Source organism: Schistocerca gregaria, chromosome X (genome assembly GCF_023897955.1).
Source record: "Schistocerca gregaria isolate iqSchGreg1 chromosome X, iqSchGreg1.2, whole genome shotgun sequence".
Lineage (NCBI taxonomy): Eukaryota > Metazoa > Arthropoda > Insecta > Orthoptera > Acrididae > Schistocerca > Schistocerca gregaria.
Genome location: NC_064931.1, coordinates 548,501,700 through 548,573,788, shown reverse-complemented (window position 1 = coordinate 548,573,788; position 72,089 = coordinate 548,501,700).

Sequence of the window (72,089 nt, the reverse complement as noted above, 5' to 3'; positions counted from 1 at the left end):
GCATACACTCGACTAATGTCTGAAGTACTGCTGGAGGGAACTGACGCTATGAATGCTGCAAGGCTGTCCATAAATCGGTAAGACTTCGAGGGGGTGGATGTCTCTTCTGAACAGCACGTTGCAACGCATCACAGATATGGTCAATAATGTTCTTGTCTGGGGAGTTCGGTTGCCAGCGGAAGTGTTTAAACTCAGAAGAGTGGTTCTGGAGCCACTCTGTAGCAATGCTGGACTTGTGGGGCGTCGCATTGTCCTGATGGAATTGCCCAAGTTCGTCAGAATGCACAAATCACATGAATGGATGCAGGTGATCAGACAGGATGCTTACGTACGTGCCACCTTCAGAGTCGTATCTAAACATATCAGGGGTCCTATATCTCTCCAACTGTATACGCCCCACACCATGACAGAGCCTCCACCAGCTTGAACAGCCCACTGCTGACAAGCAGGGTCCACGGATTCATGAGGCTGGCTGCATACTCGTACTCGTCCATCCACTCGATACAATTTGAATGGTTCGCTCGCGGACACTTGATGACGATTCAAATGGCTCTGAGCTATATGGGACTTAACATCTGAGGTCATCAGTCAACTAGAACTTAAAACTACTTAAACCTAACTAACCCATTGACACCATGCACTTCCATGCCCGAAGCAGGATTCGAACCTGTGACCGTAGCGGTCACGCGTTTCCAGACTGAAGCGCCTAGAAACGCTCGTCCACAACGGCCGGCTACACTTGATGACGGCCAAGCATTGAAATCTGCAGCAGTTTGCGGAAGGGTTGCACACCTGTGAAGTTGAACGATTCTCTTCAGTCGTCGCTGGTCCCCACCTTGCAGGACCTTTTTCCGGCCGCAGCGACGTCGAACATTTGATGTTTCAGTGGATTCCTGATATTCTCGGTACACTCCTTAAATGGTCATCCGGGAAAATCCCTACTTCATCGCTACCTCGGAGACTCTGTGTCCATCCAATCGCTCGTGCGCCGACTATAACACCTCGTTGAAACTCACTTATATCTTGATAACCTACTATTGGTGAAGCAGTAATCGATCTAATAAGTGCGCGAGACACTTGTTGTCTTATACAGTCGTTGCCGACCTCAGCGCCTTATTCTGCCAGTTTACATATCTCTGTATTTGAATACGCATGCCTGTACCAGTTTTATTGGCGCTTCACCTATTTGGCTCACCATCCGTAACAAAAGTGTATCACTACCTTTAAGTTGTGGATCGCTTAGTATCCCTAACAATGAAAGGTTAATTAGCTGATAATGTAAGTGAATAACCACCTACAACTGAAAAAGAATCACTGCTTATAACTGTAGAAGGCTAACAAACTGTAAATGTAGATGATCAACTTACATAGAAAGGTGTGTTACAAATATAATAACCAGCTATATGTAACAAATATACAAACAGTAAAGGTAGATTAACTGTAGCTGCGTACAGCTGTTCAAATGTGGCTGTATATGGCTAAAGAAAAGCAACTAAATGCATCAGTGGCTATATTCAGTTCCATTTGAACAGCTATTTACAGCTAGAGTTAATCAACCTTTTTCTGTTTAAGGGAACTTTTACAGAGGTAGATCATCTACAGTCTCAAGTTATTAGTCTTCTACAGTTATGAATAGGGATTTATTTTTAGTTTTACGTGGTTAGCCACATACATTACCAGGTACTTGTCCGTATGTAGTTACAAACAGTAAAGCATCCACAACTTTGTTTGAATAACTGTTCCGCCGTCATCGCGTGGTGCTGATGCAATCCACGATTATTCGCCGAAATATCGTGGGCATTCGACGATCGTATCCGGTTGGACACACAAGAAAAAAATCGTTCAAATGGCTCCGAGCACTATGGTCATCAGTCCCCTAGAACTTAGAGCTAATTAAACCTAACTAACCTAAGGACATCACACAACACCCAGCCAACACGAGGCAGAGAAAATCCCTGACCCCGCCGGGAATCGAACCCGGGAACCCGTGCGTGGGAAGCGAGGACGCTACCGCACGACCACGAGATGCGGGCAGACACGAGAACCCTTCAAACAGCATATACGGCAGGAAAGCCTCAGGGCACATCCACAGTTTTGCTAACTTTTGTTACAGGTAGTTAGTTTCTTTTCTATTGTAATTAGTTTTTATCCTTAATTTTTGCTACTGCTTGGAAACTGTTTCTCTACTTACTCTAGTTATTTCTTCTGGCACCATTGTGTGACGCGCGCGTTGTTTGCTCTAGTTATTTCCCGCGAGCACGTTGTTGACCTCTGTACGCTTGTCCGGCAATGTGTTATAAAACTTACCATATAATTGGTATGAATGTCGCTACTGGCAATCGTTTCATCACTTATGTTTCTTTGCATATGCTCCGTAGCAGTTGCTTCACCGTAATGGAAGTACGTAATTGTGCCCACACTTACTTTTCTCTATCGCCATTTCTGACCCTTCATACTAGCTAAATATTAAGAATCGTTTTTCTGCTTACTCGAAATACAGGTTCGGGCCCCACAATACGTTTCGCACTTCGTTTTCATCGACGAGTTCGCTACTAGAACACTACTGACTTCACTACATTTATTCGGCAATTAGTTCCCAAACCTCCGGTCTATACCGCCTCATGGCATTTGTATTAACCTATTTTATTTATCATTAATATGTAGGGTTTTATATGTTAGTTAATACGCTGGTTATGTGTGTTGTGGTTGGCAGGAGAGCCAACACTGTTTAACTAAAGGAGGCCGAAATGCACGCGTTTTAGCTCACGCAGGCTGGCGTGAGGTCTGGAACATGACAAGGGAATTAGAATTGAGAAACGCGGACGTAGCTAGTGGAATACTTAACTTTAATCCATTAATGGAGAACGTCGTGTGGGGCGGCGAAGAAGTTGTCGAATGAGTTGTTTGAATGTTCATTTCACGTAACAGACTATTGCCGATGCAACATATGTGGGACGGCGAAGAAGTCGTTGTTTAATGTTGAATGAAAGTTGAACATTGCCACCTTAAATCACGCGAGCCTGGCAACTAATTTGGTGGCCAGTCAGAAAGCGAAGGGAAACTTACTGACCTTAGTTCCCAGTCTGCACGGCCACATTCCTGTACAGCCCAGCTAAACGAAAAATATCCATAGTTCTTCACGGGATTAGGGCTGCTTCAATAAAATTTAAAGTTCCAAACAAGATTTTATTATCTTAAAGGCTCACACAAATTACTCGAAACTTCTGAAAATGCTAAAGACATTAAATATTGTTAATTCAGCCAATCGTTTAATAGTTCAGAGGCGACTTCTACAGCAAGTTCCTCCCGAATAGTTCATTACTCTACCTAACGGTGCTCTATTAATATTTCGCAATAATGTTAAAAAAAAAGATTAATGCTCGCCTTAAAAGTGGAGTTAGTCACCACTTGCCACGCGGAATTATACTTCACACGGACGGCACAATAACAGTTTGTTACCGAAGTCTAAACGATCCAGGACGGTGTACAGTCCTCGCGATTTTCAATGTCCGTTTACATTGCTAAGTACGCGCATGTCACAGCCCGCTATGACGTCACCCGAGGCGAGGCGCGATCGGACGTTAAGCTCGCGTGGACTAGGTGTTGGTCTAATGCGGAGTGAGCTTACTACTGCCTCTGCCGCTCTTTTTATATAGCTCCGGCGCGTACCGCCAAGAGAGCATCTGTTCTTTCCGTTCCTATGCAGATGCCTGCAGCCTCCAAATGATCGCTATCTCAGGCACATAATCTTAAATATCACATTTAATAATAGCTTTACAAACTTCTCAATTTTTGTATACATACATCTGAGCAGTACAGAAGCACGTAGAAAATCTCAGCCCGCTAAAATTAAAACTTTACTCTCTAGAATTTTTACAATGGAACTAACGGTAGATTGTTACCTCTGAACCACAGCTTTATCAAGACTTGTATCAGCTGTTAATTATGCTACAAGACTAAAACTTGGTGTAGCTTTGTTAATTGTCCTATCTGATCATTGGTCTTAAAGAATTTGTTTTATCATTAAAATTTAAAGTACTTAATCTATAATGCTTATGTACATTTTACTCACAAAAGTAGTTTTTACTAAATTACTAAAAAACTAGAAGAGGTAACTGATTGTGGTATTTCCATTATTATTATTAGGGTGAACTGAAGCATCCTACCAATTTTCAATATTGTAGCTCTATTATTTCGCGCCTCTGATTTTTCCGAAAAACGCGGATTCTGGAGTCAATTTTAGTTTTATGGTTTTGGAAACCAGCACCACTCATTAATGACTTCTTACTGCACCTTCTCACCAAATTTTGGCTTCCTAGCGTCATTATTTAGCGCCTCCTATTTTTCTTTCAAAACGTGAATTTTACGTAAACTACTAATTTTATAACATTAAGATTTGTTACCTGAAACATTATTACATAGAACTATACTTTAACAAAGTTTTACACACAAATCTTAATTTTTACTTTTATGTTAAATGTGGTGCAATACTATATGCAGGCGCGTTACGATGACGTGACGCTACTAGCAGTGAACTAGGGTAAGTCCCGTGCACTCGCTCGCCTCTGTATCTTATACATGATACAGCACTTGCTTTGCTTCATCACCCTCTTTTTAATTTTCGTGAAAATCTATTTTTGAACAAAATTAAATTTCTAAAAGAACAAACAAGCGATGGATTACTTTAGTATACCTCTTTCAACTTAAGTTGCTTCTTCTTAGGAAATTCCTTATTACTACATACACAAAATAACCATACTCATATACACATAGAAAACCTAGTACAGAAGACATTCACAAATTATTTACATACATTTACATGGAAATATAAATTTTTCAATGGTTACAAAATAGTTATTTTTTTTTTTAAATCAGTCTCTTCCTGAAAAAGAAAATACACACGACTTTTATCACTGCAACGTACTCACATTTTTCTTTTACTATAATACTCGGCACTGTGGTGGGTGTCCTATTGTAGCACTCATTTAATTTCACTGATTGACAAAATTGTGGGAGGAAATTGTATTCACTGTGGTTTGCGTCTCTACTTCCAATCTCCCTACCGCTTGTTGTCAGTCATTCATGCAGCCTGCATGTCCCTGAGAAACAGACAATACAGTCTAAGTTTCTGTTTTCAACTTATATCTAAGGTAGGACAAAGTACATTTTATAGTTTATATTCTGGCACTATTTTACTAATTGTGAAGTTGTCAGAAAGACATTTAGCACTAAGTCGTATCTGATACAATAGCTCCTACTTTCTTCTTTCATAAATAATCTTTTAGGTTCCTAAATAGTGAAAATTCTTTTAGCAAATTAATATATTAAGATCTTGCTTCAACTTAGAAAATTGAGTAACCTTTTAGTTTTAATGTACTCTGGCTTAATTATCGTATGGATTAGTTCATCAAAGAAGTCATTTGCTGACCAGCACTTTGCTTTATTGTATGAATTACTAAAGAAATTAGTTATTTTCAGTATACCGATTCCAAATTTCTGCATTTTCCAATATTTGTGTGTTTCTGTTGTCTGTTTAACTATTTATTTGCCTCAAGCAAGATTTAGCGTTTTTCACCATTTCACGAGACGTGAGGGAATTATTCTTTAATCCTACATCATTTACTTCAATTTACTTACTTCACTTCTTCACCTCATTCATTTTCTCCCTTTTCTTCCAGATTCAAAATACTTCATTTCTCCACTTCTTTCTTCCTTTTCCTTTTGTCAGCCTATTGACGTCCTGTTTCTATATATTTGGTGCGATCCTCACACCACTTCCACACATCTCCATTTATTTAATTCTAAAACGCCATTGCTTGCCTCTATGAGCATTACCTTCTTACGCTGTTTTCCTTCAGACAACCTTATTTCTAGCAACATACTACCTTCTGCATAATCTCATGGATTATTCATATTCATACCGTACTTCGTATACTGCAAAGTGTCTCTCTTAGTTGTAGTTTCTAACCCTTTACAATTACATGAAATATTTTAATTTATTTATTTTAGCCATGTTTACCTCTTATTGGTACTCAGACTTTTGTTTTGCCATTCACTAGGTAAATCCTTACTAAGAATACTTAAAACCTAATAGCATATATACAACATGAAGACATATGTGATTCTTACCTGTTATGATAGACCAGAAGAAGGGAATGAAACTTGAAAAGGAAATAAAGTTTCACCCAGCTGGGACTGCACGGTACGCCAAACCGTGTATCCGCCAAAGAGTGGCAGACTCCCTACAGTAATTAATTACTGTTAATTTTAAATTCCTTTAGATCCACAATATTTCTTAGACCTAGTTCTCTCTTACTCTTTGGATATTCCAAACGATAGGCATTTGCATGAGGTTTACTTACTATTCTAAATGGTCCATGATATACATGCATAAACTTTTTAGTTTCTGCAGAAATTTTCTTTGATTTTTCTTTTGTTTTGACCAGCACTAGCTCACCAATTTTAAAACTAGTGGGGGAAGCCCTTGCATCATGCCTCTTTTTCCTATCTAAAGCTCTTTTGCGTATATTTGCCCTGGCCTGTGCTTTCTTCTCATCCAATGTACTCTGACTTAGAACTGGAAAGTCAATCATACTCGGAATGATATTATGTGGTTCCTGATTGAACATCAGCTCACATGGAGCAAAACCTGTGGCATCGTGTTTCAGATTATTAATTATCTCTTCAAAATACTTAATATGATCAGCCCATGTTGAATGCTTCCTAGCACAGTAGGTTCTACATAGTCTATTCAGTTCTCGCATAACCCTTTCACTCATATTTCCTTGCGGAAAGTATGCTGAAATCCTTATATGCCGAGTTCCGCTCCTTTCAAGACACAACTTAAATTTTTCTGATACAAATTGAGGACCATTATCTGACAATAGGTTCTTTGGCTTGCCAATTTTCACAAAATAATCTTTCTCCAATTTATCTACAAGTGTTTTGGCATTGGCTCTCTTAATCGGATACAGTTTAACATATTTACTAAACCCATCAATCACCACAAAAACATGCGTACATCCTCCTTTAGATGTCGGGAGAGGTCCAAAAAGATCAACTGCACATAACTCTAAGGGTTTACTTGGGTCTACGTGATGCATATCCCCTTGCACTATTTTATTTACTGCTCTTACCTTTTGACAAATAACACAGGATGCTAACCTTTCTGCAACTCTACGATGCATGTTATCAAAGATGACTTTCTCATTTAGTTTAGCAATGCACTTTTTTGTACCATAATGACCATACCTTAGATGTACATAATCTATTAGCAGATCTACGTGCTGTGAAGGAAAACACACTTTCCATTCTGCTAAAGTTACCTTCCTCCTACGGAACAAAATTCCTTTGTGTAGACAGTAATATTGTGCTACCTTTGGATAATTAGGGTCCCCTAAATAGCTTTTAACTAGCTTCAATTGATCATCCTCATTCTGTTCTCGTCTTAAATTCTTAAATACTTTCTTTAAGGCACTCTCCTCTCTGAGCTCATGTACTGTCAACATACTTACCTCATTCCTTTCTGCCAAAGGAAGTTCTGATTCATTCCATAATTCAGCACTTCTTGATAGCCCATCTGCTACCAAATTGCTCTTTCCCTGTATATAATTAATTTCAAGATCAAACTGCTGAAGGTACATGGCCCACCTTGTCAACCTTGGATGCCTTAGTTTACAAGTCTTCAAAAATGTAAGTGCTTTGTGATCACTATAGATAATTACCTTCTGTCCTAACAAATAGTGCTCAAACTTCTGCATACCAAATACTATGGCTAGTGCCTCTAATTCTGAGATAGCATAATTTCGCTCAGCAGATTGTAATGAACGACTTGCAAAAGCAATAGTTTTATGAACCTCCTGGTCGCCTTCTGTTTCTAGCTGATACAATTCTACAGCAATCCCATAACCACTTGCATCCACTGACATGCAAAAGGGTCTTGTAAAATCGGGATGGTGCAAGAGCGGACTATTAATCAAACAATCTTTTAATCCCTCAAAAGCAGACTGGCATTCTGGAGTCCAAACCCATGGGGTATTCTTTTTTAGCAGGTTGAGTAAACATGGATCATTAAATAAATGATCTTTAACAAAACGTCGGTAGAATCCAAACAAACCGAACATTGACCTGAGTTGCTTTTTATTTCGGGGCGCTTCAAACTTTTCAATACATGATAATTTGGATGGATCAGGTAATATACCCTCTCTGCTAATTTCATGGCCCAGGAATTTTATTCTGTCCTTTACACATTCAGTCTTTTCTAACTTTAATTTCATACCTCCATTTTCAAGAGCTTCTAGTACCCTGTCCAACAGACTGATATGTTCTTCCCATGTGGGAGTTGCCAACAGAATATCGTCTACGTAAATGGTTACTTGATCTAATAATTCCTGTCCTAATACATGAGCCATAACTCTTACAAAGGCACACACTGAAATATTCAATCCGAACGGAACTACTTTATACTGGTAGCATACTCCTTCATACAAAAATGCTGTATACTTACGTGATTCCTTAGCCAGCGGCAAATTCCAGTAACCACATGTTATGTCCATGGAAGTAAAGTACTTAACCCCTCGGAACTTTTGAATTAACTCATCCATATTTTGAGGACGATCACTTTCTCTGATGACAATTCCATTTAACCAGCGTGCATCCAATACTAATCTAACACTTCCATCACGCTTAGGCACTACAACAAGAGGACTATTGTATTCACTAATTGCTTGCTCTATGACACCCCATGCCAACATACGTTTAATTTCATTTCGCACTGCTTGTTTCCTTGCAACATGTATTGGATAAGGCTTCTTAAAAAATACCTTCCCAGGCTTGATATTCAAATGGCATTCATAACCTTTAACTTCACCAGGTGCGTTTGAGAATACATTACTATGCTTAGTTAACACACTCTTTAACTCTGATCTTTGTTCGTCAGCAATTTGCTTTGTTGATTGTACCTTTTCCTCTATTTCCTTTAGGATGTGTCTCTCTTCAACCTTAGCACTTTCCTCATTCTCACTGAAAACCAAATTTTCCTGCAAGTATCCTTTATTCTTTATTACTCTAATAGGCAGTTCCCAAGTTTCATTACTACCGCCTATATGACTTCCTATAAAAGACTCTCTTATCACTTTAGAGTCAGGTAAAGTTAAAATTAAGTTGTTCTGATCAAAATTGATCTTTCCCTGGTACTTTGATAAGAAATCAGTACCAATCAACATATCAACACTTAAGCCTAGCACAATCAAACAAGGATGATCTATTACTACGTCATTTATACCAATGGGTATCAAAGCTTCCTGTTGAACTGGTCTAGAGACTTTTCCAGTAGCACCTATAATCTTTAAGCCACTTACTTTCATAACTGTTAACTTCTCTTTATTGGGTATGGTGTCAAAAAATGTTTGTGATAAAGCACTTGCTTCACTGCCACTGTCAAGCAGACAACGCACAGTGACTCCTGATATGTTTACTTTGATAACAGGGTGAGTTATTTTACATTGAACAGGTTGCTCGCACACCTCGTCTAATAAATCTCGTTCTATGTTCTTCCAGCTAAAGTAATTCTGATCAGTTGCAATTACATTTACACTTACATCCTGGGGCTCATCATGCTCTATAATCTTAGCTGCTTTCTCTAATCTGTCCACTAACTTTAAATCGAAGCATCTGACGACTTTTTCTACTTTTGTTTGCTGCACATCAGCCAAACTATCCTCTACCTCTGAGCAACTGCGTCCCTGCGCAATATTGCTGTTCATAAGAATGTCGTCACCTTCAACCATTTGTGGCAGCTACACAGCTACTAGATTCTTTCACCTCGTTACTATTTCTACCCCCTTCATTCATCATTTCCTCCTCTCTAAAGTTTTGCAGTACTGATTCTACTTCTGTTACTTCTACTTCAGCTTTTAGATTGCCATTTTCATCGAAGATGTAAGCTTTTACTTCATCATTATTCCCATCAGACTCAAACCCATTATCTATTTCTTCCCCATTATCTACCTTGAGTTCCTGTTCTTCCTTGACCCATTTTTCTAGTGTATCCAAAATACTATCCACTATTTTGTGAGAGTGGCTTAACACATCACTGGTATTATCTGTATTTATTTCGTCATCCATGTTGTCTGTCTGTGTATGTTGGCTGATTGTCTGTGTTTCCGTTACTGGCTGTGTTACTGTTACCGCCTGGTGAGCGCCAGTTTCCTCATAGACGGGATTTAGTTTCCCACACGCGGCCTGTTGTGTTCATCTGTGACACCACTAGATATAGTAGCATCATGACTCCCTTCTTGTCTTAATGGCATAGTATTTACTTCTCCACTTTCGTCATAGTAGTTGTTACGAAAGCGTGGTGAGTATCTACCCCCTCTTCCTCTGCCACGGCTTTGGTTTCGATAGTTTGTTTTGGTGTGCCTAACTTCCATATTTCTAACGTTCACGTTTCCATTATTTTGTACGTGATTGTTAGAAGATTTGTTATTCTGCTGCACCTGCTCCTCAGCAGCAGCTACTCTTTCCACTCTTTCCAGATATTCAATAAATTTGTCTATATTATCTCTAGGGGCGGAAATGATCCTCTTCTGCCAGTACCACGGCAGCTTACCTTCTAAACCCATAATGATCATATCTGGCTTCATCTTTTCTGTCAAATGTGACAGTCTTGAAACCCACTTCCTAGCGAAATCCTTCACTGATTCACGCCCTGGGAAAAACTTCTTACCACTCCAGAATTCCCTTAACACATCATTTTGTTTGTTATGTGACCAGTATTCGTTGAGAAATGCAGACTTAAATTCAGATAAAGTTTTACATTTGATCATTACATCCGCTGACCATCGCAAAGCATCACCTGACAAATGACTTCTTATAAATGAAATTTTTTCTCTTTCTGACCAAGTGTTGGGGAGAACATCCTCAAAGTCATTCCAAAATTCAAGAGGGTGAATGTACTTATCAGGATCAAAGCGCAAAAACTGTCGACACCCTATAAAAGCGGCGTCAACTGAAGTCACATGCTGTACAGTAGAATGACTAGAATTAACAGAGGTTACTCTATTTTCTAGGTTAGCAATGTTAGTATTTAATTCCTCTACTTGTGACTCTACTGCTTCTATCCTGGCAGAACATCTTTGTTCCACTGCACCACGAATTTCGGTACAGGTTTCTTTTACTTTCTCAATGTTTTTCTGACAAGTATCTACTTTAATTTGTACCTCTTTAACTTTGTCAGAGCAAAGTTTGGACTCGTTGCTCAATCTTTCGGACAACCTCACTTCCAAAAGTTCATCTGCCTCTTGATAATTTTTTTGAATTTGATCTATTTCACATTTGAAAGTACTATGCATTTTAGTTAACTGTTGCCCTACTTTTACTTGAATGTCATGATGAATAGCATCTATCTTATAATTCAAACTATTCCATTTTGATTGCAGTTCTTCTTTTAGTTCTTTATTACTATCCTCAATTTTAGCCTCAATTTTATTCTGGTTTGATTCGAGTTTGGCAAACAGTATTTGCATCCAATCCGGAGCTTCTACCTTGATACTTTGTATCTCTTGACTTGACTGAGCTGGAGATATATTGAGCTCAGTTTCACTACCTGACAAAGTTAGCAACTCTACTGGCTCCCTTTTGACTTCTATTTCACTTATTGATTGCATCCCTGCACTCTCATTTAAATTAAAGTCATAATTTACTGGTGACAAATTACGTTCTAGTTCAATATTTGAGGGATTAATGGAACCATCCTCATTAAACTCAATTCCTGATCCTGAGGATTCTTGGTCAGAGACCGGTTCCCTTCTGAAATGTACACTACTTTCCATATCTTTTAGTTTGTTAGTAGCAGTTAATAAATATTTTAAAAGTCTTTGACTTAAATGCTTGATTTCGACGAATGATGTCGTCGCGGTGTACCAGCAATCGTGATGCGACGCGTCGCGACGTATTGAAGGCAGCAGCAGCACCTGTAGCGTCGAGTACCGCCACAGGAATCGCCTACTGCAATAGCTCCAGGGGGGGGGGGGGCAGCAAGGCACCGTTGACCGCTCGGCGCAGCCGGCAGCTGTCTCGCAGATCAGCGCAGCTCCGCGATGACGCACCGTCTTCCTTTAGTCTCAGCGCCGTCGGCAGCCGCGATCCAGCATCGTCGCCTTCCTCACCATCGTCACTAACCAACGTACAGCGGTAGACACATATTGTTTATACACTACACCCGCCTTTACTGGTAACACTGTTCCCACACTAGTTCAATTCAGTGTCCTGTTATTGCCTACCGAGTTCGTTAATTTATACCAATCGCTTTCACACATCGAGCACTTTTATTTGCTTTTAATTCAGTTTTCCCGGCCGATAAGCACCATATGTGGGGCGGCGAAGAAGTTGTCGAATGAGTTGTTTGAATGTTCATTTCACGTAACAGACTATTGCCGATGCAACATATGTGGGACGGCGAAGAAGTCGTTGTTTAATGTTGAATGAAAGTTGAACATTGCCACCTTAAATCACGCGAGCCTGGCAACTAATTTGGTGGCCAGTCAGAAAGCGAAGGGAAACTTACTGACCTTAGTTCCCAGTCTGCACGGCCACATTCCTGTACAGCCCAGCTAAACGAAAAATATCCATAGTTCTTCACGGGATTAGGGCTGCTTCAATAAAATTTAAAGTTCCAAACAAGATTTTATTATCTTAAAGGCTCACACAAATTACTCGAAACTTCTGAAAATGCTAAAGACATTAAATATTGTTAATTCAGCCAATCGTTTAATAGTTCAGAGGCGACTTCTACAGCAAGTTCCTCCCGAATAGTTCATTACTCTACCTAACGGTGCTCTATTAATATTTCGCAATAATGTTAAAAAAAAAGATTAATGCTCGCCTTAAAAGTGGAGTTAGTCACCACTTGCCACGCGGAATTATACTTCACACGGACGGCACAATAACAGTTGGTTACCGAAGTCTAAACGATCCAGGACGGTGTACAGTCCTCGCGATTTTCAATGTCCGTTTACATTGCTAAGTACGCGCATGTCACAGCCCGCTATGACGTCACCCGAGGCGAGGCGCGATCGGACGTTAAGCTCGCGTGGACTAGGCGTTGGTCTAATGCGGAGTGAGCTTACTACTGCCTCTGCCGCTCTTTTTATATAGCTCCGGCGCGTACCGCCAAGAGAGCATCTGTTCTTTCCGTTCCTATGCAGATGCCTGCAGCCTCCAAATGATCGCTATCTCAGGCACATAATCTTAAATATCACATTTAATAATAGCTTTACAAACTTCTCAATTTTTGTATACATACATCTGAGCAGTACAGAAGCACGCAGAAAATCTCAGCCCGCTAAAATTAAAACTTTACTCTCTAGAATTTTTACAATGGAACTAACGGTAGATTGTTACCTCTGAACCACAGCTTTATCAAGACTTGTATCAGCTGTTAATTATGCTACAAGACTAAAACTTGGTGTAGCTTTGTTAATTGTCCTATCTGATCATTGGTCTTAAAGAATTTGTTTTATCATTAAAATTTAAAGTACTTAATCTATAATGCTTATGTACATTTTACTCACAAAAGTAGTTTTTACTAAATTACTAAAAAACTAGAAGAGGTAACTGATTGTGGTATTTCCATTATTATTATTAGGGTGAACTGAAGCATCCTACCAATTTTCAATATTGTAGCTCTATTATTTCGCGCCTCTGATTTTTCCGAAAAACGCGGATTCTGGAGTCAATTTTAGTTTTATGGTTTTGGAAACCAGCACCACTCATTAATGACTTCTTACTGCACCTTCTCACCAAATTTTGGCTTCCTAGCGTCATTATTTAGCGCCTCCTATTTTTCTTTCAAAACGTGAATTTTACGTAAACTACTAATTTTATAACATTAAGATTTGTTACCTGAAACATTATTACATAGAACTATACTTTAACAAAGTTTTACACACAAATCTTAATTTTTACTTTTATGTTAAATGTGGTGCAATACTATATGCAGGCGCGTTACGATGACGTGACGCTACTAGCAGTGAACTAGGGTAAGTCCCGTGCACTCGCTCGCCTCTGTATCTTATACATGATACAGCGCTTGCTTTGCTTCAGTCGCTCTTTGTGGTACATGATTCACAATATCAATAGAAACTGATCATGGCGCCTTGCTAAGCCGTAGCAAATAACGTAGCTGAAGGCTATGTTAACTATCGTCTCGGCAAATGAGAGCGTAATTTGTCAGTGAACCATCGCTAGCAAAGTCGGCTGTACAACTGGGGCGAGTGCTAGGAAGTATCTCTAGACCTGCCGTGTGGCGGCGCTCGGTCTGCAATCACTGATAGTGGCGACACGCGGGTCCGACGTATACTACCGGACCGCGACCGATTTAAAGGCTACCACCTAGCAAGTGTGGTGTCTGGCGGTGACACCACAATGTGCACTTACATTTTGACCAATGGTTTATGGCAACTGTAATTGCGTAAGTTATTGCTTTATTACTTTAACGTACTTTTATTGTTACTCTGAGACCGACCGGGAGATATACACTCCTGGAAATGGAAAAAAGAACACATTGACACCGGTGTGTCAGACCCACCATACTTGCTCCGGACATTGCGAGAGGGCTGTACAAGCAATGATCACACGCACGGCACAGCCGACACACCAGGAACCGCGGTGTTGGCCGTCGAATGGCGCTACCTGCGCAGCATTTGTGCACCGCCGCCGTCAGTGTCAGCCAGTTTGCCGTGGCATACGGAGCTCCATCGCAGTCTTTAACACTGGTAGCATGCCGCGACAGCGTGGACGTGAACCGTATGTGCAGTTGACGGACTTTGAGCGAGGGCGTATAGTGGGCATGCGGGACGCCGGGTGGACGTACCGCCGAATTGCTCAACACGTGGGGCGTGAGGTCTCCACAGTACATCGATGTTGTCGCCAGTGGTCGGCGGAAGGTGCACGTGCCCGTCGACGTGGGACCGGACCGCAGCGACGCACGGATGCACGCCAAGACCGTAGGATCCTACGCAGTGCCGTAGGGGACCGCACCGCCACTTCCCAGCAAATTAGGGACACTGTTGCTCCTGGGGTATCGGCGAGGACCATTCGCAACCGTCTCCATGAAGCTGGGCTACGGTCCCGCACACCGTTAGGCCGTCTTCCGCTCACGCCCCAACATGGTGCAGCCCGCCTCCAGTGGTGTCGCGACAGGGACGAATGGAGACGTGTCGTCTTCAGCGATGAGAGTCGCTTCTGCCTTGGTGCCAATGATGGTCGTATGCGTGTTTGGCGCCGTGCAGGTGAGCGCCACAATCAGGACTGCATACGACCGAGGCACACAGGGCCAACACCCGGCATCATGGTGTGGGGAGCGATCTCATACACTGGCCGTACACCTCTGGTGATCGTCGAGGGGACACTGAAAAGTGCACGGTACATCCAAACCGTCATCGAACCCATCGTTCTACCATTCCTAGATCGACAAGGGAACTTGCTTTTCCAACAGGACAATGCACGTCCGCATGTATCCCGTGCCACCCAACGTGATCTAGAAGGTGTAAGTCAACTACCCTGGCCAGCAAGATCTCCGGATTTGTCCCCCATTGAGCATGTTTGGGACTGGATGAAGCGTCGTCTCACGCGGTCTGCACGTCCAGCACGAACGCTGGTCCAACTGAGGCGCCAGGTGGAAATGGCATGGCAAGCCGTTCCACAGGACTACATCCAGCATCTCTACGATCGTCTCCATGGGAGAATAGCAGCCTGAATTGCTGCGAAAGGTGGATATACACTGTACTAGTGCCGACATTGTGCATGCTCTGTTGCCTGTGTCTATGTGCCTGTGGTTCTGTCAGTGTGATCATGTGATGTATCTGACCCCAGGAATGTGTCAATAAAGTTTCCCCTTCCTGGGACAATGAATTCACGGTGTTCTTATTTCAATTTCCAGGAGTGTACATCCCATTAGCTGCATTAGCTGCCAGTTCTTGAATAATATCTGCTCTTGTCTCTTGGTGTCCTTACACAATATGTGTACATGTACCATGATCCATATGTAAGCACTCATGAACTATTTCTGCATAAACATATTTGATTAGTGTATTAGATATTATTCTAGTATTTTTGTATTACTACAGTACTGGGCTACATACATTTGTTTATTTTTGACTCTCGCTAATTACTCGATAGTTCTAAGCATGTATCATCTCTTTGTTTCTAAATTTTTAATCATGTGCTTCCTAATTCTTTAATATTCCTCTCTGACTTGTACTTATTTGTGGTATATCTTTCAGTAGGTATTATGAAGAAGGGGATTGAGTGTCTAAAACCAACTGGTCTCTATTTTTTTTTATTAAATCACCACATTAAACTCCACATATTTACTTCGATATCAGGACTAATATGCAGACTAGATTGGATACTTTGAGTTTCCTTGTAATAAGAGTGACAATATGCTGTTGGCAAATAAAACGACCTGAGTGGAAGATCTGTTACACAATTTGCCAGTATACAAGAAAAAGAGTATGCATGCGAAACCGAGTCTTGATGCTTAATGCGCGGAATAAGGAATGGAAAACAGTCTTCTGTTAACTGGTTAACCATTGACAATTACGGGCAATGTGTGTTGAACTGGGGAGTTGAAACAACTATGCAGCATGTAATGCAATCGAAGTACCTTATTGTTTCTACTATTATATAAAACAAACTACATTTATCTACACAAGATGATAAACATTTTATACTTCCGGATAACGTGAATACATTTGTTTGGGGTCACTACCGTTTGAAAAATTATGATGATGGTGACGTAAATACTGAAAATCTGGAGGCCACTACGAAGGTGCACTGCAGTGTATAACTGATCATTTGTTTCGTCTGTAACTCAGAACTATAGCTAGGCATACATGCAATAATTCTTTTACGTTATGAATGTGGGATAAAGGTAATGAGATTCCTTAATTTTTCATGTTGTGATGTATTTTCACATTCCGTGTGTCTGAGCAGAATTCCCATCTCTTTTGAATGTTAAGTTTAGCTGTTTCATGTTACTCTCCTACATGTGCTTCTGTGGGATTTTCTCCTTACGTTGTAAGCTCCCAAGGTGCGTAGACATTTAGCTGGGCCCCTAAGCGCTTTCAGCGCCAGCTCAGTGTAACATGCTAGCTCTAAACTAGCGGCGCCTGGCCATTTCTGTTTCCATCCAAAAACTCGCTGGGAACTTTCCTGAAGCTTTTCCTACATGAAATCCATTTTACTCATCCCGTTAAGCTACTTGTAGATGGAGTGGACACTCATAGTTGAATGTAAAAGACATTGTGATAACTCCTGCGTAGAGCTGCCCTTGCTGGAAATTCACAACATGCTCAAAGTAAATGTTCATCCTAGTCAACTCTCACAATTCAAGCTGTTCGACACAATGCTACAGCACTGTCCAGTAGTTGACCTTTAACCACAGGGAAACTTACTATCATTTAAAACAATTTCAGGTGCAATATTACAGGCTTGATCTGTATGAAGATCCTGATTATAAAGACACATCATATTGTGAGTCCTTTAAATACATTAACATCCATAGAGGAAACTGCCCTAAGTTGGACTCACCCTCCCTGTCCCCTTTAGGCAGATTCCCCCTTCTCTTTGCTCTGGATGTTCCGAAACTGAGTGTAAATATTAGTTTCCGGTTCTTCCACTCTGTAGCTGAGTGCGCAAGTCAACCACCTCATTTGTGACTTATCAGTTCCCCATTGCACGTTTTACAATGGGAAAATTTTTTACGTTGTGCTACATTTTTCGTTATTTCTCCTAGATTTTGGTAGGTGAGCCTTTCAAGATACAGGTATTCTTGAAGAGTAAGGTTTAAGATTGATATTGACGAGTAAGTTATTCCACTTCGATGTTTAGTTAAAAATTTATTGGGCTAACAAAATGTGGGCTATAGTTGCGTAAACTTGACTTCCTTCATTTGCTTAAACAACTCTTTACTTTATCATGTTTGAAGTTTGCCTGTATTAGTACACACTCTTGTTCTCTTGTAATTCTCCTGAAAATTCCAAAAGGAGAATGGAGCAGTTTATCAAATAGAGTGGAGTACATCTAAAATGACTAAAGCTGTTGGTGCAGTTCGGAGAAATAAGATGGGTTGGTAAATGCCCAGTAACCGTTTAATGCTCCAAAAACAACACTTGTAAGGCTGCCCAACATGTACATTGGTACATGTGATGAAGTAGAAAAAAAAAAAAAAAAAAAGGGAAGCAGTCTTACATTTTGGGTAAAAATCTTACAGAAGAGCTGTTTAAGTACAGTCTAGCTATGGAAATTTCTTTCTTTAGGCCTACTCGTAATCTAGTGTGAAGAATGGTCATACAGTTGGCAGACAGAAATAACACTGAACCCATATCAAAGACGAAATCGATTACTGAACGTCAGAAAGAAATCCCACAAGAATTTTCGATAGCAGGCCTCATGGAATGACCAAAGAAAACACGGATCTGGAACACGTTATAATATACTTACTTTGAAATCGTTATCAGGAGACAGAAAACTGGCGTTCTACGGATCGGAGCGTGGAATGTCAGATACCTTAATCGGGCAGGTAGGTTCGAAAATTTGATAACGGAAATGGATAGATTAAAGTTAGATATAGTGGGAATTAGTGTAGTTCGGTGGCAGGAGGAACAAGACTTTTGGCCAGGTGAATACAGGGTTATAAATACAAAATCAAATACGGGTAATGCAGGAGTAGGTTTAATAATGAATAAAAAATAGGAGTGCGCGTAAGCCACTACAAGCAGCATAGTGAACACATTATTGTGGCCAAGATAGACACGAAGCCCATGCCTACTACAGTAGTACAAGTTTAATGCCAACTAGCTCTGCAGATGACGAAGAAATTGAAGAAATGTATGATGAAATAAAAGATATTATTCAGATTGTGAAAGTTGACAAAAATTTAATAGTCATAGGTGACTAGAATTCCGTAGTTGGAAAAGGGAGGTAAGGAAACGTAGTAGGTGAATATGGACTGGGGGTAAGAAATGAAAGAGGAAGCCGCCTGGTAGAATTTTGCACAGAGCACAACTTAATCATAGCTAACACTTAGTTCAAGAATCATAAAAGATGATTGTATACGTGGAAGAAGCCTGGAGATACTGACAGGTTTCAGATAGATTATATAATGGTAAGACAGAGATTTAGGAACCAGGTTTAAAATTGTAACACATTTCCAGGGGCAGATGTGGACTCTGACCACAATCTATTGGTTATGAACTGTAGATTAAAACTGAATAAACAGCAAAAAGGTGGGAATTTAAGGAGATGGGACCTGGATAAACTGAAAGAACCAGAGGTTCTACAGAGTTCTAGGGAGAGCATAAGGGAACAATTGACAGGAATGGGGGAAAGAAGTATAGTAGAAGAAGAATGGGTAGCTTTGAGGGATGAAGTAGTGAAGGCAGCAGAGAATCAAGTAGGTAAAAAGACGAGGGCTAGTAGAAATCCTTGGGTAACAGAACAAATATTGAATTTAATTGATGAAAGGAGAAAATATAAAAATGCAGTAAATGAATCAGGCAAAAAGGAATACAAAAGTCTCAAAAATGAGATCGACAGGAAGTGCAAAATGGCTAAGCAGGGATGGCTAGAGGACAAATGTAAGGATGTAGAGGCTTATCTCACTAGGGGTAAGATAGATACTGCCTACAGGAAAATTAAAGAGACCTTTGGAGAAAAGATAACCTTTTGTATGAATATCAAGAGCTCAGATGGAAACCCAGTTCTAAGAATTCTAAGCAAAGGAGGGATAGCAGAAACGTGGAAGCAGTATATAGATAGTCTATACAAGGGTGATGTACTTGAGGACAATTTTATGGAAATGGAAGAGGATGTAGATGAAGATGAAATGGGAGATATGATACTGCGTGAAGAGTTTGACAGAGCACTGAAAGACTTGAGTCGAAACAAAGCCCCTGGAGTAGACAACATTCCATTAGAACTACTGACAGCCTTCAGAGACCCAGTCTTGACGAAAATCTACCATCCGGTGAGCAAGATGTATGAGACAGGCGAAATACCCTCAAGAAGAATATAATAATTCCAAACCCAAAGAAAGCAGGTGTTGACAGATGTGAAAATTACCGAACTATCAGTTTAATAAGTCACGGCTGCAAAACACTAAAGCGAATTCTGTATAGACGAATGGAAAAACTGGTAGAAGCCGACCTCGGGGAAGATCAGTTTGGATTCCGTAGAAATATTGGAACACGTGAGGCAATACTGACCCTTCGACTTATCTTAGAAGCTAGATTAAGTAAAGGCAAACCTACGTTTCTAGCATTTGTAGACTTAGAGAAAGCTTTTGACAATGTTGACTGGAATACTCTCTTTCAAATTCTGAAGGTAGCAGGGATAAAATACAAGGAGCGGAAGACTATTTACCATTTGTACAGAAACCAGATGGCAGTTATAAGAGTCGAAGGACATGAAAGGGAAACAGCGGTTGGGAAGGGAGTGAGACAGGGTTGTAGCCTCACCCCGATGTTATACAATCTGTATATTGAGCAAGCAGTGAAGTAAATTAAAGAAAAATTTGGAGTAGGTGTTAAAATCCAGGGAGAAGAAATAAAAACTTTGAGGTTCGCCGATGACATTGTAATTCGGTCTGAGACAGCAAAGGACTTGGAAGAGCAGTTGAACGGAATGGATAGTGTCTTGAAAGGAGGATATGAGATGAACATCAACAAAAGCAAAACCAGAATAATGGAATGTAGTCGAATTAAGTCGGGTGATGCTGAGGGAATTAGATTAGGAAATGAGACACTTAAAGTAGTAAAGGAGTTTGCTATTTGGGGAACAAAATAACTGGTGATGGTAAAAGTACGGAGAATATATAATGTAGACTGGCAATGGCAAAGAAAGCGTTTCTGAAGAAGAGAAATTTGTTAACATCAAGTATAGATTTAAGTGTCAGGAAGTCGTTTCTGAAAGTATTTGTAACGAGTGTACCCATGTATGGAAATGAAGCGTGGACGATAAATAGTTTAGACAAGAAGAGAATAGAAGCTTTCGAAATGTGATGCTACAGAATAATGCTGAATATTAGATGGGTACATCACATAACTAATGAGGAGGTATTGAATAGGGCTGGGGAGAAGAGAAGTTCGTGGTACAACTTGACTAGAAGAAGAGATCTGTTGGTAGAACATGTTCTGAGGCATCAAGGGATCACCAATGTAGTATTGGAGGGCAGCGTGTGGGGTAAAAACCGTAGTGGGAGACCAAGAGATGAATACACCAAGCAGACTCAGAAGGATGTAAGTTTCAGTAGGTACTGGGAGATGAAGGAGCTTCCACAGGGTAGAGTAGAATGGAGAGCTGCATCAAACCAGTCTCAGGACTGAAAACCTCAACAACAACAACAACTTTGAAATTATATTGTTTTTCTTTTGAAAATAACTTTTTTCCGTAATAAATCGTATTTATATTTTCTAAGACTAAAATACAAATGGTACATAACATTATAAAGTAAATATTACATGCTTTTAAAACATAGGTTTCTACGAATTTATTTTTTTAATCAAAATTATGGGTGCCCGGTTTTTGCACTTTGTTCTACCATTAAGCAGTAACAGTTCGCTTGAAAGGATTTTTATTTTGTAATCTTTTGCCAGCAAGAAGAGCCTTCAAATGAAAAGAGAGATGAAAATCAGATGTGGTTCTACAGGTATCTCCCAGCCAAAGACTGGAAAGCGATGTCCGTAGCAGCAGCCAAATAGGGACTGACATTTTCATGGATGAAAACAGTACAACGTCTCAACATGCTCGATCAGATTTGAACGCAGTGCTGTAGTAGGTGGTAGCACGCGCCCCAAGACGTTATTCAGCCAGACACTTTTGTCTCAAAAAACTGCGGACAGGCGCTTCCGAGTTGTTTGCTTGCTGTCTTTCGTAATGACGACAAGTTCTTTCACTTTGTCGACAGTTCTTTCTTATAGTGTCTCCTAAGTCAAGAGGCCTGTCAAAGCAGATAGCATCTTCCCCACAGCACCAAGCCGACAGCAGTCACATTTGTGCGGTGTTCTGAAAGTAAATGTATGTCCCAGTGGGAACATAGTTTCTTAAGTTTCAAACTATCTGACAATCTCATACAGCAATGGGTGAATAATACATGGAAAAACTGGGGATAAAATTGCCATGGTGAATATTCAGTTCCCCTTCGTCTTTGCCTTCCTCATCGCCTGTCACCAGAAACAGCTAACATCCCTCATTATGTACGTTGTCACGCTTCCTGGAATTGTCATATTCAACTCTCAATCGTTGGTACACTCACAGTCTGTTTAGTGTACATATCATACACATGACGGGAAATATAATCAGCTGATGAATTATGAGCATTCAGAAACTGTATGAGTCACTGCACTTTATACATAGTTGGCATGTATGTTGGCTTGAGCATTAACACAACCCACGGTCAAGCGCTAACATCACTAGCATGGCATCGTGCTATGCTGCTGATGGGTCTCTCTTATTGTGACACATGCAAGTCTTGTGTATCTAAAGCAGCTACAGAATAATTCGCAAACGAAATTTACAATCTAGCGCTTTTTCTACTTATAATGAATAACAGCCAGCTGGGCAATGCTACAGTGATTTCTGGCTTCTCAACAACTGCTTGTGTGCTACACAATTTCAGTCAATGAACCTCTGTGTTTGTAATGTATCTGATGTGCTAATATGCTTTCAATTTGTGTAATGATCATTCTATTCTCATAACTGCTCGTAAGATGCCATTAGCTGTATTAATGCATTATAAAATACATAAACCATAGAATGCAGCGTCGATTTTATTTACAATCCAAGCTCCGTAGGACCAAATTGAGGACTAAATCTCCAAGGTCATGGAACGTGTCAGTACACGAAATTACAACATAAACGTAATGATAGATAAAAATAAAATGTTTGTACCCGAAAAAAGTCAATCCAAAAGTTTAAGTAAAAGCGGTCAACAATACAACAAGGATCAGCTTACTTTTTCAAGGAGTTCCTCGACAGAATAGAAAAAGTTACCTATGAGGAAGCTCTTCAGTTTCGATTTGAAAGCGGGTGGATTACTGGTAATATTTTTGAGAATTCGAGTGGTACCTTATTGAAAATGGATGCTGCAGTGTACTGCACACCTTTCGGCACAAGAGTTAAGGAAGTCCGAACCAAATGCAGGTTGGACTTTTGACGAGTATTAACTGAGTGAAAGTTGCTTATTCTTGGGAATGAGCTAATATTGGTAACAAGAAATGACAGTAAGGGATATATATATATTTTGAGAGGCCAGTGTCAGAATCCCCAGACTCGTGAACAGGGGTCGACAAGAGGTTCATGAATTTACACCAACTTATTGTCCGAATCGTCCGTTTCTGAAGCAAAAATATTCTTTTGGAATGGGAAGAGTTACCCAAAAATATAATACCATACCATACAAGCGAATGAATATAAGCAAAGTAGACTACTTTTAGTGTCGAACGATCACTCACTTCAGATACCATTCTAATAATAAAAATGGCAGCATCAAGTCTTTGAAGAAGATTCTGAACGTGTGCTGTCCATGACAGTTTATTGTTTATCTGAACACCTAGAGCCGGCAGTTGTGGCCGAGCGGTTCTAGGCTCTTCAGTCAGGAACCGCGCGACTGCTATGGTCGCAGGTTCGAATCCTACCTTGTGGATGGATGTGTGTGATGTCCTTAGGTTAGTTAGGTTTACGTAGTTCTGACTTCTAGGGGACTGATGACCTCAGATGTTAAATCCCATAGTGCTCAGAGTCATTTGAACCATTTTGAAATTTGAACACCTAAAATTAGAACTGTTTAGTTTCACTAACCATATGCTCATTCTGTGAAATTAAAACGTCAGGTTTTGTTTAACTGTAAAAATTGAGTCCTACTGTGATTTAGCGTTAGTTTATTCTCTACAAGCAATGAACTTAGGTCATGAACAGCCCTATTTGAAACCAAGCCAATGTTGCACACAACATCCTTTACTACCAAGCCAGTGTTATCATCAAACAGAAATAATTTAGAGTTACCCGTAATACTAGAGGGCATATCATTTATACAAATAAATAACAGGAATGGCCCCAACACTGATCCCTGGGGCACCCCCACTTGACTATACCCCACTCAGAAACCACATCACAGCCATTCTCGACATTGTGAATAATGACCTTTTGCTGTCTGTTGGTAAAGGAAGAGTTGAACCAATTGTGAGCTACTTCCCGTATTTCGTAATGGTCCAATTTCTGGAGCAATCAAACGCCTTAGTTAAATCAAAAAATATGCCTAGCATTCGTAACATTTTGTCTAGCCCATTCAGTACCTGACAGAGAAAAGAGAAAATAGCATTTTGAGCTTCTAAACGACTTCTAAAGCCGAACTGCATATTTGATAGCAAATCGTGTGGTGCAAAATGGTATATTATCCTTACATACACAGCCTTTTCAACAACTTTGGCAAACACTGATGCCATAGAAATAAGTCGAAAATAGTCTACATTGTCCCTTTCTCCCTTTTTATAAAGCGGCTTTACTACTGAATACTTTAATCGTTCAGGAAACTGACTGTTCCTAAAGGAAAAATTACAAATATGGCTAAACACAGGACTAACATGTGCAGCACAGTACTTTAATATTTTGCTAGGCACTCCCTCATATCCATGAGAGTCCCTAGTCTTCAGTGATATAATTATTGACTCAATCTCCCCCTTGTCTGTATCACAGAGGAGTATTTCAGACATCAATCTCGGAAAGGCATTTGCGAAGAAAGTTGTATGTTTCCCTGTAGAAACTAAGTTTTTATTTAATTCAACATCAACTGACATCTGATTTATCCGTATCACAAATACTTTGCCTAAGAACTGACTTTATATAGTCGACCTTGTGGTGCTGACCAGACACCTCCTTCACAACTGACCATATGCTTCCAATTTTATCCTGTGAGTTAGTTATTCTATTTGCATACCACATACTCTTTGCCTTTCTAATAATATATTAGCACCTTACAATACTGTTTGTAATGGGCTATTGTAGCTAGATTGCGACTACTTCTACCATTTTGATATAATTCCCGCTTTATTCTACATGATATCCTTATCCAACTAGTCAGCTACCCGGGCTGCCTATTGCTGCTAGTATCATAGTATAACGTTTAGAACGTTCTAACGGGAAGAAACTCTCAAAGAGCATGAGAAATGTGTTAAGGAAAGCATTATATTTTTCATCTTTGTTATCGGCACTATAAACGTTGGAAGGTCTCTGTTGGATTCCTTTCATGTTTATTTTTTAAAACTGTTGTCATTTACGGCATACATTCCACTTCTAAATTTACTGTGGTGTTTCTGACTATCTGGGAGGAGACTGAGCAGTGGAAAGTCTTACTTTTACACATAATCAAGAACGGTCTGTCACACTACTACACTTTAAAACACAGTTTATATGTAATTCATGTCACATACGCAACCCACATCAGCTTTCTTTTAAATACTGTATATCATAAGATACTGTCATCCCGCTTCCCTTCTGTGTGAAAGGATGAATGAGCAAGTGTATTTCTAGTTGCATGCTTGATGGTAGCAGACAAGCCTGTCTGCTAGAGAACAGTGGGACCAACGTCGGAACAGGTAGCTACGCTTTCTAAAAGAAAGAGGTTTCTATTCTTAGTATGGTTCTGTCCGTCCCTTGTCATGTTGGTATAGACAGCTGCCTCACTGGTCACTTCCGTTTTGTATCTGAAAGCACCCTTGGTAGGGGCCCACGGGCAGTCTGAAGTGGTAAGATCTCCGGCTAAGCGCGTCTCTGCTAAGTCCGTAGGACAATGGATTTCGTAAGTTCATACTAACTGAAAATTTAATCACCTTTATTTCAGGTTTAGATCTAAAATGTCTAATGTTATCTTAACTTGCAACGCAGTGTAATTCGAGTGTAAAGTTCATAATATCTTCCAGTAGTTGCTTTGTCACTACTTTGTGAGTAAAGTGGAACCACATGTGGATGATCCGTAACTCTAACTAATATCATCAATCTTAAAAGCGAATGTGCGTGAGATTATAACGTCTCGTCTTGACAATATTTTTCAATATAGCAACTTTTCTTTATGTTCAACCCACGTGTGGTGAACATTGTGAGACCAACACCACGTGCTTATATAATTGTTTGATCCATCAGGTTAATAGTAAGAGGATAGTAACCAGTTCGAGGTTTTTCTTTTGTAATTTGTGTTCAATGTAATTTATTTTAATAATTTATTTATTTAATTATCAAAATTATTGTGGAGTTACACTCTTCGTGTAAACCAAGTTGACCACGTTAAGCATGTAGTGTAATCACCAAAGTAGCCCTCAGCTATTCTTTTCGGGAAGATTTCACAGAGAGTTATTATGAATTTAGTATACACGTGTGTGGTAATTTCATAACGGACAGGATTGCGCTACGAACGTAACTTCTTTCGGTGAAAATTGAATCGGTTGGTTGTGGTTAATTTCCTATTGCATATGTTTCAACGTTCTTCGTGTGTTATTTTATGAATGCAGTATTGTATGCACTCTCCCAATCTTGGCTCCATATTTGATGTGTTCCGTAAGATTACAAACTCACATTTTCACAATCCTAAATAAGGCACCAGTTTAGTTATGAATCAAGTTTAATATGATGAAATTTTACGGAACAATGATCAATCTTAAAATAAATGTCCAAATATAAACTGATGTATTTCTTTTTATTTAAATTGTCTTTATATCACCGGTTATCGTAAGATGACTACTAAAAGGTTATAATTAATTTTAGTCTGGTTGGGAATTTGGTAAGCTAGACTGGATACCTGGTGAAACAGTTCATTAGTAATGCAAGGTTAACTTCCCCAGATAGCTCACAACTTTTAACCCGCTTTTATTGGCTTGAATATAAGCGCCGCTTTCAGAACAAATTAATGCAGCAGAATTACAACGTCTTACCACTCTTCTTCCTTGATAAGGTTTAAAAAACTCTCTATTGCTGTTGGATTAACTTCTCTACATAGTTTGTAATTTTCTGTGACCTTTGATTGAGTTCGATTTCACTCACTGATGCCACGCGGGGTAGCCGCGCTCTCTGAGGCGGTCTCTCAACTCCCGTCGAAGGTTCGAGTTCTCCCTCGGGCATGGGTGTGTGTGTTGTCCTTAACGCAAGCTAGTTTAAGTTCGACTAACTAGTGTGTAAGCCCTAGGGACCGATGACCTCAGCAGTTCGGTACCATAAGACCTTACCACAATTTCCAAATTTCACTCACTGGTAGTGAGATATATTATTTCCTGTAGCAACGAGTTGTTCATGGTAAAGAAGATATATTGTACACTGTGCAGGTGTATATTATACTAGTCACCAATATCAGCTTATTAATGTTTTTGTATCAGTTATTAATTCTTTAAAGTTTACCACGTTAATGGATATACAGCAAAAAAATCACCATGAATCATAGTTCATTGTATTATTCATATCTGCAGATATTCTTCCTGAGTTGCAGCTGAAATGCTGCTTACTTTGTAGATAAGAATAACTATTACTCTTTTGCAACTGAATTTTATAACTATTCTTAATAATTTTTATCGAAGCATATGAAAATTTTACGATTCACTTTAAATAAAGGATACTAAGAAGATTTTTTTTAATCTTATGGGACTTAACTACTAAGGTCATCAGTCCCTAAGCTTACACACCACTTAACCTAAATTATCCTAAGGACAAACACACACCCATGCCCAAGGGAGGACTCGAACAGCCGCACAGTCCATAAATGCAGCGCCTGACACCGCTCGGCTAATCCTGTGCGGCTAAGAAGATTTTGAAGAGTGAGATAGCCACAACCTAAGTCTCTACAAGTTTAGCCTTTTCTATACAGTGAAGAGTGCTTGAAGGTGAAAACCACTCGGATGCCACTCTGAAGTTTTTGTGGGATAAGTGGTGGGCTAGAGGGCCCAGTGTAAACACCGTTGATAGTAAAGAATGACTTTATTAACTTCAGTACATGATGCGTCACAGCTCCGACAGGCAAACATGCCTCTCTGTTGTCCGTGGCCAGTGTCGACGTATGGCTGGCGCCTGCTGCCCTGGAAAGTAAGGTGATGTGATGCTGATGGCTGGCCCATGTTATGCCCCTTTCTTGTACCTGGCTGGTGCTGACATATGGGTGGTGGCCTCTGCCCTGGATGCCAAGCTGGTGGCCTACGGTGCTGACGGCAGGCCCGTGGTAGACTGCCAACCTCAGAGGCCATTGAAGTCAGTCGACAGCGCGTAGTCGTGGCGGCCCCTCACTCTGCAGATGGGCGAAGGGTCCGACTCACTGGGCTCTGGCAGGAGTCGGACAGCGGCTGGTAGAGAGGCGCCGAGTCCCACTAGAAACTCAGCGCCAGCGGCAGTAGGCATGAACGGCAGATCGTTGGGATTCTCTGATCAAGTCCCGCGAAGGACTTAAGGCTAATGGTAGGCGCAGCCCAGACTCAAACCCATGGCTGCTGCTTATGGTGTCTGGTTGTCTCGCTGTCCAGCGTAGCTATGGCCTCATGGTGGCGTTGCTAGTCTCTGGCGACAAGAGATCATCCCTGTCTCAAAATTCAGACTTATTTATTTGCCTCTGGTACACATTTATTCCACTAAAATCGAGCACCTAGTCGCATCACCCACAACAGGAGACTTGCCACGGTAGGGTGACATCGCCCCTCTCGCTAGGCGGTTACTGCTGTGCTGTGCAGTTTACTGCTGCGCTAAGCTATCTCGACTCGCAGTCCATTTGGCAGGTCTGCTATTGTGAACCACATATCGCCACACTGGCAGCTACCAACTCGCAGTTGTTGACGCAGTACTCCACAGCTACTTTCTTACTATTTCTTACTGCTTTTGCTGAAGACTTATAATTTTGCTCAAAGACTGGGCAGCGGCACTACAACAGGAGCTATAGCGAAGAACTAGAGCACCTCCTAGCACTTTCAAATTAGTTGTAGTTTATTTGGCATAATTAAATACTTTCTTGAAAGAACGAATGGTGAACAGTTCTGCGGTGTCGTTGCACTCTAAAGCTAACAGGGAGTAATTAATTTGATAAAATATTTCCTGTTCTAAGAAGCAATATCTGGTACCGTATTTAAATGGTGTGGAATGTTGACGATAAATACTTCCATCTTACAGCGTGCATCCTACTGACGTAATTTTCACTAAAAATTATAAAACATATTTTATTTGAAATAAATATAGTCTAAAAATTGCCTGTATATGTGACTAAACGTTTTTAAGGGAATGTGTGGACAGAAAACACTATCTCAGATAAAGTGTCACGATGATATTAATTCATTATCTGAGTATAATTTGTGTTCACATTTCTGCGCGACAGAGGCAAGTATTTCACGTGTTTTGTTGTTACCGACGCTAGCATTTGTTGTAAAGCGTCAGAACGCAGAAGTTTTTGAAAGCCAGCTGATGGCAGAAATAGTCATCTAAACCCATAACTGAAGCACTCCAAGACTCCTGAAGCCTCCCATTCACATAACACAATGAAACAATCAGAAGCTATGGTTCAAAAACATTACTTACAGCACTTGAAACACATTTAAGCCTAAAAGGAAGTGAGATCACATACTGGACTCCAAAACCAAAATCATACACTGTTTCATTATGACGTGTGTGTGTGTGTGTGTGTGTGTCTGTGTGTGTGGGAGAGAGAGAGAAAGAGAGAGAGAGAGAGAGAGAGAGAGAGAGAGAGAGAGAGAGAGAGAGAAAGATTTTCTGCGACGCTTATTACGACGATATGATATACTCTGACGATCCAATTTCGTTCTAGTAGTTTAAATACCTTTATTGGATTCTAGTAAATGGCTTCAAGGAAACTGTAGCAATAACTCTTTACTGCTGCTGTTATAGAGGAACCATGTCTGTCAGATGTCAAAAGACTATTGACACACAGTCAACATGGGTTTAGAAAACATCGTTTTTGTGAAACACAACTAGCCCTTATTGCACATGAAGTGCTGAGTGCTATTGACAAGAGATTTCAGACCGATTCCGTTTTTCTGGATTCCCGGAAGGCTTTTGTCACTGTACCACACAAGCGGCTCGTAGTGAAATTGCGTGCTTATGGAATATCGTCTCAGTTATGTGACTGGACCTATGATTTCCTGTCAGAGAGGTGACAGTTTGTAGTACTTGACGGAAAGTCATCGAGTAAAACAGAAGTGATTTCCGGCGTTCCCCAAGGTAGTGTTATAGGCCCTTTGCTGTTCCTTATCTATATAAACGATTTGGGAGACAATCTGAGCAGCCGTCTTCGGTTGTCCACAGATGACGTTGTCGTTTATCGACTAATAAAGCCATTAGAAGATCAAAACAAACTGCAAAATGGTTTAGAAGAAATATCAGAATGGTGCGAAAAGTGGCAGTTAACCTTAAATAACGAAAAGATTGAGGTCATCCACATGAATGCTAAAAGGAGCTCGTTAAACTCTGCTTACACGATAAATCAGTCTAATCTGAAAGCCGTTAATTCAACTAAATACCTAGGTATTACAATTACGAACAACTTAAATTGGAAGAAACACATAGAAAATGTTGTGGGGAAGGCTAACCAAAGACTGCGTTTTATTGGTAGGACACTTAGAAAATGTAATAGGTCTACAAAGGAGACACTACTGCTGCGCGTTGTGGGATCCTTACCAGATAGGACTGACGGAGTACATCGAAAAAGTTCAAAGAAAGGCAACACGTTTTGTATTATGGCGAAAAAAGGGAGAGAGTGTCATAGAAATTATACAGGATTTGGGATGGAAATCATTGAAAGAAAGGCGTTTCTCGTTGCGACGGAATCTTCTCACGAAGTTTCAATCACCAATTTTCTCCTCCGAATGCGAAAATATTTTGTTGACACCGACTTACATAGGGAGGAACGATCACCACGATAAAATAAGGGAAATCAGAGCTCGTAGGGAAAGATATAGGTGTTCATTCTTTCCGCGCGCTATACGAGAATTGGAATAATAGAGAATTGTGAAGGTGGTTCGATGAACCCTCTGCCAGGCACTTAAATGTGATTTGCAGAGTATCCATGTAGATGTAGATGTAGACTTATCGTATTTCTGTAACGTCCTTCCAGTTTAAGAGACATACTATTTTCATCTTTTAGAATTATCTGTTCAACAATTATCTTTATGCCAGAAGTTCCCACAATGTGATAGAGATGTAGGGGCGTATCATCATGTGCTTGAAGGTCTTGCATTTCACAAAGGCCTAGGAGCATTGCGTTGCTTGTGTGTTAATATAATACCGCGCCCTGCAGGAAGTCAATGGTGATTCTAACGTCGTCATAACAGTGCATTTTGGAACCCTAATCCATCGTACCGACATTGACCCGTAGAGTTCTATATTGTATTTCGTCCAATTATAATAGGGTATTTATGTGTGCAGATCGCAATCGAATGAATGTGCAGTCCATGTGAAAACAAATGAATGATACACAAATGCAACGTAATTAATACACTGTACTCAAATTCCCATGAAGCAATTGTAATTTGCCTTTCAGTGGTTTCCCTAAAACGATTAAAGCGATTTCCAGGATGGTTCTTTTGAAAAGGATTGTGTGGAATTTTGTTCTCATTCTGCTACACTGCAACATCTTCTTAGTCTTAGGTAAATGCCTATAACTGCTCGAAAGTTATTTATTTCTCTTCCTAATTCTTTCCTGTAAGTCAGCTTCGTGTGAGTAGGCAATTTATTTACAACTCTAAATGTTAAGCAGTTTTCCTTAAGACCCCACATACATTAACTTGAATTTCCCTCTAAGCACGATCCTATCTAAATAAACCCTCGTTTTACCATAGACGCATGTATATAGTACTCTTACTTCTAGTTGCAGCAGCATGTGAACATTGTGTCTAAACAAGCTAAGGCAATTGTTACCAAAAGCATGAAAAGTACGTTTCAATGCCCATCTTCATTTCCTCATGATCCAGATCAAAGCAACGGAAAGTCACTGGCGGAGATAGTGCTTTCTTTCGTCCAGCCAAGTAAGAAGAACTAGCCATCGAGTAACACGTCTCCCCAAACGCTTCTTGTGTCCCTAAATAAATACCGGTTTGACCATAATACACTTATTTTAGGGAATTGAAACTCAGTGTGACATTTTTCTTTTTGATTGAGGGTTTCGTGCTGATTGCACTTTGCTATTTTTATTATAATCCTTAAGAGAAATAGAAGAATCAGTGCCTAATATAGGCCACTCCATAGGTCCACGTATCTGCTCAGACCACCACCTGTTGTTTGGTGAATGACAAGTCTACGACACAATGCCCCTGCCTGCCGGTTAGTCATTCTTCGTTAGCATAGTCACCAACGGTAGCTCTCACTGGAGAGGCTTCCAAATCGATTTTCACTTAAACCACTTTCTCGAGGTTCCTCGTTATATTACGAAAACTGGCTCACGTTTTTTGGTAAATGATGATTGACAGTATTCAATGCTCGAGTCGAAGATGTGAAATGTGTACCCGTATTCTTTCTGCAACATGGTATTGTTTCTCACTGGGTGAGTGTATGTAAATGGCAACGACTTCTGTCCAAGTTGCTACGTTCTTCAGATATAACTTCACAACGTACAGTTAATACGTGTGAAAAGTATAGTAATCTCTTCATTTTGCGCTAAATATGTAGATGTAAACTGCTCGGCTAAAATAATTTTACGTACTGTAAGGAGCAGGAAATGATGCAAATAGTAATAACAAACTTGCATTTTTAACAGGGGAAACGGAGATTTGGTGACACCTAGTAATGGAGCGCTGTTGAAGGGACACGTAATTAGTGTAGCAGCATCAGCGAGCCGTGAACTGTCCGATAGGAGTAACGTCTGAGCGTAATTGACGCGTTCTCTGGTGGTGGACGAGCAGCGTACAGAATATCTATATCTGGCAGCATCCTAAACTATAATATTAGACTTCATATAGTGAAGACTACTTAAATGAACGATTTTCAACATAGCACTTAAAATGTTTCCGGCAGGAAGAGATTATAAGTGTGATTCAAGGAGAGGAAGAAACTAAGCGTTAATAGCAGCGCTCTGTTCTCCATTAATTTAAAGTGAACCACTGATGCTAAGGTCCCAGTGCTTACAGTGACTCACCACCAAATTCTTCAACGAGAACTTTAATTCAGAATACAGTGCAGAAAGTTATTTCATTTAGAACAGGAGACAAGATAGACTGAAATTCATGAAAGCGTAATAATTACTTACTCAACATTAACAATAACAAAAATAGAAAATTAAACCTTCCGACCACTTCCGGTAAATTTTCTCCAAGAAAGAGATCTCTTGTAACATCGCAAAAGCTCCAGTAACGTCTTATTTATCCCAAGGAGAAAAATGAACGAAGTATTTCATAACCACACGTTTCCGGTCAATTACTGTACAAGCTTGTCGAGCAGACAGGCCGTGGAGAAAATGTCATCTGCTGCTCAATATGAATACTTATATATTCTTGACAAAATTAGGTCGTATGTAGTATTATAATACAGTCTAAGAAAAAAAAAGCGACGCACTGCGAGGGAATTATCCGAACTGGATGGAAATCGTTTGATATGATGTACATGTACCGACAAACATACTATTACAATTTCAGAAAAATTCGATGATTATTCGAGAGAAAGAAATTCAAAAAATGAGCAAGTCAATACTGCATTGCTCCACTACTGGCCCTTATGCAAACAGTTATTCCGCATGGGACTGGCTGACAGGCAGTTGGATGTCCTCTTGAGGGATATCGTAACAAATTGTGTGCAACTGCTGCGCTAGATCATCAAAATACCAAACAGATTGTAGGGACCTAGCCATAATGCTAGTAAGATTTTTAATTGGGGAAAGATCCGATGACCAGGCTGGGAAAGACAGGATTTGGCAAGCACGAAGAAAAGTAGTAGAAACTCTTGCCGTCTGCCGGCTGGCATTATCTTGCTGAAAGGTAAGTCCAGGATGGCTTATCATGAAGGGCAACAAAACGAGGCGTAGAATACCGCCGACGTACTCGTGTGCTGTAATGGTGCCTCCGATTACAACCACAGCGGCCATGTTATGAAACAAAATGGCATCCCAGACCGTCATTTCTGGTTGTTGGACCGTATAGAGGGTAATAATCGGGTTGGCATTTCACCACTGGCTGTGGCGTCTTCAGACAAGTCTCCGGACTGGAATCTCGTTGACTGGAGTATCATTGTTTTCAGTGATGACTCCCAATGACCAGAGAAGACGTATTTCGAGACGTCACGGACGGTAGTGGATATGGTGAATACCAACCTAATTTTCGTCCCCCATGGAAATTGAAATAAGAACACCGTGAATTCATTGTCCCAGGAAGGGGAAACTTTATTGACACATTCCTGGGGTCAGATACATCACATGATCACACTGACAGAACCACAGGCACATAGACACAGGCAACAGAGCATGCACAATGTAGGCACCAGTACAGTGTATATCCACCTTTCGCAGCAATGCAGGCTGCTATTCTCCCATGGAGACGATCGTAGAGATGCTGGATGTAGTCCTGTGAAACGGCTTGCCATGCCATTTCCACCTGGCGCCTCAGTTGGACCAGCGTTCGTGCTGGACGTGCAGACCGCGTGAGACGACGCTTCATCCAGTCCCAAACATGCTCAATGGGGGACAGATCCGGAGATCTTGCTGGCCAGGGTAGCTGACTTACACCTTCTAGAGCACGTTGGGTGGCACGGGATACATGCGGACGTGCATTGTCCTGTTGGAACAGCAAGTTCCCTTGCCGGTCTAGGAATGGTAGAACGATGGGTTCGATGACGGTTTGGATGTACCGTGCACTATTCAGTGTCCGCTCAACGATCACCAGAGGTGTACGGCCAGTGTAGGAGATCGCTCCCCACACCATGATGCCGGGTGTTGGCCCTGTGTGCCTCGGTCGTATGCAGTCCTGATTGTGGCGCTCACCTGCACGGCGCCAAACACGCATACGACCATCATTGGCACCAAGGCAGAAGCGACTCTCATCGCTGAAGACGACACGTCTGCATTCGTCCCTCCATTCACGCCTGTCGCGACACCACTGGAGGCGGGCTGCACGATGTTGGGGCGTGAGCGGAAGACGGCCTAACGGTGTGCGGGACCGTAGCCCAGCTTCATGGAGACGGTTGCGAATGGTCCTCGCCGATACCCCAGGAGCAACAGTGTCCCTAATTTGCTGGGAAGTGGCGGTGCGGTCCCCTACGGCACTGCGTAGGATCCTACGGTCTTGGCGTGCATCCGTGCGTCGCTGCGGTCCGGTCCCAGGTCGACGGGCACGTGCACCTTCCGCCGACCACTGGCGACAACATCGATGTACTGTGGAGACCTCACGCCCCACGTGTTGAGCAATTCGGCGGTACGTCCACCCGGCCTCCCGCATGCCCACTATACGCCCTCGCTCAAAGTCCGTCAACTGCACATACGGTTCACGTCCACGCTGTCGCGGCATGCTACCAGTGTTAAAGACTGCGATGGAGCTCCGTATGCCACGGCAAACTGGCTGACACTGACGGCGGCGGTGCACAAATGCTGCGCAGCTAGCGCCATTCGACGGCCAACACCGCGGTTCTTGGTGTGTCCGCTGTGCCGTGCGTGTGATCATTGCTTGTACAGCCCTCTCGCAGTGTCCGGAGTAAGTATGGTGGGTCTGACACACCGGAGTCAATGTGTTCTTTTTTCCATTTCCAGGAGTGTAGGACTGAAGGTCGGGCTTGCCATTTCATTTTATAGCAGGACTCGTTTTTTGTTATCCACTGCACCCTCACCTCAGAGCAGTACGCCCCGTTTTGCTGCCCTGCAAGCAAAGCCTTCCTGTACATTTCAGCAAGATAATGCCCGCCCGGTCACGACGAGAGTTCGTACAGCTTGTCGTTGTATTTGCCACATCCTGTCTTTCCCAACAAGGTAGCCAGATCCCTCCCCAACTAAGAAAGTTTTGAGCATTATTGGTAGGGCTATCCAACTAACTCGGTATTTTGACGATCTAACGCGCCAATTGCACAAAATCTGGCACGATATCCCTGAAGAGGACATATAATAACTTCATCAATCAGTCCCATGAGGAATAACCGCTTGAGGGCCAGTAGTGTACCCAAGGCGTTATTGACTTGTTCAGTTTTTGAAGATCTTTCTCTTGAATAAATCATCCAATTCTTTTGAAATTTTAATCATCTGCTTGTCAGTAATGTCCATCACATCTACCGATTTCCATCCAATTCAGACCATTCTTACGTCGACCATCTTTTTTTTCTGCTTGCTCAGGAATCGTATGGAGGAAGGGAAATTTTGTCCTTTTATTGTCAATTTCAGTACATTTAGAAGTTTTATTTTCTCTGATAATAAGTTTTTAAGTTTCTAAACAACCCCAAATTAACTACTAAATATGCCTATTTCTTCATACAGATGTACAAAATTCAAAGTCCCCTGCCGAGTTTTCCGGTATGCATGTGGAGCTAATCTCAGGACGTACTATAGGGATTTCGCTACGGTTTTCATTAATAGACAGACTGATTCACGAGGAAGGTTTGTGTATTTAATTTATTACCCGCTACACCAGACAAATCGTCCGACAGTAGATATATAGTGCACTATTTTAAAATAAAACAACGAAGAAAAAAGAAAAAATGAGTATCATAACCGACTAAAGTGATTATATTGCCGCTATTGGTGACATAATCAGTTGTGTGAGTGCCTTAACGCACTGAGTGGAAAGGTGAAAATTCGCGAATGTGTTTTACTGTTGGAAAGGTCCAACGTGTATCGTTATATAATATCCCCAAACTGCTTCAGTTGATTTCGACTCTGTATTTGGTTCTACACAAGTACATACCTTTTCCTCGATTTCAAATCATGATAATCCATCCAATAACACAGAAGTGGTTAATTATCTTACATAAATTTAGGAAGGTTTGTCCCGATAACTGGGCAATTGTAAAAAGCTGTAGCTATAAGTGTAGACAGCTCAAATTTCTCACTGGAGCCACTGTATAAACAGGCATTTCTCTAAATTCGTTGCGAATCAAGGGTATTCACCTAGAAGTACATCGCTTGTGCCATCAGTTTAATTCTTTCCCATTTATTTACTAGTAGTATTATAAATGGCGTCTCAGAAGCTATGATACAACTTAAATGTGTTGTAGCATCCAAACGAATTAAGATACTCACACTATGTTTGGCTTATGTGACACGCTATCTCACACAGGTTTCATCCCTCCTATCAATTTCAATACGTGCAGCTTCGGTGTCACGAACGACATCCAGTCTGTATTCAAGCTGTATCCACACTTGGCGCAACATATTCGCATCAACTGTGGCAGTGGCAGCAACGACTCGGTTCCTTAAATCATTGATGTAGTTGACAAGCCTTTGGTAGACTCTGTCCTTGAAGTACGCCCGTAGAAAGAAGTCTACTGGAGCAATGTCGGGCGACCTAGAAGGCCAGGAAATTCGACCACCCCTGCCAATCCAGCGGTCTTTAAACACCGGGTATTGAACATCTCGCACAGTCTGAGCCCATTGTGGTGATGAACCGTCTTCTTGATAAACCACTGTGCCTTGTTCGTCAACCAGTTATGGTAAGGCAAACAGTTACAGCATATCAAGGTAACTGTGAAAATTAACTGCTTTATTCTGAGGAAGAAAGCGGTTCCACAATGCGATCAATCATCAAACAACACCACACATTCATTTTTGGGCTCTCGCATTACTTCTTCCGTCACAGTATGTGGACTGAGTGTGCCCCAGATGCGAACATTATGATTGTTTATCTTATCACATACGTGTTATCTTGCTTCGTAAGAAAATGCTAGGTTGCTTAGAAAATTTTCATCCTTCTCTAAACGCTGAGTAACGTCCACAGCGAATAGCATACGTTGTGGCTTGTCGTTTGGTTTCAGTGCATGCAACAGTTACAATCTGTATTGATCCTAGGGATTTGCAACTAATATGACGTCCTCCGAACAGATTTCTGCGGTGAACATTTACAGACCAACCGTCTCCGTTCTGTGTCGGTTTCACTTGTTCCTAGTCGTCCACTATGGTGCTTCACACCAACGGTTTCTGTCTGTATAAAATTCCCGTACCACTGACGTATCGACGTCCGTGAGGGTGGGTGCTATCTTTGCCATGTTCCTTTGAACTTGTGTGTCCGATTCTATCGAATAAACCATTATACACACTGAGCCTTTTCTTGAATCGTTATTATGCTTCACTTACAACGATAGTGAACACATACAAACATATCTTCGTGAGTTTTTCTGACACATAAGCCAAACATAGTGTGAATACTTCAATCAGTCTGGATGCTGTAACACGTCCAAGTTGTACCGTACCTTTTGAGGTACCCTGTATATCCTGTCCATTACCGTTAAGTTTCACAAGTATAAAGTAGTCAAAAAAGTGTCATGTACCTACTTCAGGTGAGGAAACAGTAAAATTGCTTAACACTAGTTACTTCACTGAAAGAGGAGCCTCTATCAAATCTATCTATACCTACGGCTGATTATCACAACTGCAAATATAAACACATATTATGCCACGAAAAATTATTTGCCTTAGTGTATAGTTGCACTTTTATTTTGCATGATGGCTACGTTTCTGTACCATGTACCGTCATAAGGCCACCCTACGATCAAAAACTCACAGTACAAAAAATGGCTCTGAGCACTATGGGACTGAACTGCTGTGGTCATTAGTCCCCTAGAACTTAGAACTACTGAAACCTAGCTAACCTAAGGACATCACACACACCCATTCCCGAGGCAGGATTCGAATCTGCGACCGTAGCAGCAGCGAGGCTCCGGATTGGAGCGCCTAGAACCGCACGACCACCGCGGTCGGCCTCACAGTACATAGTTAAAACAATTCCCAATGCAATGGAAACGGCGGCGAGAAATAATAGGAGCATCCCCTGCGTACAGAGTTTCTTTTTTCTTCTTCTTTAAAGACAGTCACAATATAAAACACATCTAAAGATAAAGAGAGACTGAAATATAAAATGTAGGAAGATAAATAATATAGCAAAAGAACAAAAGATTCCCTACTGGAGGTAAAATGAAAGAGTGACTATAGAGTAAAGATTTTTTTTAATTGTGTTGGTCGCAGCCCCAATCGACAGAATGTCGGGAATATCACTACATTTGCTGGTCACATTTCAGAGAACCTAATGGAAATGTAAAAACCTGTGATCAGTTTGTTTCATTCCGAGTTCAGTACTGAACGAAGGCAGGAGGATTGGGTTTAATGCCCCGTAGACATCGAGGTCATTAGAGACGGTGCACGAGATCGGATGGTGTCACTGACGTGGAAGGAAATCGGCCGTGCCGTGTCAAAAAAACCAGTCCGGCATTTGCCTGCAGCGATTTATGGAAATCTCGGAAAACCTAAATCTGGATGGCGAGACGCCGGTTTCCAACCGTCGTCCTCTCGAATTTGCTAACCACTGCACCTCCTCACTCGGTCTGACTTCATTGCTATGTTATAAGCTAGATACAAATATACTCTGCAGTATAGTACACAGCACCAATAGTTCTAACCATATAACAGCGCGACTGGTAATTTTTGTCCCCACTCTGTTCCACCTACACCCTCCTTTTTCGTGATTTTCAAAGGAACGTTAGATAATGCTAACAGCTGAAATAACTGTTTCCCGTTCTATTCCCTCACCGTATCCTCTTATATAGTTTCCCTCTCTTCCTTGTGCACTGATAAAATTCCTTAACCCATCAGTATCATTAGGTTTCCGTGTTAATTTTGCTACTTCCCAAGCTCTTGTGATTATTCTGTGTCTCCACCGTCAACTGATTTTCTTGCTTACTAATAGGACGTTTATATTAGTACACTGATTTTCACGTCAGTTGAGGATCCCGGCTGTAAACAATGGCAAGAAACACTTCGGTTGTTCCGTAAAATCACACAGTAAAGTTTCAAAATTCTCTTAAATAAGATTTTGCATGTACTCGTACATCCAGTGTGACCTTTCATCCAGATGACTCATTGTTTTCACGTATATCCACCTCAAAGGTATATTTTTAAAATGGTAAATTCTGTTTACAATTCTGCTCTTGAAATATCGTCAATGGGAACTTAAAATAGTTTACTTGAAATCGAGTGCACGTAACATCAGCTACCATCAACTTGAAATTTATTCACATTTGCGAACATGTACAATCATTAGCTGAGTAATGGAGTGACGACAGTGGAAATTTGTGCCGAGTCGGAACTCGAACCCTGATTTCCAGCTAATCTGTAGCGGTCGCCCTATCATTAGGCTATCCGAGCACGGCTCACGACCCGACACAAACTTCCATGCGACCTCAACAATGTGCCTACAACTGGCACTCGTACATTCATTATGTATATTCGCGTACTGAGGAGACTTTTTTTTTTTGGAAGTCGCTTGCCCGGTGTCGGCGGATAAATACGATATTGCATTGCCTGTGTTGTTCAGTGGCACGTTGTGAAGTTCCTTCGAATATGCATGCAGGCGGTCACTGACAGTGAAAATAACCTTACCTAAACTTACTCCGGCCGCTGTGGCCGAGCTGTTCTAGGCCTTTCAGCCCGGAACTGGGCGCCTGCTACGGTCGCAGGTTCGAATCCTGCCTCGGGCATGGATGTGTGTGATGTTCTTAGCTTAGTTAAGTATAAGTAGTTCTACCTTCTAGGGGACTGATGACCTCAGATGTTAAGTCCCATAGTGCCCAGAGCCATTTGAAACATTTGAACCTAAACTTTCTATAACGTAGGTATGAGTCCGTACTGTTACTTTTATGTGCAGTTCAAAATGAAACCATTGTACTTTTCATATAAAATTATTAAATGTAAGACCTATTTTTGCTTGATATTTGAGATTATAATTTGTTTTACGCATTATGAGTTCATGGGAGTTCCGAAATGTGTAATTGTAGCTAGGAAAAATTGCTTTCAGATATAGCACATGAAATGTTGGCTGGTTGAAACGTGTATGTCCCAGAGCTTCCACAGTGAAACCATCATCTTGAAATTTCATTGTTTACCTTTTGCCAATTTCTGCTTATATTCGTTACTTACTATGATAATAAAGGTTAGCGTCGGGAAAAATTCTGAAATTATATTACCAATTGACACCACCTTCTTAAAACAATTGATTGTTTTATTTTTGCCTGTTTCTTCTTATATTCGTTTCTTAATAAGACAATAAAGGTTAGTTTAGTGAAAAATTTTAAAATTTTTTCATATTATTGGGACTCAAACGGTTAAGTTTGTTTCATAAGAATTTTAAAAAGTTAATGTTAGCAAACAATTTGATGGCGACTCGCGATCAATCTCACAAGAACTAACAACTACCAAATTGCTTCACAACGCTGAATGCAATAAATAATCAGTTATAAACTTAATTTTCAGGGCTCGAGCCCATTGTAAGTTAGCTTTAACTGTTTTCTTAAAAGTAACATCCTGTAGTGAAACCGAGAACTGGGCTGCTGTTGTTCATGGGGTTCGTCATGCTCAACCCTCTGTTGCGGGTATGAGACCGACTAATCACTCGTGTATGCAGGTAGATTCCACATGTCTACATTTCCGGAAAGAATTTCACACGGTGTCCCACTGCAGGCTGTTAACGAGCATATGGTATAAGTTCACTGATGTATGAGTGGCTCGAAAAACGTCTTAAATAACAGAACCCAATGTGTTGTCCTCGACGGCGTGTATTCATCAGACAGAAGGGTATCGTCAGGAGTGCCCCAGAGAAGCGTGACAGGTCTGCTGTAGTTCTCTATTGGCGGATGGGGTGTACATCAATTTCTGGTTGTTTGCTGTTGATGCTGTGGTGTACGTAAGGTGTCGAAGTTCAGTGACTATAGGAAGATAAAAGATGATTTAGATAAAAATGTCTGTTTGGTGTGACGAGTGGCAGCTAACTCCAGCTGTGGGAAAACGAAGGTTAATGCAGATGTGTAGGAAAAACAAACCTATAATGTTCGGATACGGCATTAGTAGTGTACTCTTTGGAAGAGCAGTACGTTGCAAAGTGATATGAAATTGAATGAGGATGTGGAGCCTGTGGTAGGGAAGGCGAGAGGTCGACCGCAGTTTGTTGGGAGATTTTTGGGAAAGTGTGGTTCATCTGTAAAGGAGACAGCATATAGGACACTGGTGCGACTTATTCTTGAATACTGCTCGAGTGTTTGGGGTACGTACTAGGTTAGATTGATAGATGACATCGAGTCAGTTCAGAGGCGGTCTGCTAGATTTCTTACCGGAAGGTTCGAACAACACCTAAGTGTTACGGAGACGCTTCCCTGGAGGGAAGGCGACGTTCTTTTGGAATAACGCTATTGTGAAATTTTGGAGCACCGGCATTTGAAGCTGACTGCCGAATGGCTCTACTAACTCCAGCATACATTGCGCGTAGGTACTACGAAGATAAGATACGAGAAATTAGGGCTCTTACAGAGGCACAATGACAGTCGTGTTTTCCTCGCTCTAACTGCTTGTGGAACAGGAAAGGAAATGACTTGTGTACAGGGTTGTTCAAATGTGTGAAATCTTATGGGAATTAACTGCTAAGGTCATCAGTCCCTAAGCTTACACACTACTTATGTAAGTAGGCTGTTTAGGTTTTTTTTTATTTGTAACACCACCTCTGTATGAAAAATCACTGGCTGTGCCGTGTGCAGTATGTGGCTGGTTTGCATTGTTGTCTGCCATTGTAGTGTTGCGCAGCGGCAGCTGGATGCTAACAACGTGTAGCGTTGCGCAGTTGGAGGTGAGCCGCCAGCAGTGGTGGATGTGGGGAGAGAGATGGCGGAGTTTTGAAATTTGTAAGACTGGATGTCATGAAGTGCTATATATATTATGACTTTTGAACACTAGTTAGGTAAATACATTGTTTGTTCTCTGTATTGCAGTAGTTCGAGTAACGAAGATTTTTGTGAGGTAAGTGATTTGTGAAACGTATAGGTTAATTTAATCAGGGCCATTCTCTTGTAGGGATTTTAAAAGTCAGATTGCGTTGCGCTAAATAATATTGTGTGTCAGTTTAAGCACAGTCATGTATAATTTTTCAAAGGGGACGTTTCACTTAACCTAAATTATCCTAAGGACAAACACACACACCCATGCCCGAGGGAGGACTCGAACCTCCGCCGGGACCTGTGTACAGGGTACTCTCCGCCATGCACCGTACCGTGGCTTACGGAGTATTTACGTAGATGTAGATGTAGACGTATCACATTTAGCGTCATGGTTTGGAGAGCCATTTGACATGATTTCAGGTCATGGCTGATTGTGACTTAGAGAATTCTGACGGCACAACGGAATCTTCGTCACCGTGTTCTGCCTCTCATGCGACAGCATCGTGGTGTCATTTTTCAGCAAGACAATACTCGTACACACATGGCACGTGTCGCTATGAACTGACTGCGTGATGCTGAGGTATAGTACCGCGGCCAGCAGGATCCCTAGATACGTCGCCTATAGAATGTTTGTGTGACCAACGCGAATGTCCCCCTAATGTCATCTTCGAGGATATCACGGACCATCTGCGATAGCAGTTGCGGGCATCTTGCCTCAACAGAGGATAAATAACTTTATGTCATTCTTCCCACGAGAATGAGTGCTTATATCCAGAACAGAGGGATTTCAACGTGATATTGAGACGTGAGCTCATACTGACAAGTTCTTTGTGACTTACTCGATACTGTAAACAATGGCCGGCCGGAGTGGCCGTGCGGTTCTAGGCGCTACACTCTAGAGCCGAGCGACCGTTACCGTAGCAGGTTTCGACACCTTTCATTATGTTTCCCCCACCTCTCTCGGGTACCTCACTTTCTTGTCAGAAATGTATATGCAGGTGTAGATACAGAGTGGTGGAAATTATTATAAAGGCACCTGATTGTTTGTGGAAAAAAAAACATGTTTCTTTAGGTATGTGGCAGTGCACGCATTTTTCCGAACGGTTCACAACAAAGAAAAACAAAACACATTTTCATTTCACCATTAAAATTATGGTGAGTACTTAAAAATTGAAAAAAGGCGGTTTTTCGATTAGGAAGGGGTGGAATTTGGTGTAAACACAGGTCTGTTAGATGACGCGCAGAGTGGTGAATGTCAACAGTTACCTAGAGCTACAGTTTGAAGGTTTTCTTCTGATGTCATACGGCAGTTACTGTGATAATGCCGCGATTAAAGTCTCTGTCTGATGACGAGCAAGTAAATATTAAGACGCACAAAGAATTGGTCCTGTCTGATCGCCAGATTCCTAGTGAATAAGGGCGTTCCGGTTGTGTTTTTGATAATTTTTTCAGACTGGGTGCGCAGTATAGCAAGTGTGGCAAATATGGTTGGACACGAATATTTTCAGTATCAGATACGCGTTTGATACCGTGCAAAGCAGAAGTCAACGGCTTGTGTTCCTCTCAAATCATGGCTCGTTTGCCATGTTATATGATCTGTGTAGCATTTTGTGCCAAACGCACGAGCAGCAGAGCATGCCTACGCCCCACAATGAGGTCCGATGATTATACAAGAATGAAAGAGTGTTGGTTCGTATGTATGAGGAGTTTGACGATGATAATTTGCTGTGCCAACAGGATAACGCTCTAATTCACAGGTCTGCCAAGACAAAGTCGTGGTCTCAGTACAAAGGAATCCCACCTCTGAACTGGCCATCGAGAAGTCCGGATGGAGTCACCATGGAGAAACTGTGGGGAGTCCTAGGACGACGTACTTATCGCAGTGGACGACAGTTTGAGACTGAGGGTGAGCTCAAAACTGCAGTTCGAAAAAAGTGGACCTCAAACTCAGGAGATCACTTCCCTATACAAAGATTACGTAAGGGAATTTTCTCATTTATTAAGAACGCTGCAGGTTCGACTAAGTACTAGCTCATAGTTATGATCTATTTACTGTATGCGTTAGATTATTCTGACAATAATTCATAAGTGCCTTAATAACAGTTTCCACCCCTAAGGTTGTCTTGCCTTTTTTTATTTCTTAAGTACCAATGCCAATGGTAAAATGAGAACGTATTTGGTTTTTCTTTGTTGTAAACCGTATGGGAAAAATGAGAGCAATACCAAACACTTGAAAAAAAAATCGAATATATCAAGATTCACTTCGAATTGGTGCGCAATAGAAATTTCACGGAAGAGCCACAGTTTTTCTTTGAACTTCATTCGCAGACGAATTTCAGAAATTTATATTCTCATAAAATATAAGTGACATTTCAGTCACACCAAAGCTAAGCACAGCCGTATTATGGAGCGTATTTTTTTGATAATTCATAGCGATAGCTCTTACAGGTGATACAAAGTCATTCCGGTCCATCATAGAGCGCAGATAACGGAAATATAAGTTGCAAAAACCGGTCTTAAAATAAAATTCGTAGAGAAAATTTTGCTGTTTCGTGGATCTTCTTCCCCTGCAGAGCATGTCAAGCAGGGACAGGAGATGTGTTGATTTGAGTAGAAAATGGCTGAGTATGTTAAACGTGGCCGCGGAGAAAACAGGAGCGTGTGTGGGCAGGTGCGGCTGTCCTTGGGACGCGGCTTTGTTCGCAAGTTGGCGGGCCTAATGGATGGCGGCCGCGCCCATCCGGTTCCGCCGCTGCCGCCGCCGCCGCTGCCGAAGACCTGCGCTAATCCAAGACAGCCGCCGGCACCACACACTCTACTCATCTCCCGATGTTCTGTTAACAAAGACTGCAATGGGCGGCGGCATGTGATTGCCTTATGTCCAGTAAGTCTTCCAATTACTGCGGCAACATATGTGCTAGGAAGTAATACAGATTATACATCGTCTTTTTCGACTACAATAACAGTCTTTTTTAAAACGTATAAATAAGAGTTTAATTACAATCAGAAAAGACGATATACAAGTTGTACCAATAGGAATCATTATTTCTTATTAACTTATTTATTTACACGCCACGTTCCGTAGGACCAACTTGAGGAGCAAATCTCCAAGGTAATGGAACGTGTTAGTACATAAAATTATAACATAAAAGTAATGACAGATAAAAATAAAATGTTTATGAACCCAAAAAAAGTCAAGCCATTAGTTGCCGTAAACGAAGTCAACAATATAACATAAAAATCTGTTTAATTTTTCAAGGAATTGCTCAACAGAATAGAAGGAGTAACTCATGAGGAAACTCTTCAGTTTCAATGTGAAAGCGCGCCAATTAATATTACGGTTTCTGAATTCTTCTGGTAGCTCATTGAAAATGGATGCAGCAGTATACTGCACACCTTTCTGCACAAGAGTTAAGGAAGTCCGATCCATATTCAGGTTTGATATCTGCCAAGTATTAACTGAGTGAATGATGATTATTCTTGGGAATAAGTTGATTTTGTTAACAAGAAACGACAGTATATATAGGCCAATTTCAAAATACCTAGACTAGTGAATAGGGGTCGACAAAAGGTTCGCGAACCTACACCACTTATTGCCTGAACCGCCCGTTTCTGAGCCAAAATACAATACAATACGACATAAGCGAATGAAAATAAGCAAAGTAGCCTAATTTTCGTGTCGAATGATCACTTACTTCAGATACCGTTCGAATAATAAAAATGGCAGCATTACGTCATTGAACAAGATCCTGAGTGTGGGCTTCCCACGACAGTTTACAGTCTATCTAAACTACTTATTAACTTGATAATTTGTACGCATCATTGCCGTAAATAATAACCTGGACGACTGTGGTTGCATACTGTCGCTGACTTTTCTAAACAAGTATACTTTTCGAAACGATAAACATATTTATCAGGTTACCTTCGATTAGGAAAGAGGACGCACTCTGCAACTGTGATGTGAAGTATAAATTATAGCCGGCCGCTGTGGTCGAGCAGCTCTAGGCGCTTCAGTCTGGAACCACGCGGCTGCTACGGTCTCAGGTTCGAATTTTGCTTCGGGCATGGATGTGTGAGATGTCCTTAGGTTACTTAAGTGTAAGTAGTTTCAAATGTAGGGGACTGATGACCTCAGGTGTTAAGTCCCATAGTGCTTAGAGAGACATTTTATAAATTATAGAGTGCAGCAATCAGTAGTCCTTTTCTTATTTATTTTCCAGGTTTTATTTGGCAAATCCAGATTTCGGCTAGTGCCTAGCCATTATCAATGCAATATTTTCTAGTCTGGATGCATGTCAGTTCCCTGTTGTTCTGGCGTCAGTCACTGTATTCCATGAACTGTGCCTGACGCCCGAACAACAGGGAACTAACATACATCGGGACTAGAAAATAGTCCATTGATAATGGCTAGGCACTAGCCGAAATGTGGATCTGCCAAATAAAACCTGCAAAGAAAGAGAATGACTGATCGCTGAGCTCTATGATTTATGAACATATTTACGTATAGCTACTACGGCCTAACGTGTTTACTGTAACTGAAAATATGTGTTAAAGTTGTAGGTTATGTCGTCCTACTGAGAGTCCGTGATCTCTGCCCGTCGTACAAGCCGGAACAAACACTCAGAAGGCAGAATATGTTTCTGGACACGTGCAAATGTATATACAAAACATGTATCATAAACTCATCATTATTACTGCACACCGTTCGGTTAATTTTTAAAGATGTTTCCTCTTAATTCCCACGACTACCCCATCCCAACGACTACACTTACTCCGAATACTGTCATTATTTACAACTAAAAAAGAGCGAAAGTTTTGCACGGGTCCTGTGCTCAATATTTAGGTACATTCCTCCTGGGACACCCTGTATAACCTATATTATTTGTATAATGGCAGCTGTGGAAAAGGTGCCTAAACCAAATCAAAATCAACGATTATACCTTAGGAAACGTAGATACTTGTGGCTGTTTAGCGTTCCATCAATAAAATGGGAACCAATGATGCGATTCGTGAAAAACCCTCTCCACACACTGACTGACCAGGGTCATTGCCTTTCCATTTTTCTTAGCCGGCGTCAATATTCAACTGAATAGTGATGCATACGAATCCGATTGCTCTGTTCGTGGTATGTAATCGATGATTCATCCGTGAACGATCTATTGCATTGAAACTCCGCATCAACTTTCAGTTTTCTTAGTCATCATTCGAAGAACTGTAAGAGAGTTTGAAAGTCATTGTCACGTAGGAGTTTATGGAGCTAAGTGTAAAAAGGATTAAAAGCGTTCGAACACTACAACACTCTCTTGACAGCTTACACTACACTCGTTCGTCCTCTGTTAGAATATTGCTGCGCGGTGTGGGATCCTTACCAGGTGGGATTGACGGAGGACATCGAAAGGGTGCAAAAAAGGGCAGCTAGTTTTGTATTATCGCGTTATAGGGGAGAGAGTGTGGCAGATATGATACACGAGTTGGGATGGAAGTCATTACAGCATAGACGTTTTTCGTCGTGGCGAGACCTTTTTACGAAATTTCAGTCACCAACTTTCTCTTCCGAATGCGAAAATATTTTGTTGAGCCCAACCTACATAGGTAGGAATGATCATCAAAATAAAATAAGAGAAATCAGAGCTCGAACAGAAAGGTTTAGGTGTTCGTTTTTCCCGCTCGCTGTTCGGGAGTGGAATAGTAGTGAGATAGTATGATTGTGGTTCGATGAACCCTGTGCCAAGCACTTAAATGTGAATTGCAGAGTAGTCATGTAGATGCATGTAGATCCCACTGGTTCATTCAAGCTACCTCGTAGAGACGTGTAAAGTGTGTGTTGCTGCTGTTAAAATTTTATTTGCATTTCTCTCTTCAGTCTTTATTCTTCACCGTTCTCTATCTTGAGTTTTTCAAATAAAGTTTCGAGTGACACATCATGGGGCTTGGCACAATAAGGATACCTGTCTACATACAACCGCAACGCTGCTGAAAGGCTTTCGCGACAGCTGCCATAAACTGACACCACACACACCTTTTTGACTGTCGTATACAGTGTGAAAGTCTAAATAGCTCACGGCTACAACCGCACAGCACTGACTGACGGGTTTCAAGCGCCCTGGAAAGCACACGAACCGTACTTGAATTGAGCGTTGGGTTACATTCGGTGCAGCAGTGCAAACATGTGCGAGAGCGATTCTTTTGATAGCAGTCTATTTGTTCGCTGTGCTGTTCTCTAGTTATCATTTGATCAACTTCCATACGTGTCATGTCGTTAAAATTCTCTTCGAAAGTTCTTTTCAATGCCACACAAAAGGTGTATAATTCCATTAAAAAAAAGAAAAGAAAAAAGAAAAAAAGACAAAGTTTGTATCATGATTCACCGGGTATAAGCATTAAAAATTACGTACGTCAGAAAATTTCGCATTTGCCCCTGTAATTTAGCAAAACTGTGTCTAGATATAAGAGTATTTAATCGTTCCGGACATACCGCGGCCACCTCCGTCGGAGGTTCGAGTCCTTAGCGTAAGTTAATTTAAGTTAGATTAAGTAGAGTATAAGCTTAGGGACTGAAGATATCAGCAGTTTGGTCCCATAGGATCTTACCACAAATTCCGAAAATGTTCCGGATATACAGGAGGCAGACAAAAATATGTAAACTCATCGTTACCGAGCGAGGTTGCGCAGTGGTTACGCACTGGACTCGCATTTGCGAGCAGGACGGTTCAAAACCTCGACGGGCCTTTCAGATTTAGGTTTTCCGTGATTGCTCTAATTTTTTTCCATGCAAATGCCTCCTTGGTTCCTTTGAAAGGGCAAGGCCGATTTTCTTCCCCATTCTTGACACCATTCAAGTTTATGCTCCATCTCTAATGACCAAGATATCGACGGAGTGCTAAATCCACTCTTCCTTCCTTTTTTCCCTTAATCATTACCTGAACTTGCCACTACTCTGCAGGAATAATGGTATAAGATTCCATTGAAAACCATACTGGACCCGTATTTATCCACTCCGAGACGACTAGAAGCCGTTTCGAATGCCAAGGGTTTTCCTACACCATATTAGACATTGTTATATTTTATGCTTCTGGTGTTTCTATATTTTTGGCCACTGCTTGTATTATGGATAACCTGTCTAAGCTGCCTCATTCTGCGTATATTTCACTGCGGATAGGTATGTAATGTGAAGTTAGGGCAAAAGTAGAAAAACAGATGTTCAATGGGAAACTGAAAAGACCAGGAATAAAAGGCGATACTTTAGGTGAATTTCTAGAGAAAAAAATTACTTTCCTCGTACATTCACTCTTCTAGAAGTTAACTAGTTAGATAATGAATTTAGCAAGCATCAGATAGAACTAAAATCTACGAGACCAAGCTGAAAAGTAATGCCTCCGATTTTTTATGTGAAAACTCTTAAAGCTTTTTAAATTAAGCACACTTTATTAACATTCTACATCTTTACGCTTCGAGTCAACATATTTCCAGTCCTCTGCATGTACAGGACTTCAAATTGTAGCCTGTAACATGGCGGTGTGTAACGTAACTATGTTGGTGCGTGAGAATGATCGAGCTGTCATCGAGTTTTGAATTCGAAGAGTTCGTCCACACATGGAGCACCTTCTCCTTCTCCTTGAGATTCCAGGCCACACATGAGCTCGGCGACCTCTGTAACAAAAAAATGGCTCTGAGCACTATGGGACTTAACTGCTGAGGTCATCAGTTCTCTAGACCTTAGAACTAGTTAAATCTAACTAACCTAAGGACATCACACACATCCATGCCCGAGGCAGGATTCGAACCTGCGACCGGAGTGGCAGCGCGGTTCCAGACTGTAGCGCCTAGAACTGCTCGGCCACTCTGGCCGGCCCTCTGTAACAATCCGACGGCTTGTGTTCTCTGTCTTCCATCACCCTCCACACAGTGCCAACTTGGCTCCATCCGATTTACAGTTTTGTCAGCCATATTTGCACAATACGCGAAATTGAGATTATACTTTATATAGCCGATTCATTTCAATGAAGTACTTCAACTGCAGTAAAATCTCAAACACACTGAGCCTATCAACACACGGTTGCGTGAAATAACTGTGCGTCATTGCTTCTGTAGTTTGCCTCAAAGGCTCTATTACGTAGGTAACAATGTGCTCAATAAATTAAACCAGTAGCTCAACTTCTACGTTTTGCGGAAAATCTCTGAGAAATGAATGAATATTGGAATGCCTCTATATGAGCCACTTCATAATATTCTGCTAAACTTTAACTTCATTTTACACGTTTTTAGCGCCTCAAGCTTTCGGTGCATTTAATAAATCAGGCTGGGCGAAAGAGTCTGCTGCCGAGGGGGCCATATCAAAAATAAATTCATACACTTTCTGAATTCATGTTTGTTTTGTATTGAAACGTCCCCTTAGAAAAACTATACATGACTGTGCTTAAACTGACACACAATATTTTCAGCGCAACGCAATCTGACTTTCAATAATCCCTACAAAAGAATGGCCCTGACTAACATTAACCTATACCTTTCACAAATCACTTACCTCACCAAAAATCTTCGTTACTCGAACTACTGCAATACAGCGAGCGCCACTACTGCCAACTAAATAAAAGATTCAAACTACTGAAGGCACTGACTACTGATAGGCATAGTTAGCAAATGAAAGATTTTGATAGAGAACAAACAATGTATTTACCTTAATAGTCATAATATACATAGCAGTTCATGACATGCAGTCTCACAAATTTCAAACCTCCGCCATCTCTCTCCCCACGTCCACCACTGCTGGCGGCTCACCTCCAACTGCACAACGCTACGCGCTGTTAACATCCAGCTGCCCAACACTACAATGGCGAGTATTACAACAATGCCAACCAGCCACTGACTGCACACAGCACAGCTAGTGATTTTTGAAACAGAGCGCTATGTGGCGTTACCAATAAAGAAACCTAAACAGCCTACTTACATAGCCCCCGTGCTCCTCCCAAAAAAATTTACAAATTGTTTTCGGCAGTGGCCAATACAGATTTGAAAATTTTTTTCATAATTACAATAACAAAGAAATGAAATGCACACATTTATCGATACAATGTTCGTCAAAAGCTAAAATTTTCTCACAATCCATAAAGACAAACCTGATCGTTCATCACAGTAAAATATCAGTGTTTTTGCCCAATGTCTGAGCAGTAAAAGAAAATGCACACAGAAGTTGTGGATTTCCATCAGTCTTGAAGAGGTAGTGTTGTTCTTCCAACGGAATGACAGTGGTGACTCTTGACATCCTGACAGGTAATGGGCCACAACAGAGCAAATCCACAGCAGAGTCAGTGGAAGTTTTGAAGAATATTGGTAGGTTGGTCATCACAGAGCAGACCCACTGTAGTCCTAGTAGAGATTATGGTATTGGTGGGCCACCAGAGGTGCAGACCCACTGCAGTCCTTGTAGAAATAATGGAATTGGTGAGTCATCAAAGGTGTTGACCCACTGTAGTTCTTGTAGAGATGGCTAGCAGCCAACTGTTGCGACTGTGCAGGTGCACAATCACCATCGAAGAGTCTTGCAGACAATATCGGAAGTCCTTGAACCACCACTTGTGCACTCACAAAGTTTTTTTCTAATTGTCCTTAGAACCAGCAATGCCGTTAACCAGTCTCTTGCTGAATAAGTAACACACGTGTAAATACAATCAGTCCTTACTCTTCACATATTGTCCATATACTACGACCAACAGAAACGTGTGCAGTGAAATGTAACTTACAAGTTACTTAATTTGATGAACTGGTGTCAATTATAATTTTATAACATAAGAATACAATAACAAAGGTACAAAATACGTCATTAAAGAACATAACAATACAGATAACATTTGCAGTAATACAGGCTTTACAAAAGAATCGAAATAACAAATACATCATTGTTACAAAAATTACGACGTAAGTACATACATAAAAGATCAGAATAACTTTTGAAACATCAACTTCACACACGAGCATTAGAACAAAACAGAATAAATAATGTGTAAACATCTTTACGAAGTAAATAACATGTTATTAATGAAAATTGTATTTGAGGATAACAGTATTCCTCACCACAGTGAATGTAGCTTAGCATTAGAAGAGAAAAAATTCTATGAAACAGTACACAGAGACAAGAAGAAAATAAATACACAAGGTTACACAAACACATAGTGGGATAACACAAAAGGAAAGGACAGGGTTTGTTTTCAGGGTAACATTTGGTACTGCAGTCCAACCCAAAACTTCATTCCATAGATCGTCCCTCTTATTTCAACATTTGCTCCAGCCAAAAAAAAATTCTATCCAAGCATGCTTTTTCACTCACTTACCTCACCAAAAATATTCGTTACTCGAACTACTGCAATACAGCGAGCGCCACTACTGCCAACTAAATAAAAGATTCAAACTACTGAAGGCACTAACTACTGATAGGCATAGTTAGCAAATGAAAGATTTTGACAGAGAACAAACAATGTATTTACCTTAATAGTCATAATATATATAGCAGTTCATGACATCCAGTCTTACAAATTTCAAAACTCCGCCATCTCTCTCCCCACGTCCACCACTGCTGGTGGGTCACCTCCAACTGCGCAACGCTATGCGCTGTTAGCATCCAGCTGCCGCTGCCCAACACTACAATGGCAGACAACAATGCAAACCAGCCACAGACTGCACACGGCACAGCCAGTGATTTTCATACAGAGCGCTATGTGGCGTTACCAATAAAGGAACCTAAACAGCCTACTTACAGTATCTGCTTCATATGCGTACATGTCGATTTACTAAGTATTTGTGTTTCGTCAACCTTCTTCGCTCTTGATTATAATGTTATAATTTGCAATGCTACCCTATTTTCCCATTCCCTGCCTCTTAGAATGTGAGAGGGGGTGAATGCGTCTGGACACAGTGTGTTCATAGTACCTGGTACGTGAAACTGCTTGTCTGCTACTGTGGCAGTTTAGCCAACTTCTGTGTAAGCTTAGAAGAGGCAAAGAGGTTTCTTTGCTTGTAGTCGAAGCACTCATGTGCTTTAGTTGGCAGGGTGCGGAAAGGATTTTCTCTGACGACTTCCGCTGCCTGTGGGGACCCCAATTTGATTAGGGTGCCGTTTACTAGTTCCTGAGATTCTGAAGAGAGAGTACAGTAACGGAGTTTGTGTTTTGTGTTGAGTTTCAACCTAGATGGTGTCTCAACCTTTCCCTTTCTCAGCTTCAGACTTTAGTAATCGTGCAGAATATTTCATTCAGAATAGGAAGTGATACAGTTTTCGTGATAGTTCAGTTTTGCTGGTAGTTCCTTTATTCAACCAGAATTTAGGAATGTGGGAGCGTCGTGTGCTAGCTATGCTTGATTTCAGTTAATATTAGTAATTCACAGTGTGGATGTGCGTGTTCTTGCATTTTTTATATTAATTATTCTTCTTTTTCATTAGTTTAATCTGTATTCAGTAATTTCTATCCGTTAGGATATATGTCTTCGTTTGTTCAACTCCACGTGATGGTCGTTGATTTGGAGAGCCCTCAGTTCCCGGTATCTGTTTCATCTTGCAATTATACCGAGGCAATTTAGTTACGTGGGTAATTCCCACCACGGAATAACCGAATTTTCTGGATTTTTATATTTTTTGTGTGCTGCCTTTGTCTGGCTTGGGCCACGTTCTAAAAAATAAAAAAAGAAGAGAACGAGGTTTCGTCTCGTATTTGCACTACAGGTCGTAATTCTTGGTCAGTTCTGTGACTTGAGTTTTCCGTGTTATTCGTTTAGGCCCTTGGAGCAACATTTCTTTCCGACTATATTTGTTTGTGATGCACGTTGCAGTTCTTCTAGTTTCAGTTATATCTCGTGCGTGGTGTTAGTGTGAATGCAAAGTGTGTGTATGATTCCATACTTTTAAGTGATTCCTTCTTTATGCATCCTTAATGATTTACAAATCCATCAGGCAAGTTATCGGATCATTTGTTCAGTCGTGTGGTTATATAAGATAGACACAAGCGACAATTATGGTTTTATATAAATGTATAATACTTTTCTGGTTGTTTGTGGTAAAATAAATTAGAAGTACGAGTTAAAAATGAATCTCTTTACTACTGCTGCAAATCCCAATGCTTGCTTGTTCCATAGGCTACATCCTACAGCGTTCGCCCTTGCGCAGATAGATACAGGCCATTCATTTATTTCCTTATTAAGTTGGGATTTACTTGGTGAAGCGTGTGAGTCATATATTTCAGCCTGCCACACAGTCAAGGAACTAATATTTTGAATGTGCACTGTTTATCGATGAGAGGCATATCCTTTGCTTATTAAATTCAAATTGTGTACTGTTGAGTAATGTTATTACGTGGCGCTGGAGTTACTTTGAATTAACATTACGACATATCCAGCAGTAGCACCACCGGACTATTTGATCTACTAACTTTAAGTAACTCATCTGATCAGTCCATTCTTAGGCTAACTAATATTTGATAGCAACGTCTAATTTAATGGCGACTCTAAAACTACCATAAATGTATCTATATCAACTGAGTACATTCCATAATATGAAGATAAATTTCATTTCAACAGATACTATGCATCATGTTTTCTATTAGATACAAATCAAGACATTTAAAAATTACTATGTCATATTAGTACTCCAAACAGGAAAATTATTAAAGTATAGCCTCAAACACTGGGAATAGGAAGTGTAAATTGGAACGCGTGATAGCTCATAAAACACAATAAGTAGTGCAGTTGTAGGACTTCTGGATCAATCTGCATTATTGCCATATTTCTCCCATCTCCCTCCACTTATCTATCCTATGATGCTATCGATTATGGCATGCCCGATTTCTCCTGCTCCCCAGTCCCTGTGATGTAGGTCAGTCACCCTATGAAGAGGGTGGGGCAAATTAAAGTGGCCCAGATAAGTGGGCACGATTTTGGAACCATCTGTGGCAGCATTAACGGAGGAGGAAAAGACCTACAGTCACTCCCAACAGGATGGAACAACTGCCCATACAGTCGGTCAAACCACAGAGTATATTTACACGATCTTCACACCTGAGAGACTAGTTAGTAGAGGTCACTTTGGTCATAGCCGTAGCTGGCCATCCAAGTCACCTTATCTTTTAATATGGGATTACTTTTTGTGTAGAGTCTAAGGTGAATGAGATTTTCACTCTGCAGCGGAGTGTGCTCTGATATGAAACTTCCTGCCAGATTAAAACTGTGTGCCGGACCGAGATTCGAACTCGGGACCTTTGCCTTTCGCGGGCAAGTACTCTACCAATTGAGCCACCCAAGCACCACTCACGCACCGTCCTCACAGCTGTACTTCTGCCAGTATCTCGTCTCCTGCAATCCAAACTTTACAGAAGCTCTCCCGTGAAAGGCAAAGGTCCCGAGTTCGAGTCTCGGTCCGGCACACAGTTTTAATCTGCCAAGAAGTTCCATATCAGCGCACATTCCGCTGCAGAGTGAAAATCTCATTCTGGAAACATCCCCCAGGCTGTGGCTAAGCCATGTCTCCGCAGTATCCTTTCTTTCAGGAGTGCTAGTTCTGCAGGGTTCGCAGGAGAGCATCTGTGAAATTTGGAAGGTAGGAGACGAGATACTGATAGAAGTAAAGCTGTGAGGATGAGGCGTGAGTCGTGCTTTAGTAGCTCAGTTGGTAGAGCACTGGCCCGCGAAAGGCAAAGGTCCCGAGTTCGAGTCTCGGTCCGGCACACAGTTTTAATCTGCCAGGAAGTTTCAGGTCTAAGGTGTTTCGCAACATCCCTCATACTCTTCAAGAGCTACAGCAGAACATTTAGGATGAGATGGCAGCAGTTCCAGCAGTCCAGCTTCGACCTGCCTTCAGCAACTTGCTGACCAGGGCCCAAAAGTGCCAACAGATGAATGGTGGTCACTTTCAACATTTGCTATTGTCTGGTTAGTACTGTATTTCCTTTCCTGTGTTTCTTTGTACCCTCGAACTCTATTCTCCTGGCCACTTTTATTTGCCCGACCCTGTACAAAATGTGGGAAATTAAAAAGTTTATTGCAAACTCAGGGTAGTCACTGTGGATGTAGGACATTTATCCTCAGTACAAAAAGGAGATAATTTCACAAACACAAGACGGGTAATTATCCCATTGGTTGAAAAAATGACGGGAACTGTGATACTGGTGCATTGTGCATACTCGCCTGCTTTCCTTCAGTCGCGTGACGTCAGAATTCAAGATGGCTGACCGTTGGATACTAGTGCTGCCTGCAAGGTTATCAGGTTTCCCCCAAGATTTCGGGATTCAAGATGGCTGAATCTGGGATACTAGTGCAACCCACATGATTCTCAGGTCACTTGTTCTAGGTACACAATTCAAGGTGGCAATGGAAGATGGCTACAGTTTTTTCTCCTGAAGTCAAATGCCAATTGTCATTCTGTTTTAAGACCACTTGTATTACGCACTTATTTAATGTTTAAACAACTGCCGCCAATGATGACCTCGGATAAGAAAATCTACATCTTTGTTTAAACAAATCCCGTATTTTGGAGTGCCCCCACATCTCAAACGATGCAAAGTGCAGCGAATTAAGCCAGCACTGCAGCTGCAACCAAAGTCCCACTCGCCAGAGCACTGGGGCACGGCGACCCCACCACCACCACCACAGCCAGCCACCAACCACTTCATTGTGTTCAAGATAACTACACAGAGGCGCTGCATGATACAAATCATAGATTTGGCTACCTAACTCAAAATGCAGGGTAGCAGTTCCAGTGCACTATAGATGCTGTTTGCGATGGTGCTGCAATCACAGCTCATATGCCCTTAGTTAGAATGGTGGGGATTTGAGAATGTAAGAAGCTCACTTATACTTTACCCAACACTGAAAATCGGTGATCAATTCAAAATAGTCCTAACTTTAAAATGAAAAATAGCCCACAAACACATTCCGAAAGAAAATTTAAAAACTCATAGATGTGCAGTCATTCTCCTGAGGTAAGATTTATGCTGTGGCTCAGTACGGAAAAAATTGGTTCAGGTGCAACGCTTGTAAAATCTACCTCAAAAATTTATGTGCGTGATGGACAGCAGCTATTAAGTCCAGCAGTAGCCTGCCTTATTCATAGTAAAACCCACACAAATGTATCAAAATGCAAGCAGTTATGTGCACTATAGATGTATGATCATTTTTGGAGAGCATAATGCGATAATCAAAATCGTCGTGAATATACACTCCTGGAAATTGAAATAAGAACACCGTGAATTCATTGTCTCAGGAAGGGGAAACTTTATTGACACATTCCTGGGGTCAGATACATCACATGATCACACTGACAGAACCACAGGCACATAGACACAGGCAACAGAGCATGCACAATGTCGGCACTAGTACAGTGTACAGTGTACCTTTCGCAGCAATGCAGGCTGCTATTCTCCCATGGAGACGACCGTAGAGATGCTGAATGTAGTCCTGTGGAACGGCTTGCCATGCCATTTCCACCTGGCGCCTCAGTTGGACCAGCGTTCGTGCTGGACGTGCAGACCGCGTGAGACGACGCTTCATCCAGTCCCAAACATGCTCAATGGGGGACAGATCCGGAGATCTTGCTGGCCAGGGTAGTTGACTTACACCTTCTAGAGCACGTTGGGTGGCACGGGATACATGCGGACGTGCATTGTCCTGTTGGAACAGCAAGTTCCCTTGCCGGTCTAGGAATGGTAGAACGATGGGTTCGATGACGGTTTGGATGTACCGTGCACTATTCAGTGTCCCCTCGACGATCACCAGAGGTGTACGGCCAGTGTAGGAGATCGCTCCCCACACCATGACGCCGGGTGTTGGCCCTGTGTGCCTCGGTCGTATGCAGTCCTGATTGTGGCGCCCACCTGCACGGCGCCAAATATGCATACGACCGTCATTGGCACCAAGGCAGAAGCGACTCTCATCGCTGAAGACGACACGTCTCCATTCGTCCCTCCATTCACGCCTGTCGCGACACCACTGGAGGCGGGCTGCACGATGATGGGGCGTGAGTGGAAGACGGCCTAACGGTGTGCGGGACCGTAGCCCAGCTTCATGGAGACGGTTGCGAATGGTCCTCGCCGATACCCCAGGAGCAACAGTGTCCCTAATTTGCTGGGAAGTGGCGGTGCGGTCCCTTACGGCACTGCGTAGGATCCTACGGTCTTGGCGTGCATCCGTGCGTCACTGCGGTCCGGTCCCAGGTCGACGGGCACGTGCACCTTCCGCCGACGACTGGCGACAACATCGATGTACTGTGGAGACCTCACTCCCCACGTGTTGAGCAATTCGGCGGTACGTCCACCCGGCCTCCTGCATGCCCACTATACGCCCTCGCTCAAAGTCCGTCAGCTGCACATACGGTTCACGTCCACGCTGTCGCGGCATGCTACCAGTGTTAAAGACTGCGATGGAGCTCCGTATGCCACGGCAAACTGGCTGACACTGACGGCGGCGGTGCACAAATGCTGCGCAGCTAGCGCCATTCGACGGCCAACGCCGCGGTTCCTGGTGTGTCCGCTGTGCCGTGCGTGTGATCATTGCTTGTACAGCCCTCTCGAAGTGTCCGGAGCAAGTATGGTGGGTCTGACACACCGGTGTCAATGTGTTCTTTTTTCCATTTCCAGGAGTGTATATGACGAAAACAATGAGTTTTGTTTCAGTACCGCTACGTAGGCGTCAGACGCTGCATCCTGCCGACATGGCCCAGAAGCAGCAAGCAGAGATAGCCCCAAGCGTGTGCCTAACACTGTCGTTGTAGCGAGCTACGGCTCACTCACATAGTCTGGCCCAGGGTGATGACAGCTAGCAGCTGCCGGCAGCAGTGCCCTCTTCAAGCCAGGCGACCTGCAACGGTAAGTGGTACGTCATCCTAGTGATATGTATTGCCATTACCATTGCGAACAATTCGCACGAAATTTTACTGAAAATACAGTTACGTGAACCAGCAGAACGATTCACATCTCACGGAAGGATCTCAAAGAGAGGACAAATTAGGGTCCATACAGAAGCATGCGCTCGTTTTCCTGTAGCTAAGTACCATGACTAAATACCTTTTTTACAAAAAGGCTAACGGCTGAACGATGCCAGACAACGACTGTGCTACTAGCACCATCGACCATAGCACTTTAGCATTGTTATTGAAATACGAAAAGATATGAGATATATAGCCACAAATGTACATGTCGGCTATGGACCGTGAAGGTTCACATGGAAACATATAGTCATTATCACATAGCTCCGTGTGCAAGAGGAAAAGAAAACGTAATGGATACCCATGACACAAGATACCCTACACTATGCACTCTATGATAACTTGTATAGTATGTACATAGATGTGAGTATAAAAGAGAAACTTGTAGGGACACACTTGAGACCACAGGTCAGTGCACTCCAAGAAGAAAACAAAGTGAGATGTCAAAATGTAGCTATCAAAGTGAAATCGTTTGTACAGAAATCGTAAAACATATGATAAGTCAACCAAGCTGAGATGACGATAGAAATCAAGACGTTCACGTTGTTATCGTCAACACATGAGCACAATAGAGGAAAGGGTTGTGAAACCACTTATAGGGAAACGCAGAAGAACTAAATTTTGAGTCTTGTACAGGCATCTGATTCATTCAAATGGCTCTGAGCAGTATGGGACTTAACATCTGTGGTCATCAGTCCCCTAGAACTCAGAACTACTTAAACCTAACTAACCTAAGGACATCACACACCATGCTCGAGGCAGGATTCGAACCTGCGAGCGTAGCGGTCTAGCGGTTCCAGACTGAAGCGCCTAGAACCGCACTGCCACGCCGGCCGGCCAGGGATCTGACATTTTCGCTAATTACCCAGACTAACAGCAGCTTCCACGCTGTAAATAAACACTGACGCTTCCTCAGCTCGGTTACTGAAAAAGGGAATTCATTAAACTACCCATATTAGGATCCACAGAAGGGGCAGGTATGCTGACTGAAGCATTTGCCTCCATCGTTCTAGCTTGTTCATGCTCACTATCTGCCGTTTAGTGTCTACCACCTTTGTAACATGGCATTCTTCCCCGCTAGTTCAGACATCTGTTTCGTAAAAATTTCAATCACTTGCCCATCATCATTGCCCACGTATCTGGTGTTTGTGAAATTTCTGCCTAACAATACAATATACTTGAACTACACCACAAAGCAAGAAAACTGTCACAAAGCACTTGGACAGTGTTGCAAGGAAAGTGACAATAATTCCTACAATGAATCATAAGCTATTGAGACACCAAGGATTGATGTGCTTCATGCCTTTAACGTCGGCATGTGCCACTTGTAGCTTACACCATCTGCAATCACAGTTTTGATGACCTCCTAAATTTCAATACTGGCATCTTACTAGCCATAAATAATATTCTTTACAATTCCCCTTAAACTGTCTGCAGGTTTATTCAGTTTCATAAACTGCATTTTCTTGTTTTTATTCAAATTCTGTCTATTTATCGTAACGATGAAAAGGAGAAAACTAAAAGATTACGAAAATAAAAGCTCACTCACCAAAAGCGTAGCACTGAACTGCACGTTGCAACCAAAGACATGGCCTGGATCTCTGCTGTAGGTGTCAGTGACCACTATGACACCACTTATAGTGACAAGGATGACCAGCTGTTCTGGTGAGTGGTGCAACAGAGTAGTTGGAAGTCAGTACGTCTGTAGTCCAAAATCCAGGTGGTGTAGCAGTGAGGCAGTGAGTGGATGCCACATAAATGTCCAACGTTATCAATGAAGCAGTATGGATAAACTACACATTTATTACACAGGATTACAATAGTCATACCAATGCCCAGAGAGGCTAATGCCCAGGTGATATAAACCACACAGGGAAGGCACGTGTCTCGGCTTTGTCATGTAGGCGAGGACGTGATGATGACAATGACAAGGCCAGCCTGCTGACACCAGGAAGTCAGTGTCCCACTGCAGCATCCATACTGCCTAGACGTGGTTAAGTTGTCATAGATGAGGCACTCTATGGCGTGCTACATCACAATGTGGACCCAGTGTACAAAATGCAACTCACTGCAGCAGTGTCTCCCCTGAGCAGAGGCAGACAATTAAGAGTTTGTCTACCTAAACGACGGTGGATGACCAGCTGCACAACCACGAATGAGAACCAGGGAGCTCCAGAATGGGAGGAAAGCATCAGCTGAAATAGGCCATCCAGTTGGCCCTTCTGTTACAGGGTACTAAGTCCACAATGACAGACTTGGCACCAGGAGCATGGTTACAGCTAGCAGTGGCAGAGTGCAGTGTAGACGACTGGTTGAGCGCATGTAACCTCGTTGGTACGTAGACTTCTAGACTCGTGGAATCGTGAACTGACGTAGTTCCTACTCGGCACTCGTATCTGCAGTAATGCGATACCTTTTACTAAAGGTGACGATTAGTTATTATATTTGGTCCATCCTTGTTCTGCTGCAGTTCCAGATATTGTCATGTACGATAACACAAGTCCATGACTTGGATGTGAAGTAAGTGGGCTACCGACGCTTCAGTGGTTCTGCCTTCCTGTTGCATTATTGATATATTCACTCTGTCTGTGTGGTGCAATGTAGGAACCACTGGATGTCAGGGTGCAGGTCTTGTTGTACCAGCATCAGTCCACAACGCAATAACTTTCAGTCAGTTTTGGTCTTATCTGCTTGCCTTTGCCGTAGCAGGTCTCTTAATTTTTACTCAGCCGTGACCAATTTATTATCTGTACTACAACAGCTGATTCGAACAGTAGATCCCAAGGCGAATGCAGCAACATAGTAACAGCAGCTTCACATCACAGAATTGAACCCCTGACTATTTTGAATTTCCCGCTTATTTTGGGGTTTTCCACTATACATCATCTACATCTGAGGCATTGGGACGTGTAAGAGAGAGAAATCCGGTAACATTTCAGGACATCAATGATGATGTCATAGGGCGTGTGACGAGGAGATGGGTTCAGGGAAATCCAGCAACATTGTAGAATGCACCAGAAATCTCACAGCTACACTACTGCAATGTACACCATGCGAAATGTTGTATATAGCTCAGAATTTGAGAGCTTTCCTGGTTATGTATGAAGGACACAGAGACGCCTTTAGACTAGACAATTATGAACAATCAACCGTTTCCCAGCACATGTATGATACAGTCCACCCAACAAATGGAGTTATAAAGGATCTATGAGTATTTACGTAGGGAAGAATTAGAAGGAGCCATTATGTACCTTAAGGTTTATAAATACCTGCTCACGATGAAATATTTAATAACATAAAAAAGGCAATAGCCACGACAGATTCCTACAATACCAGATTATGCGAGCGTGACCCTCATAACACTTAGCTATGTATTAACATTTATTTGCTGCGCGTTGTATGCTAAAGAAATATAACAACATCCAGAACAATAAAGTTCATGAACTGGACTACATTAAAATCATGCATGAAAGCTTTTTGTCTCTGGAACCATCTTATCCGCAGTTCTTCAGACCTTTTCTTGTCAGAATAATGACTAAACAGATCTTGCTGGTTTGGGAAAGTGAGGTTCGAATCCTCTGCCCCCTCCCCCCTCTCCCTCCAGGCATTCATGTTCACATTTTTGACCTCATCCAAACGCCTATCTCGTTTCTTGCTGGGAAACTTGACCAGTTTTCTTCTGTCACTTTGTCTGACGAAATGATTAAGTGCATCTCTCGCTATTTTTATACGGACAGGACAGTAACTCAAACTTAGTAACGTTCCTAATTATTCTTTGTTTCATTTCTTCCCCTTCCCTTACTCTCATGTGAATTTCTCCTTTTGTTTCGGAGAAATTAAACCGATTATGGTGGTTCTTTCTGACTCATCACTCGTATTCTTATGATCCGTTGTCTAACTCAATCCTTATGCTTTCTTCACTATTATTGCTGTCACGAACTACAGGCGAAACATTTATATTTCATTATTATTATCATTATCAGTTCTATTGTGTGCCTCATTTCTTCTATACGCAATTGTGTACTGTCACTGTCAATACTTTTTTATTAGAGCTTGATTACTTAAAGTCATGCTACAACTTTATTTTGTCCTCTTTGTTCGTAAGTCCCTTTGTTTCCTACTTGCCATCTAAAGGTAAATTCGTCAGTAGTGAATAAGTGTTTTATCGTCCTTGAGGGCTCCGCTTTTTGATTGGGGTCCAAACGGGATCATGTGCAGTTTCCCTTGAGTGATGTACTAGAATTTTCATGGCCAGCTCCATAGTATGTTGCTGTCTTGTTACCCATTTAGCAGCGTATTGGGCTCTGCTGTTTTACTTTTCTTCTTGTGACCACTAATATCCCCCAAACTTTGAGACGAGTAGATATTCGGCTGCAGTAAGAACAGTCGCTGGATCCGACCTCTGAGCTGAGAGCGCGTGCTGCATTGTGGGTTATTAGCTAATGTAATCCCATCGTCGAGTATTGAGGATTTAACGCACTACAGAAAAGGGAGAGTGAGTGGGCTGTGAACGCTAGCATCCTAGAGCCATCTGAGGAAATCAAGCAACGAATGTGCCAGATACGCTTGCCTCGGGTTACGGGGTTTGGTGAAGCGAGGGAAACCGCTTATTCCTTCGTAACTGCTGAGGAACATTTCTAGAGTATATCAAACTGTTTTCATAGGTACACACAGTAGAAATCCGAGGTGTTGAAAAGGAAGGAGTTTGGATACTCTTCAACGTATGCATTCGTTGTCACCCATTGAAATTTCGTAATGCTCATTGCAAACATTTTGCTGAGAAACCAAGAAGATGGAACTCGTTGCTTTAATTCAGTCATTGCCCTCGACATACCTGTGATTTTTAATGTGGGCCCAAAAAGAGAGAACAGTTTTCGCCTATCTGTCTTTGATTGTCTCATAACGTGCACTGTTGCGCTGTACTGTTGAAACCAATTTTCGTGAGTTTTTAACCGAGCGAGGTGATGCAGTGGACTCGTATTCCGGTGGTCCGCGGGTCAAATTAGCTTTCGACTATACACATGTCCTTTTTATTAATGTGGGTTTTCTTAGTCGCTTCCGGCAAATGCAACGATGATTTCTTTGAAAGAGCACAACCTATCTCCTTTCCCATTCTTCCCCAGTCCGATTTTATGTTGCGTCTGTAATGACCTCGCCGTCAACAGATCGCTAAACTCTGACCTTCCTTCCTTCCTTTCGTGGAGTTCTGTAGCGTAATGCAAAGTCGGTACCACGAAATACAACGGCATCGCAACATAAAAATTTCACCGGTTGTCGAGGCAGTATCTTTGTTATAGCAAAAGTAATCTATGATGCCTACATTTGGTGAAACTGAACACTCTACTGTCGCCTTACGCTTCTTTAAAGGGGATTGGGATGGCTCTCTACACAATAGCAATAGTTAATTTTAACGGGCATGTGAAACCTACCGGAACTGACATGCGCAGCTTGTGCAGAACCATTCTCCGCCTTTAATTTTTTGGTAGACAACTAATGACTGCCTTCTGTTCTTACCCGAGCTGCAATTTGTACAGTGGCTAGATCAAATCAGTACATGACAGACTCCCTTCGAACAACTGCAACACAGCTGTTCTCTTACAGGCTGAATACTGTACGTTTCCTGTGACCGAAACGCCTACAGTCTCGCTGTTCTGTTTTATTCTCCCTCTTCCAGGTCATTCTGTAGGTTTCTTTTTCTGAGCCGAAAGTATCTCTTCAAAGTTTGTGTTCCACGTTTCTATAGCATGTTTCGAGTGCACCCGACCTTGTCGCTCTAACTCGGGAAAAAGTGAGAACTTACTCTACTTAACTCCCAAACTGTCATTGTTTTTGTAAAACACTTTTACGGCGAAAGCACGATGTAGAAACCGTAGTTCAGAAGCTGTGTAGGAGGAGTTGTGACAGGTTTCAGTTCCAGAGTGCTGCCAGCTGCACACGGCTGCAGCAACGTGTAACAAAACCTCCTGTTTCCCTGGCTTACGCCATACAGCATTATACAACCTACCACAAACGTTCATATAATACAGCACGTACAGCTGAAAGGTTTTGCATGCTCTGAGAATTTAGTAAATTAACATCTCTGTAACTACCAGCGTGGGATTGATACATAAGAAATATGTGTTCAGATGTCGTAGCACTAAGTGTTATGATAAGAGAGACATATGGTTTTATAGAATGAAGATGACTACGATAGGTACACAATTGCCAGGTAAGTTTTTTAATAACGCAACTTGAATAAAATAAGACGAAGCGCGGCATATTACTGTTGCTAAGAAGACCAAACGTTTAATTGTACGGGGAAATTCAAACAAATATAGCAGTTACAAAGGGCTATAACTACTTGATCCTCTACCATAAACTGATAAGAACGACAGAATGTAAACTTTTTTTTTCTTTTTTAAGTATTGACTTTCGGGCCATGGTCATTCAGGAGTCTCTTCAATCGTTGCAAAAGTGCAGTTACATGGATGGCGGCTTAGGAGCTGTGACGTAAGTGAAAACTTCGCATTATAAGTGGAAAATCGCGAGTTTTAACTTAGCGGTTTTCGTTCTGCCGTCACACTGCAGGGAGGATTTCGTCTGTGATACAATAAAGCATCTCCAAATGCAAACATAATTCATGGATGCATCGACAGTTTGAAGAAGCAGGACGCTTGTGCAAAGGAAAAAGTCTGGGCAGCAACGTGTATCAGCATATAAAGTTGAAAGAACCGACTTTCATTTCACGTTGTTCACGGAAATCTACCTACGAAGCCAGTAGGGAGCTACAAAATGCCAGGATCAACGATTTGGGGTGTTATCAAAACGAAGTTGAAAACGCCGCCGTAAGTAATTCAAATGTTACAGAAACTGAAACAGGAAGACTACGTCAAACTTATAAATTATGCTACGACAATGCTGGAGTGCATGGAGGAAGAAAAATTTGCTACATATTTCGTTTCCAGAGATGAGACAAGTTACCAAACAAGTGGCTCAGTTAAGCGACATATCAATCAAATGTTTCAAATGGCTTTGAGCACTGTGGGACTTAACATCTAAGGTCACCAGTCCCCTAGGCTCAGAACTACTTAAACCTAACTAACCTAAGGACATCACACACATCCATGGCCGAGGCAGGATTCGAATCTGCGGCAGTAGACGTCGCGCGCTTCCGGACAGAAGCACCTAGAGGCGCTCGGCCACAGCGGCCGGCCAGCACGTCATTCGAATTTGGAATACAGAAAAGTCTACGTGTGTAATTAAACATCAGCGTGACATGCGAAAGTTACTTTGTTCTGCGTGATATCAGCTCAAAAATGTACCTTCCATTTCTGTACTTTGAGCTAAGTGTTTCAACAAACATTTATTTGGACGGATGCAGCAATGGCTGTTGCATAGCTGGAAACCTTTCCAAGCAATACATCATACAGCGAGATGAAGCACCCCTACACTGCTGCATGAAGGATCGCACATTTTTAAATCCACATCTTTCAAACCGTTGGATCGGTGATACTGGACAAGGCGATGCTCTGTTCTGCTCTTGAACACCTAGATCTCAGGATCTGACACACGTCGTTTTCTTTATGAGGTTACGTGAAAGACCTTGTGTATGTGCCTCCTTGCTCAAAAACAATTCCAGAATCAAAAACGCACATTTCTAAGCGTCATTGAGAAAACACATACTCTTCAGAACGTATGGACTCAATTTGAATATAGCTGAGATGTTGTCCGTGTGACCTTGGGGAGTTACATACACAGACAGCCAAAGAAGCTGGTTCACCTGAATAATATCGTGTAGGTGCCCCCCGAGCACGCACGTAGCATGGAGTCGACTAATGTCTGCAGGGCTGTCATAAATCCGTTAGAGTACGAGGGGGTGGACATCTCTTCTGAATAGTGTATTGCATGGTATCCAAGATCAATAATGTTCATGTCTGGGGCGGTTTGGTGGCCAGCGGAAGTGTTTGAACTCAGAAGAGTGTTCCTGGAGCCACTGTGTACCGATTATGGACGTGTGGGGTGTCGCATTGTCCTGCTGGAACTGACCAAGTCCGTCGGAATGCACAATGGGCACGAATGGATGCAAGTGATCTGAGAGGATGTTCACGTACGTGTCACCTGCCAGAGTCGTATCTAGACGTGTCATGGATCGCATATCACTCCAACAACACGCGCCCCATATCATTACAGAGCCTCCACCAGCTTGAACAGTCCCCTGCTGACATGCAAAGTCCATGGATTCATGAGGGTGTCTCCATACCCATACACGTCCATCCGCTCGATACAATTTGAAACGAGACTCGTCCGACCAGGCAACATGTTTGCAGCCATCAACAGACCAATGTCGGTTTTCATGGGCCCAGGCGAAGCTTAGAGCTTTGTGTCGTGCAGTCATCATGGGTACACGAGTGAGCCTTCGGTTCCGAAAGCCCATATCGATGACACTGGTTTATGGCCTAGCATTGAAATCTGCAGCAATCTGTTGAAGGCTTGCACTTTTGTCACGATGAACGATTGTCTTCAGTCGTCGTTGATTCCATTCTTGCAGGATATTTTTCTGGCCGCAGCGATGTCGGAGATTTGATGTCTTACCGGATTCTTAATATTCACAATGAACTCGTGAAATGGTCGTACGGGAAAATTCCCATTTCATCACTAGCTCGGAGATGCTGTGTTCCATCGCTCATGTGCCGACAGTAACACGACGTTCGAACTCACTCACATCTTGATAACCTGCCATTGTAGTAGCTGTAACCGATCTAACAACTGCACCAGAGATTTATTGTCTTATACAGGGTCTCCCATTTCAATCTATAAAGGCCGATACCTCTGGAGTGGCACCATTCTGCAAAAAATGTCTCTTGTAAGAGTTGTAAGGTTTGAAAGAGATCATGGAATGTTTACCTCGAAATGACCTTGAACCCTGTGTTCAAGGTCAAATGAGGTCAATTTCGTTTTTACAAATGGCAATCTCTACTTTGTATTTCACATTCCTATTCCACGTGAAAAAACCGCATTGTTTGTATCAAACATTGTTTTCGAGAAACCAATGGTTTGCGCCAGAGGGCACTTCATCGTAACTTTCTCAGGTTACCAATATCTCGAGAACGAAGCGAGACCGGGAAAAATTTTCAGTGGAAATCTTGTATCGTTTCTGAATTCTGTCTAATGTTGAAATTTTTGTGAACTTGAAATGGCCTTGAAGTTCTTCAGTATGGATTAACCTGAAAGCAAATGCCGTCGGCATTAGCGGAACCCATGTGCACCACGTGGAGGTTGCTCAACCGATTTTGCACATCGTTAGCCCTGAAAAGGACTGATTAACATGGTTCTCACTGGAAATTTAAGATCTTAGATGCTCGATCAACTGCCCAGTTTGGCTAATGCACATTTGCACTCTTTGTCAGAAACTGGTCTCGAGATCATTCAGTGTCTGATGAGTGATTTCCTAGAAAGCCGCCACAATCCTTTCTCTCCCCTATCACCTGGTGTCGTCGAGGGAGTGGAGTCCACTTTCTGCTTCACAGCACCCCATAAGAAGAAATCTAATGAAGTTACATTTGTCGATCTTGGCGCGAATACACGATTTGCACTACCGATACCAATTCATCGATTCGGGTAAGTTGCGTTAAGGTGCCTTCTGACAGATAAGGCCTGATGTGCAGGGGGCAGTCATGTTGAAGTCACATACGTGCTCGTATATCTAATGGATTATTCTCTAGTAAAGGAAGCACCAGATTCTAGAGAATATGAAGATAGTGCAAGCTGTTCAACGTTTCGCCATAAAAAGAGCACCTATCACGTACTCTCCAACTCTGCCCGCCCATATATTGATTGACCACCGTCTCTGTGTTCGATGAGATAGTCGCCAGCGAGATTTGCTTCTGCCTATAACGTGCGCTATGGAGATTGACTCATCCCATGTTGTCAAAGTTTGGCTCGTCTGTAAAGACAGTGCGTGTGAAAAAAGAAGGAACACGACGTATTTGCGTAGCGGCCCATCGACAAAATGCCAGGCGGCTCTCAGTATCGCCAAGTTCAATTGCTTGGGTGATATGTAAGCGATATGGGTGGAATTTGAAGTATCTTAAAACCAGAGATACTGTTGATCGAGGCACGTCATGTATTCGCTGAATCTGACAAGTCAAAAGGTGTGGATCTGCTAGCACGACTTCCCAGCGCCTGTCTCAGGCCCGTCTTTCGTCTCTGCCTTTCCAAGGTCACTCTTTCAGCTCTTCTTACCAAAGATCTAATTGTAACCTTCGTGGATTGAAGGGCATCGGGATACATTTCGGCATACAATCTTTGCGCGGCTGCATTATTATCGCGACACTCGCCAATAATTTTTGTCATTCTCACTATTTCTAACGCGACCCGTTTGTTTACGCCCCAACGTGAAGCCAAAACATACAGTATTCAAGTGCGCTCTTTCATAAAATTAGTTAGGGGCCTAACGGATGGGTGTCTTCCAAGAGGGCACCTTTACATATCTCGATATTGACGTAAATAACAAAATATTGAAATACCCCATGGTAATCCGTTCTTTCCAAATATGGAGAGAAGGCAGAAACGAAAGACGGGCTCGAGAAAGTCGACTTCAAGACAAGATAAATTTTTCTCTTATGGACTTCAGACATTCGTGATGTGAATCATTTTGAGACAAGATAAATTTTTCTCTTATGGACTTCAGACATTCGTGATGTGAATCATTTTGCTTATACGAATTTGGAAAATTTTCTCTTAGCAGGAACTTATTAGAGTCTCGCGAGACGAAATTGTTCCGAGTCCCACGAGGCGAAATTCATCAGAGTTCGACGAGTTCGACGAGGTGGAATTTTTGTAAATCCCTTGACACACATTTTTTCTAAGTCCATAAGAGAAAAATTTATGAGAGTCACGCCAGTCAAGAATCACTCTAAGTGAGCACTGGCGAGAAATTTTTAGTCTCCAAAGGCCAAATTTTTCTGAACCCCCAGTCAGTGATTTCCCCGACAATTACGCTTATTAGTTAGCCTCAAACTCCACCCTTCTCTTTTCCGATTGTACCGACACAAGCACAGTGCTGGTCTCTGATACGGCACCCTTCAAGTGGTGCACATTGGTTAATTCCTACTGGAGAAATTCAAGGCAATTTCAAGTACACGAAAATTTCACCAGTGGACAGACTTCAGAAACTATACAAGATTTTCATTGAAAATTTTTCCCGATCTAGCTTCGTTCTCGGGACACTTGTAACCTAGTATTGTTACAATGAAGTGCCGCTTGGCAACAAACCATTGGTTTTTCGAAAAAGTGTTCACTACAAACAATGCGATTTCACGTAGGATAGGAATATGAAATAAAAATAGGGGTGACCATTTGTAAAAACAAACTTCACCTTGATTTGATCTTGAAAACAGGGTTCACGGTCATTTCAAGGTAACCATTCCATGATATTCTTCAAACCTTCCAACTTTTACTAGAGACATTTTTTGCAGAATTGGGCCGCTCTAGAGACATCGGCCGGTATACATTATAAATGGACCCCCTGTATACGCGTTGCCGACCGAGGCGATGTAGCTAGCTGTTTACATATCTCTGTATTTGAATACGCATGCCTACACTAGTTTCTTTGGCGCGTCAGTGTATAACACGTCTAAAATAGCAAAAATAGTTGAAATTTATTTTACATTATCATGTAATTTTGATCTACTTGTCGCTATGCATTACTTATTTATTCTAAATTGCCCTGAATCGTAGGAATATTTTTCGACAACAGTTGCAAGTACTCTGTAGTTCGTCGTGAAAAATATTATTGTATGTTTCCAATAATGTTAGTGCCTGTGTTTTGGAATCAGACAAATACAGTTTCCAAAAATCAGTTCACGGAATTCTCTTTCGTTATACGTTAGTGCACTGTTAAGTAGCTTCCTGTTATTCAGTACCGTAAAACGTGCAGTAAGATAGAATCTTCTTTCAGTTTATTTTTCATGAGTGTGTTGAATTGTTGAATAAATACACTTCTTGTACTGAATGTAAGGTACCCCTTGTTTTAACCATATGAAGTATTTTAAGCTTTTTTTCCTCGCTTCTGATGCTGCCCTACGGTCGCAGGTTCGAATCCTGCCTCGGGCATGGACGTGTGTGATGTCCTTAGGTTAGTTAGGTTTAAGTAGTTCTAAGTTCTAGGGGACTGATGACCAAAGATGTTAAGTCCCATAGTGCTCAGAGCCATTTGAACCATTTGAATCTGATGCTGCCCAGTGGTCCCAAA